General features: G+C 36.2%; 3 protein-coding genes and 3 pseudogenes across 3 annotated transcripts; 1 reads left to right on the top strand and 5 right to left on the bottom strand.

Annotated features, from left to right (window-relative positions):
- The first annotated feature begins 8,368 nt into the window (after window positions 1–8,368).
- On the top strand, window positions 8,369–10,086 carry LOC106828914 (olfactory receptor 56A4-like). The gene is made up of 2 exons (XM_014837731.3): window positions 8,369–8,617; window positions 9,397–10,086. Exons 1-2 carry the CDS (start codon window positions 8,369–8,371, stop codon window positions 10,084–10,086), a joined length of 939 nt encoding a protein of 312 aa, XP_014693217.3.
- A 6,857-nt stretch (window positions 10,087–16,943) lies between these two features.
- Window positions 16,944–17,875, bottom strand: LOC106828915 (olfactory receptor 56A3-like; annotated as a pseudogene).
- Window positions 17,876–32,872: 14,997 nt separating this feature from the next.
- LOC123278962 (olfactory receptor 52E5-like) lies at window positions 32,873–33,818 on the bottom strand (annotated as a pseudogene).
- An 8,729-nt stretch (window positions 33,819–42,547) lies between these two features.
- LOC106828916 (olfactory receptor 56A4-like) lies at window positions 42,548–43,348 on the bottom strand. Its single transcript, XM_044753389.2, has one exon. The coding sequence runs from the start codon at window positions 43,346–43,348 to the stop codon at window positions 42,548–42,550; it is 801 nt and encodes a 266-aa protein (XP_044609324.1).
- Window positions 43,349–54,178: 10,830 nt separating this feature from the next.
- Window positions 54,179–55,133, bottom strand: LOC106828917 (putative olfactory receptor 56B2; annotated as a pseudogene).
- Window positions 55,134–61,568: 6,435 nt separating this feature from the next.
- LOC106828918 (putative olfactory receptor 56B2) lies at window positions 61,569–65,773 on the bottom strand. The gene is made up of 2 exons (XM_014837733.2): window positions 65,766–65,773; window positions 61,569–62,529 (listed from the first exon to the last, which is right to left on the bottom strand). Exons 1-2 carry the CDS (start codon window positions 65,771–65,773, stop codon window positions 61,569–61,571), a joined length of 969 nt encoding a protein of 322 aa, XP_014693219.1.
- Window positions 65,774–72,089: the final 6,316 nt, after the last annotated feature.

Raw genomic sequence — 72,089 nt, 5'->3', positions numbered from 1 at the left:
ACAGGAGCTTTATTAGAGTGATATAGTTGTTCAAATAAAGAATACATGCTATGCCAATGATTTCCAATGCCTCTCAATTGTTAATACTTAGATATTTATTAGATCTCTTGATTCTACCTGACACAGTTAAAACTGGTTTTGTGCCATGAATGGGTCTTTTGTGGAGGTATCGAAGTTGGCTCCAGAACTTTGATTCTCACTGTTGGGTGAATGACGTGTGTCTTCTACAGCCTCCTCTAGCCCTCAGATCTTGTTAATATCTTTATCTAATGCCACTTCTCTGGAGTATGATTTTCCTGTAATTCTTTCCTTTTTTCTAATGAATTTAAAAAACATTTAAAATGATTCATTTGCATGTGCGCTTTGTTTTAAGTGAAAATGTGTGCCCTTTTTCAGATGTGCTTTACCAACTTCTGACTTCATCCTATGCTACACGACTTTTCTGTCAGATTTCAGACACTATCTGCATCCCCACTCTCTCCTGCTTATCTTAGATATACAGTTAAATTGACTTTCTCATCCTACTTTCAGCCTTGTTGTGTCAGTCCTCATATCCTGTGCTGGTGCCAGCATACCTTCCCAGAGGATCCAGGCATCAGAATTAGTGGGTTAGTCAAACAAGGATAAGTGTATTTAACTCTTTGCAATTTCGTTCCTGAAAGTGATGGGGACTCAAGTCTTAGCCAATATTTCCTGGGATTAATTTACATTGGTAACAAGGTGACTTTTTGGATACTAACTGAGAGCTTCGAATATTTTATGTCATTTGAGGATGTTGCTTAGTATAGCTGATCTATGATGAAGCTAGCCATTCTTGGGGACTTATAAAATAATTTCTCATTTCTATAGTATTGCCTTTCAAAGTAGTAGCTTTGATCTACTCTTTCTTCTTTGTTTCACAACTTCAAAGACTGGTCCTAACCAAAGTACAAAATTTCTCACTTTCCCATTTACTCATCATTCCAGTTTCTCCTAGCTCATTATTTTCAGATTATGTCATCTGATATTTTTTCTTTAAGTCTATGGCCAATTATCTTCTTCCACATAGAAAAACTAACACCAGCGTCTTCATTTAACAAACTATGCGCATCCCACAAGTCTTAATTTAAACTTCACCTACCCCACAGTGCCTTCCTTTATTCATCTCATAGAATTAATCTATTTTAAGCCATGTGTATATCTCCCTCTGATACTAGATTATAAATTCCTCTGAGTTTGGTCAAGAGTTTTATTCATCTTCTCAATTTTATACAGAGCTGCCAATACAATTCTTTACTCACTGCACTTGCTTTTGTTGAATAAAAGTGAATAATTCATACATTCACATATTGTTTCTAATTTCCTCTGAAAACTTCTTAGGGGACAAATCAAGTTGTTAATATAATATATTCTCCAAAGCGCCTTACACAAAGCCTTACATAACTCACAGTTCAACGTGATTTTATGTATCATAGAACCTAAGACTCCTTATCTCGAAAGCCTCATATCTAGTTTTTTCATTTCAGAAGAGTGACAATTGCCTTCTTGTTTTGTGATATTTCTGATTGTTGGATGACCTAGTTTATGGAAAGTTTTTCAGCCAGAGCCTAAAACATGCTAGCAATTTATAAATGAGAACTCATTTTTATTATTTTCCTATGCACACTGCTTTCTCTAATGTCTTCAGAAGAAGATGCTCTTCGTTATTTTACATACCACTCATTTCAGAGATGCCCTGTCCTGCCCTGTATGTCATTCTCAGTCCCCAGTGCAATTTCTTGATTATTGTGCATCACTCTTTTATAGAATCCTTTCCTATTTGAAGCTCATCGTGTTATGCTGTGGCACTCTCATTTGTTCCTTGTTCTACGTCATCTATTAAAATCTTAGTCCTGCTGCCTCATTTCAGATGTTGGCAGTTGGTTGGAATGGATTCAGAATAACAGCACTGCTCTACGTAATGAATGATTATAGGCTGTCTATGAACAGAGAACAGAAAAAAAAGGGATCTCAAGTCAGCTAATGAGGGACATGTGCTCATAAATTCAATAAACATATCTCTACAATTTGTCATGTTACTATTGCTATTTCATTTTTTTGAAATTAGAAAGTTTCAAATTCTCTCCAATTCACCTCTTGAGAACACAAAAGTACTTGGTAGATTGTACATATGGGCCACTACTTTTATTATTTCTGGATACCTAGACTTTTATATCTATGGAGATTTTAAACTCATCAAAGCTAGATTCCTCTTGGAATCCCTGCTAAAGAATATTTGATAAATAGGCATCCAAGATTTGCTTTAATTATTCTATTGAAGAGGAATACCTCTAGCACTTGGGAGAGAAAATCTCTGTTTCTGTTTGGGAGTTTTAAAAAGTTCCCTTTAATTGTCTGTAATTTTTTCCTTGGGCCTATGTAGAAAAAATATCTGGTGAATTAGAATTCCAGTATAAGCTTCACTAATTTTAACAATATTCCGTTTTTAATACCATGCGAGCTTGGTAGCTCTGAAAGAGGTATTGCTCACTCTCCTTTCAAATAGTTTCCACTTCCCTCTAATGTGCTTTCTCCTTTATCTTATAAGCTCTATTAGGTTAATATTTGTTCACTCATTGTTGTATTTTCTACTCAATCAGCAGAAAAACAAACATAAAAGATGTTTACCAAATGCTTGTGCGATAGATTAATAAAATGTAGAATGCAGTAAAATGAGAGAATGAAATAATACGTGGAATGAGTACATAGTAAAATGAAAAGTGAGAGAAGTATATGTCATAATGGAATATCATCCTAAATATCTATTTCTATTACAAACAAACGTTTCAAAGCATAGAATTTTAAAATGCTCTGGGAAAAGTGCTATAAGCCTCTATTGTCTCTTCCTCTTTGTATTTAAATGCATATATCTCTCCTTCACCTTTGGAAGAGTGTAAGTTTGTGTAGGTATCTGTGTAAGTTTAAGCAGGTGGGTATGTTTGTGCAAGAATGTAAAACTTCAGGGAGTGGTGACCGTAAGGACAGGAAACCTAAAGCATCGTTGTATCTTTTGACCTACAGGAGAGGGAACATTATGATTTTAGCAATTTTCTGGATCCCAGCCATGAATATAAGGTGATGAGAAGTTGAAGAGTCACATACTGGCTGCAGACTACTAACTAAATACGATATTAGCTTGGGGGAAACTTTACATAGGTACCTTGAAAAATTTATTTAAAAGCTTAGCAAAAGTAACACTTTTTGTGTTAGGGTAACACTTTTTGTTAGGGTTTTCATTCCTTGCATATATAAGAGAATGCGACCGCATCCCCTAGATATTGGTCTTTCAGGACCCAAAGAGACAGAGATCAGAAGGATGTAATTTTGTTGGAATGTCTGTAGGTTAGCCCAAAACATGTAAACTGCAGCCCTGGTCTACATCTACAAGGGAGGCTGAATGGAGAGCCTTGGAGAAGAAGATTATTATTTAACTTTTACTTATAGATATAGGTATCAGGCTTTTCTTTTTCCTGTACCAAATGATGAGGGTTCAAAAATGTATAAGACTGTGTCATTTTCCCTCATAAGCTTTGATATTACCAAGTTACACTAGGAACTACAACTCCAGATAGAAAGATAAAATTGTGGAAGGGATAACTATACAACTCTAAGCATAGATTGGAGGAAGAGTGTGTCCAACTTTTTGGGAACAGGGACTGAGAGAGGCTGTGTAATGAGAACAGTAGCCAACTTAATGTCTAAACCTGAGTAGAGTTGTGTCTAGAGCTGGGCTATCTGAGGCAGGATTAAGATTAGGATTAGTCTGAAATCAATACCGACAAGCAGACATTTGAGAAAAGAGAGAAGAACTTACTTTCCTAATGAGATAATTTAAGACTCTACTCCTCCTTCACAGCTGTGGTGATAATGAAACTGTGGGCAGAAACAGCCCTCCATAAGAGGTAACACTTGGCCTAAGCTTTGGGGGAAAACATGGCTGAGTTAGCAACTCAGACTGATGGATAGTCAAGGAATCACCCAAAAAGAAATAAAGCACCAGTTTGAGTTCATTTGGGCTCTTCAACATTTCACCAAGTGTTCTTTTATGGCCAACTAGTCAATTCTGCCCCTCCCTCAGGAAATCCCTTCCCTCATTGTGCAATCTATACCCACATCTTCACTTGTAATTTTGTCCCTTGGAGATAATTTTGTGTTTCAGGAGCCCATGAAGTAGCTGCTCACCTTTATCTCCCTCATGGATATTCCTCATACCCCCAAATTAAATGCCCTCCAGACTCTCTTCCAGGCACTAACTTTCACTTTCAACAATTAGAAGGAAAATTCATCTGGATTGATCTTTGTATATAGTTGGAGGTAGGAGCGAAGGGTCTTTTTACTTCTATGTGGGGATCCAACTGATCCAGCAACATTTATTAAAATGACCATTTCCCCCTAGGGACCTGCATTGTTGATTTGCTTTTATCATCAATCAAGTGGCCATATATGTCTGGATATGTTTCTGGACTCTATATTGTGTTTAATTAGTTAGATTGTCTATCCTTGTGCCAATAGCACATTGTGTTAATTCTTAAGTAAGAATTAAGAATGTACAAAGTACATTCTTTGTAATGTTATGCGTATTTTGAAATCTGGCAAAATGTAAGTCCTTCAATGTTGTTCATCTTGAAGACTGCCTTTTCTATTCTTTCCCTATTCAATACCAATATGAAGTTTTACAGTCAATTTCCAAAGGAAAGAAACTGCTGGGATTTTGACTAGGGTTGCATTGAATCTAGGGATTAATCAATTTAATATAGCTACCTGACATTCTCTGGTCTGACATTCTAGGTTTTTTATGGTATATTTTTTCCTATTATTTCCTTTTCAACTATTCTGGGTTCTGATATTTAAAATGTATCTTTTATAAGAAACATGAATATATTCAATCTGGTAGTCTTAGTTTTTTACTTGGAATACTTGGTCTATTTACATACACGCAATTACTGATTGCTTTATAGCTGCCGTCGTCTTATTTGTAACTCACATATCTTATATTCCTTCTTCTCACTTTCTTGTCTTATTTTGGATTAATCAAATTTTTATACAATCTTTTCGCTATTATTTCGGTGATAATCTTTGAAATAAAAATGTGTACCCTTGACTTACTACAGTCAATTAAACGTATATAATGAATGTTCAGGATTCCATGTAATTGTTTTCCTTTAAGTGTCATATTTAACTTGTGTAAAGATATTTCTAAAACTTAACAAAAATTAATGATAAATAAATTATCATAAAGTACTTATGTTAAAAACAATTTTTCAAGAATACAGCTAATATGTAAGATGAAGTCATTTCGTAAATCTAATGGCATTTGTCTTCTCAAAGGGTCTCTTAGATACATCTTCTACGTTTCTGAGTGATATTCCTTTCTACTACAAATAATATATCTCAGTTTATACAATTGTCAGACATCTCAAGAGAAACTATAAGATGATCGTGACTCTTTCACTTCATATGAGTTTAAATGCAGAAATCTCTTTTTACATGGGAACTGTGTATGTATCTGTAGGGAAACAGGAGCCCATGGGAATAGGATTCCTGACTCTTCATATTCTAGCCACAGGAGAATGACCATTATAGACAGAGCATCTTCATAAAGATGTCCGGGGCCAAAGCCACAAGCAGAAGTCCAGTGAGAATTTGGGGAGTCACTCATTGCCTGAAAGCAGCTGGATGGTCAAAACTGCTGTTTGGAGCAGACTTTCCCCGAAATTAATTTTGGAAACAGTACATTGGAAAGCCAAGCATAAGTGACTCTTTGAATTTGGTCCCTGACTAAAACTGAGTTCTTTGTTTATTTCAGAGAGTGTTATTGTACCCTCAGGTGCTAGTATGTGAAGACCCTGAAGATCACTGATGTCAGAAGAGTGTGAGCACATTAGAATGTGCGTCAGCTAAGCTCATGGAAGGTCTGCTCAGGTCTGTCTATGCAGGAAGGCTGACTGGAGAATACTCCTTCCTTGATTATTAGAGACATATTGTAAGTATCTGGATTTGTACCACCTGTCACAAAGAAAAATGAAGACTACCTTATCCTTGACCTTAATGAGCTTTAGTCTTTCTAGGAAAGATGACTAAGAACTATAGATCCAGGCAGAGAGAGAAAACCATGAGAAAGGAGCCTACACAATTCCCAAAGGGTCCATGGTGAAGGATGCTTTTCAAAGTGGGAGGCCAGAGACTGGTCAGAATTGTGCTTAAATAACTGAAGAAAATGGGAGAAGCAGTCATTTTGATGTCTGAAGCTGAGCAGAGCTACAGTGAGGGCTGTCCGAATTGAGGCAGCAATCTTGATTAGGGATAGTCTAAATCAGTGGTTAGGTCAGTGATCACAACTGAGTGGAGCTCTGTCATTCTCATAGTACTGTTCCTGGAAAAACAGCATCAGCATTACCTAGGAATTTGTTAAAAAGGTGAATTCTTGGGCTTCTCCCCAGACCTACAGAATTGGAAGTTCTGGAGATTGGGCTCAGTTGTCTGTGTTTCAACAAGTTCTCCAGGTGATTCTGATGCACACTCACTTTTTTTTTTTTTTTTTGGTGAGGAAGATTGGCCCTGAGCTAACATCTGTACCAATCTTCCTCTATTTTGCATGTCAGACACTGCCACAACATGGCTTGATGATCCGTGTGTAGGTCTGCATTCAGGATCCGAACCCATGAAGCAGAGCATGTGAACCTAACCACCATGCAACTGGGCCGGCCCCTGCACACTAACATTTGAGAACCAGTGTTCTAGATAAAAGAAAATCCTGATGAGAAGCCCACTCTACGTATTTGTAAAAAAACAGAAACCAAAAGCCAAAACAGTTCCAAACCTTTATTGGGAGATATTTTTGTGTCCAGGGAGCTCCAACAACAGGCCCCCAAATCCATCTACAAGACATGATTTTTCCTTTCCTTCAGAGGATAATTCAGCAGAACCTGGCAACGTCTTCACCAGCAGGGTTCTGGAGAGTTAAGAAGATACTCAAAGAGAATTTAAGCTCCAGGCTGGGTAGCATATCCTGGGGCATGTTTAAGTATTCCTTCAATTCTTTCCCTCTCTTAGAAGGCTCATTTCCTTATTTTTTCTCCTTTTCCTGGGAAATGCAGTTTTGTTTTGTTTTTTTAAAGCAGTCAGTTACCAAATACACATGTAAATAAGATATTGCACAGGTATCTTTTCTATTTATTGTTCTCCCACTAGGTTGTTTTTCTCTTCTTCAGCACCAGATTGTTTTTTTTTTTTTTCCATTCTCCTTTCTTCAACTTTTAAATTTATTTTTATTTTATTTTTTTTGAGGAACATTAGCCCTGAGCTAACTGCTGCCAATCCTCCTCTTTTTTCTGAGGAAGACTGGCCGTGAGCTAACATCTGTGCCCATCCTCCTCCACTTTATACGTGGGACGCTTACCACAGCATGGTGTGCCAAGTGGTGCCATGTCCGCAGCCGGGATCCAAACCAGCGAATCCCGGGCCGCCAAAGCGGAACGTGTGCACTTAACTGCTGCACCTCCGGGCCAGCCCCTGTTCAACTTTTTACTGAGTGTTAAGCAGGAGTACCGGTGGTTTATAGTAGAGCAAGCTATGGAGACGCTATATTATGTTAGTCAAGGCATCGTGATGCTTTCAACAATCTGTCAGTCTCACATATCTGAACTGGTTTTATTGAGGGCCTATTATGTCAACAGGTACATGGTATTTTTTCTGTGCTATCATAAAAAGATAAGATTCCATTGTTGGAAGATGGAGCGTAGAAATTTTGGAAGACAAATAGGAAACATCAATGAGTATAGGAAAGTTTTATTGATGCTTTAAGAGCAGCATGCTTAGGATATTTAAGGATCATAGAGAATCTATGGAAAAGAGAGGCATCTAACCATGTATGTAAAAAGAGTAACAAGAAAAAAGCTACAGTTTTTTCCTTACATTTCTAAGAGGTGTAATTCTTAATACAGACAGAATGGGACAAACAGAAGTTAGTCATTTGAGAGCAAGAGAGTTGATTCTAGAAGAACATGACACATGTAAAAATACATAGGTGAGACGAATCAAAGCATGTTCTATAGGTGGCTGGGTCTATGTGTATGGAGTTGGAACACACTCACATGAAGGAAGTTGGAACATAGTTATGTGAAATGAATTCCTTTTTACTCATAAAGTTATACATGCTGAGGAAATTGTTTTAACAAGGAGTTATTTGGTCCACTTCCAATTTTAGAAAGATTTTATGTAGACTGAATTGTGGTGAATCTTGGTGGCCTAGAATGGAGACAGATAGATCAATTAGAACATTATTAAGGAAATAGTCAAACCCTAAATTCATGTCTCTTTCCCTTCAGTCTTCCAGGCCCACCTGCCAGTCATGGTATTATCTCTCAACAACACAGGGACCCAGATGACTGAATTCCTGATGATCTGCTTTCCAGGAATGCAGGACACACAGCACTGGTTATCTATAGTCCTGGCCCCTCTTCTGGTTTTGGCTCTTGGGGCCAATTTTGTGTTATTACTCACCATCCTGCAGGAGGCATCTCTGCATGAACCCATGTACTACCTGCTTGCCGTCCTCTCCATACTGGATGTCATCCCCTGCCTCACTGTCATCCCCAAGGTAAGACCCTCTCTGGATTTATTCTTAGGCACTCAGTGATCTTTCTCTAAATAGTACCTTGTTTTGCTGCTGTAAATCTTCCATCACCTGAAGGGAAATCCTTAATGAGTTTCTTGAACCATCACACTAGGTCCATCACAGCTCCCAGATATGACCCCTCTCATTCTCAATGCCCATGTTTATTTTTAAGGTTTTATTTTTTTCCCAACTGAAAGGCTCTCTCTCAATGTCTGAGTCAGTGACATTCCAAGTTTTGTCCTTATTTTTACTTCTAGGGAGATTCTGCTTGACCTGAATGACTCCACTCTTACACTTAAAGACTCCAAAATTTATTTCTAAAATGTAACTGAATGTATGTTTATGTCATATACTGAGATAGAGAGCTTAATTGGAGGTATCTTATGTATATGGTGGGTTGGAAGGTGTCCAAATGTAAGTATTGGACTACTGAATTTGATGTTCTTGTGATACATTTAGATGGGCAGATGTATTAAGCTGGAGTTTGGGTAAGAACTCTGGAGATCAGGATAATATAGGCTAGAAATAAACATTTTTAAACAAAAGGCATAGTCTATAGAATGAGAACAAAGGGTATAAATCAGGCTCTGAAGATTGGAATGCACACAGAAGGTATTTGAAATTAGGATACTGTCCCAGCTGAGGTTTGGGGGTCGTGGTTTGGTGATATGGGTGGTTGAAGCCATCTGGGGGTTTTCCCAAGTTTAGGTACCCTAGCGTGGGAATGAATACACAGTGTTTGAGAATACTGATTCTCGCAGGTCCTGCTCATCTTCTGGTTCAACATGAAGCCCATTAGCTTTGCAGGCTGCTTCCTGCAGATGTTCATCATGAATACATTCCTTCCCATGGAGTCATCCACCTTTCTGGTCATGGCCTATGATCGCTATGTAGCCATCTGCCATCCACTGCGGTACCTGTCCATCATCACTGAACAGTTTGTCATTAATGCAGTCATCTTCATTGTCTTCTGCAACTTGTTGGCCACACTGCCCACACCAGTTCTAGCTACCAGGCTCAACTACTGTGCCAGCAATGTGGTGGAGAACTGTATCTGTACCAACATTTCTGTAGCAAAGCTCTCCTGTGGGGATATTCACTTAAATAAGCTCTACCAGTTTGTGAGTGTTTGGTGCCTGCTAGGTTCTGACCTGGTACTCATCTTGCTATCCTACTGCTTCATCCTGAGGGCTGTTATGCATCTGCAGTCAGCAGGTGCAGCCACCAAGGCCTTGAGTACTTGTGGTTGTCATCTCATTCTTATACTTTTCTTCTATACATTGCTATTAGTCTTCATTTTCACAAACAAGGCAGGAAAAAAGGTGCCCTCAGAAGTACCCATTCTTCTCAATGTCTTGCACCACCTCATCCCACCAGCCCTGAACCCCATTGTTTATGGAGTACAAACTCAGGAAATTAAGCAAGGGATTATCAAGCTATTCAAGTACTAGTGCTGAGAAATATGATTCAAGATCAAGAAATATGGAAGTCTGGGCATATCGTGATGGTTTCATCTGAATGCCACAAGAAGCACAATATGACATCCATGCTACTACTCTCATTTTAAGTTGAACTTTCTTCAACCACTATTACAATATTTACCCTCACTACTGCATCCTCAAATCCTCACTGAACACATGTTTAGGTATCCATTATCTTCTTTCTGACACCTTGCCATCATGACTCGTCGATTACTGATTTATTAAGTAAGTATTTCATATACTCCCCATACTTCTCAGTCTTTACATTCTGAGTGGCTCTCACGCTTAATTTATAGGGCAGAGGTGAGACAGCACTTCAAATAGAACATGGGGGTATAGGTAGGATGAGGGAAACCAACGAGGACTTTATTTCAACAGTCTGGGTGAAAAGTAATAATGTCTTGGGCTAAGGTGGTGAGTGAAAATTGAAGTTATATGTCACAAGATTTGCTGAGAGTCCATGTGTATTATATAAAAGATGGAGAGCAATAATAAATGACACCAAGACTTTTTGTGAGAGCAATTGGTAAAGTGGAACTGCCAATAACTGAGGAGATAGTTTCGTAATATCAAAAATTTTGCTTTGAACACTGAATTCTATTTCCATTCCAAACTCCTCCAAATGACTGTACTTTTGAAATTGTTGTTGAATATCCAAACAGAGAAGTAAAATAAGCAACTAGACATGTTGCACTTTTTAGGGACCAGATCCATGCTAGACACAGAAGTTTGGATCACCAGGGTATAGATGGTATTTAAATCCCGTTTAGATGTGTGATATGAGGTCAAAGAATTATCCACTCATTTCTATCCCTTTCTTCAAGAAACTTGTTCAAATGTTGGGTACCCTGGATTGGTGATTGTTTGCCATTCCCAGTAGACTGTGATCTCATTAAGAAATTCTGTTTAATTCTTTGTGTCTGCAACATCTAGCATTGTACCTGGCACATAGAAGGTGCTTTTTAAATTAATTAATAAGTGATTTTGACTCACAACTTTTGGTCCCACTGCATGACATCTGGTTTATGGAGTCTTGATCCCAAAATAACAGTTTGTTGATGAAATTTCATATGTTGGTTAGTTAGGCCATTTTATAAGACATTAATATAATTTAGCAGAGAAATTGCTTTTTTATGTTCAAAATAGGGGATATGACTTTAAAGTAACATTTAAAAAGATTCAAAAACATAGTAAGCTCCTTGACATAAGTCTTGGCAATGATTTTTTGGATTTGAAACTCAAAGAAAAGGTAAGAAAAGCAAAAATAAACAAGTGTGACTATATAAAACTAAAAAGCTTCTTTACAGCAAAGGAAACCATCAACAAAATGGAAAAGCAACTTACTGAATGGGAGATAATGTTTGCAAACCATCCAATAAGGGGTTAATATTGAAAATATAAAAAGAACTCCTACAACTAAATAGCAAAAAACTAAGCAATCTGATTAAAAAATGGGCAGAGAACTCGAACATTTTTCCAAAGAAAACATACAGATGGCTAACAGGTACATGAAAATGTGCTCAACATCACTGATCATCAAGGCAATGCAAATTGAAACTACAGTGAGATATCATCACACACCTGTTAGAAAGGTTACTATCAAAAATGGTGAGGATATGGAGAAAAGGGAACCCTGTGCACTGTTGGTTGGAATGTAAATTGGTGCAACCACAATGGAGAACAGTATGGAGGTTCCTTAAAAAATTAAAAAACAGAGCTACCATATGATCCAGCAATTCCACTTCTTGGTATTTATCTAGAGAATATTAAATCACTAATTTAAGAAGACTTATGCACTTCCTTGTTCACTGTAGCATTATTTACGATGGCCAAGATATGGAAACAATCTAAGTCTCCAAAGATGGATGAATGGATAAAGAAAAAAAAAGAAGGAAATCTTGCCATTTGCGACAACATGGATGAACCTTGAAGGCGTTATGCAAGTGAAACAAATAAGTCAGAGAGAGAAAGACAAATATTGTGTGATCTCACTTACATGTGGAATCTAAAAACAAACACAAAACAAAAATACGAGCTCATAGATACAGAGTACAGATTGATGGTTGCCAGAGGCAGGGGATAGGAGGCGAGTAAGACAGGTGAATGGGGTCAAAAGGTGCAAACTTCCAGTTATAAAATAAATGAGTCATGAGGATATAATGATGACTATAGTTAGTAATATGTATTGGATACTTGAAGGTTGCTAAGGTAGTAGATCTTGAAAGTTCTCATGATAAGAAAAAAATTGTAACTATGTATGGTGATAGATGTTAATTAGACTTGCGATCATTTCTAATATAAAAATATTGAATCATTATGTTTCACACCTTAAACTAACATAATGTTATATGTCAATTATACCACAATAAAAAAATAAAAGAAATGCAATCAGCAAGATGTTATTAAATTCTTCGTCCATAGAAAGAAAACTTGAAAACTCTCATTGACCAGGCTGAATGTCACCCCCGTCCCTGCCTCCCCCCTACATCCTGGAATCCCCGGTAAAGTGTATGGGGAAGGGTGATTATTTTAGGTCTCTTTTATTTACAGCTACTCCAGCCAGATTCAATAATCTTCTACCATTTGGCTCAGATCTGCCTCCAGCGGCATCCGGTCTAGGAGGAAGGAGAATGAAATTATGTATTTAATCAACATTTGAAGATGATGCTTTAGTGTTGAGCACCATCTCAATGAAAATTACCAAAGATTTAACATCTCTGTGTTGTAGCATTCCCTCTCGAGAACCATTATGATAATTGGGTCCTGCCTTTAAGGCCCAGCCTCTTCTTTTGTATGTCTCTGGTTGTGGGATTGGGTCCCTGCTTTGGTTCTGACTTGAGTTCCTACTCTATTATTCTGCATTGACCTCCAGTCCTCGTCCAGGCCTAGGGTGATCATCACCTTCTCAGAGCCAGTTCTCCTTTGTCTGTTTGGAACCAGAAGTTCTGCTACCTGCAGTCAGATCTCCCCAGGGGCCACCGCCCTGGATTTCTGCCCTCCCCTCACCATGCTATATCCCATCCACCTGCCGGGATCTACTACTTCTTGGACTTCTGCTTGTCCTCGGCTTAGGCTTCTGCACTTATTGTTCCATCTGATTGGAACAGTCTTATCTTATATGTTCAAGCAATTAACTTCTCAACATTCAGAATCTCAATTCAAAAACCACCTCCATGAAGAGTACATCCTTAATAATTACATCCAAAGTGGCCTCCTTCTCCCACTGCAGGTCATTGTACCACGTTGTACTTTCCTTTTTCTCTATACCACTTATCACTTTCTGAATTATTTATTTATTTATTTACCTATTTAATGATTGAACTTCCCTTTAAAATGTATCTGGAGCTTGTCTTTTTTGCTCCTGATCCCATCCTCGAATCCTAGATCCTGTTATGTCTGGCACATATCAGGTATTAAATACATATTAAAGGAATAACTGGTCCCAAAGTCAGACATGCAGGGCCACTGCCATGTCCTGTGGACATTCTGAAATATATTCTTAGATTAATCTCCAGTACCAGTTGGAATGTCCCCTAAGGTATCTTTCTGATGTACCTACCAGTGATAGGAGATGAGTCCCTAATTCCTGGTAACATTAACATTACCAACAAAATCTTCATTTCAACATTATCTGTATAGTTGCTCCATAGTTCAAAGGGCCAGATTTCCTATTTGTTTCTTTTTGAATGTTAGATTATAAAATATTCTATATATCTTAGGTTTTTTTTAAATAAAATTAATCAATTTCAAATACTGATATGCAAAATTGCGAAAAACCTGCTGAAGGCAAGGTTTAAATTTAAGATTAAAAAAAATGAGGTAATTGTTTCCTTTCTGATAAACTCTTAACGTGAACAACCACTACTTACCCTACTGTTAATATTCCTAATTATTCACTAATAAAAACTAATTAGGAATAACATTTTCCTGGATTTATTTATGGCTCATCTTCAGCCTCAATCCTGTCCCTGCAGAATTTGTGCCTATATGACATGCATAAAGCTAATAAATAACACTTCCACCATTTTAATCTTTTCATCCTGTTTTCTAATATTTTTATATTCTGCTTTCTTGTTATTTTAGCACAAAGTAGTCATCATTCTCCCTAATTCTCTGGCTTCCTTTTCTCTTTGTGGTAAAACAGAAACAGATAAGAGAAATTTTATTTATTATTATGGCTATTTTTTTAGAGCGAACTCTTTTTTGTCCAACTAACTTGTTTTTCCTATCCATTTTCCTGAGTTTTAAATCAGTGCCTGGAGAAAATCTTAATACATTTCATGTGTCTTGAAGGGGATATAGCCGCTGTTGTTATCTACTGTGTTTTTCATAGAAATTTCACATACATTTTTTAAGCAATCCAGAATTTATCTTCCCACATTTTAAAAATTATATGTAGATAAAACAATGCAGAGATCTTAATAACATAAAAAATATCAAAGTTCCGTTTCAGTAGAAATAGATTGTGATAAATTCCTCAGTTCTGGGAAACCATTTTGTCTAAGTTTCATTCTGCCATTTTATTGACAAATCTGGGTTTGCTTTGAGGTAAGTTGACATGAGTCACTGTTAGACCTCATGATTTTTAGACCATTGATGGAAAGATGTTGGAAAAAATATCATTTGGAAGTTGCAAGCATTGTTTATTTCATAATAGTAGTTGATTAAATTTGCTTTAGAAGCAGAGCCTATTTTTATTTTGAGAATCCTTCTCATTGATGTTTAGTTATAACTATGTTGAATTAAGACCTTCTTCTGAAATAGTAGCATTTGCAAGAGTGAGATATTAGTTGACTATTCTGGTCTATGTAATAGAGAGTGTATTGTGTGAATGAAATTTAGACCTAATATTACCTGCAATTATTGTTTATTATTAGGATGATGTAACAGTAGGATGCATTTTCATTTTCAGGGAGATGCTAATAGGAGTCCAGTAGTAGTGAAACCAAAGACCATTGGAAAAAGTTCAAATTGATTTCTATTCATCACTGAATGGAGGATTAAATAAACTGACAAAGCATGGAAGACTATGCCTTAAATACATCCCATGATTCACCATTATATCTCAAGCTAAATGACCCAGACTTTGAAAACTGTATGAATAGCAGACTTTGAGAATTTTCATTTTGGAGTCAGAAGGTAGAAATCCATCATTTTGGGTCTAGGAAGCCTTTCCCTGAATTGATATTTTCTCCATCAATAATCCTGGAAATGTGTTAATCCTAATGACAAGATGAAGTCTCAAATAGTCTTAGCTTTTTCAGAGGGAAATGCTTTGTCTGTCGGGGTTCGCATGGCTATTGGACCAAAGAGTAAAGACACATGGAGCCCTCCCATAAGAAAGGACCAAAAGCTTGCTCTGAGAAGGCAAATGCAGGCTGGGACTTGTAAATGATATGAATATATAAACGATATTTCAGGCAAGCTTGGATTTTGACCTGTGAACAAAATCATAAATTGTCATATTTGGAAGTTATCCTCAATACAATGTTCAAATTTCCCACTTATTTTCAATTATCTTGAGGGAATTTGGGAAGGGTTCATGCCTATACTTAAAGGGAAGAAGTATGGAAAAGAAACTCAATAATGAAAGTGACGCCTGTCTTAAAGCTGGGCATGGTTACATAGATTGTTAGAACTAGGAATATGTTTTAAAATAATTAGTTTACTATCTTTGTGTTACAGATGAGGACTCTGAAACTCAATGAGGCTGCTGGTTTGTTCCTAGTCCCACATCTTATTTGTGGTTGTGCAAGTCCTAGAAGGCAGAACTTCCAGCTCACCATTTCAGGCTTTTTCTCTTTTCAAGTCACTTACTGTGCTTATTTGTGCCCCATTTCCTTCCGCTTCCTTATGTTTAAATGAAAACATTCCTTTAATAGTAAAGGATCTAGATTGCTTTCTATTCTGCCTAAACAGCATATGAGTTCCTCAATGATTGCGAATTTGTTTTGTGCATCTTGCTCTAACAAACTTCCTGTATCAGAGCAGTTGCTTAGAAAACATTTCTTCAATCATTAAAAGGCCCTAGGATATTTTAATGTCATTGTTGGAACATCTTCTGATACTAAACATATTACTACATCAAAGCAGAGCTCTTTATACACATCACAAACTGAATAATTTTAACTTCTGAAGGTGAAGCTTTAAGCACAGACAATGGTGCGAAGACATTGAGGAAGAGGATTTATATGATAACTCCTTCTCTTAAACCCAGTAAATCCCATTTCTCCACATGTGAGCAATTCTTGCAAGAGTTCTACTCTTTTGAGGGTTGCACTTGACAAGACACTGGCTTTACTTGATAAAGCACAGGAGGAGAAGAAACTTATTGCCTTGGTTGGAGGTAAGTGAAAGAGATTTACTTACAGACTCTAGCTGCTTTTCATCATTCAGGGCTAAGATTTAAAATACTGTAGTCTTTTCACAACTGCAATATGCAACTGGGCTAATAACAACAATAAGTTAGAAGCAATGACATTAATATCCACAGTTCTATTTTATAAAAAATTAGGTATACAGAAATAGTAAATACATTATTAAGTAGGATTTATTTCTCCACTGTAGATTTGTTCTCTGAGTTCTCACATTTTAGATAGAATCATAAAAATAGAATCATAAAAATTTTTTTTAAAGGTCACAGAAATGTCAGATTTTGGGGAGAGAACATAGGGATTTGAAGAGAAAGGAGAGACAAGAAATTGCTTGAGTTAATTTTACTTTTCTCCTTGAACATATGTCTCTGAGCTATAGGTTTACAACCAATTTCCTGTTAACTGTTTTAGAAGTCATCCTATTTTAGGAGTTCAGAGATCCAGTTATCCTTATTACAACCCTTTCTTCAGTAACCTCTGGATTCCTTGCTTCATCTCTTGGGTTTGCACTCCATAAACAACGGGGTTGAGGGCTGCAAGGATGACATGGTGGAGGACATTGAGCAAGACTGGCACATCAGGGGAGACTTTCTTCTTTGCCACATGAGTGAGGATGAAGACCAGAAGGATGGTGCTGAAGAACAGGATAAGGATGAAGTGGGAGCCACATGTGCTTAGGGCCTTGGCCACAGCACCCTCTGCTTTGCGTTAGCATAGCTTACAGTATGAGGGTGGAGGAGAGAAAGATGAAGATGAAGTCAGATTGTAGCAAAGTCTAGCCTCCAGCAAACTGGAGGAGGCGACTGATGGTGACATCATCACAGGAGAGCCTGGAGACTGATGTTGGTGCAGATGCAGTTCTCAATGACATTTATCCCACAATAATAAAGTCAGGCAGAGAGGATGGGAATGGACATGGTAAGAAGTGCATTTCTGGCGAAAATAAAAATGGCAGCCTTGGCTACAAATTGGTCAGTGAGGTTAGATTATTACCTCAATGGGTGACGGATGACTGCATAGTGGTCATCGGCTATGACCATGAATGTGCAAGACTCCAAAGCAAAGAAGCAATTCGTGATGTACATCTGAAGGAAGCAGGCAAAGAAGCTGATGCACCTGAGGTCAAACCAGAAGATGGCCAAGACTTTTGGAATATGGTGAAACAGAGCACCACATCTAGCAGGGAAAGGAGGCTGAGCAGCTAGTACAGGGGCTGGTGCAGAGGCCTCCAGCTGGATGGTGATCAGAATAGTGTTAGCCCTTCTGACCAGATGGAAGAGGAGGCTGAGGGGCAGGGACAGCCAGAGCCGCCGGCTGGGAGACCTAACAAAACAATGTAGGAGGAAGTTTGAAACCCCAGTGGAGCCATTTCTGTGAGGTGTCATCTTGTGGATTTTGTTTCTATAGATTCCTCTCATCATCTAAAAAGTCAGGATCAAGATTAGCTTCTGACTGTACTGACAATGGAAGAAAAACTCAGCTTAACTGGGTTCAATTTATGGCTTCTAGCAGATTATTTTGCTTAAATGGAGATTTTGTATGTTACATACAGAAAATAAATTTATTTTAATCTTTTACAAATTTTTTTTCTGTTCATTAATGGAATATTTCTAAGTTTTGAATGAAAAAAATCTTATAAAGTAGAATGAGTTATGAACAACTAGCTGTGAGGCAATATCCTTGCAATTGAGGATTGTGATAAAAATAGGTCCTCTGATTTCAGCAGCGTGGAGGTGGTGAAATTGGTCCTCTCTGAGTCTCTTTGCCCGGTTGCCCAGATAATGTTCCCAACATCCACACCAGGTGCTGTTTATTCATTCTTTTCTTCTTATTTACCTTTTATTTACTCTTAAATACAGTGGACACAGAGATTAAGTATTATTCTTGTTCTCAAGGAGTGACAATCCCTTGGGGATTGTCAATTATAAGACAATTATAAGACAAAATGATAATAAAGACAGAGCAGTGTGCAGAATATTTTGAGAGTGTAGGTTAGGATTAACTTCATTCACGTGAAAGTAAAGTGTTCTCAGGACTCCTCTCTTGCTGAATTTTAAAGGCAAGCCCAAAGAAGACTGTGAAAATGAGTTGCCTGTTGCAGTGAGAGATGCTTGTAAAGTGTTTGAGGTCAGCATTTCTGGAGTGTTTAAGATCACGCTGTGTGTGGTCCCTAGATCTGTCTACTTCATACAGATGTTCTGCTCAGGTGTCATCCCATGAGTGTAATTCTGTTTCATCGGTATTTAAACTTCACTATTTTGCATCTGTTTAGCTAGCTGGTAAAATGTAAACATGTTTTCAGCATACCGAATGAATTTACAATACTTGCCAAGCACTTTGCTAAAATATATTAGGAGCATTATCTCACTTGATTATTAAAATTACCCTGGGAGGTATGTCTTCAATGACTTCACAAGTGAGGAAAATGAGATGAAGAAAGTTTGAGAAAATTCCAAAATCACAGGTGGTAAAACTCCCAATCTAGATGCAAATTCTATTTGATTTTAAACCCAACACTTATTCACCTATCCTGTACTGCAATCAACTAGCTAAAGAGCATTGGTTTGACAGTCTCTCAGGATTTCTCTGAGCCTTGTAATGCTATGATACCATATTTGGTTCCTCAATCTCTGAAAAAAGAACAAATCTGTCCCCCAGGGTAACAATTTTGGAAGGTTGAATACAGTATTAGAGAGATGTCTCTGGAATGGGGCCTGAGTGGATAATATGAACCCAGAACTGAAAATATTTTTCAATCATCAGAATCTAATTTGATGCATCTGTTAAAATGACACATTCATTCTCACATACGTATATCCTTGATCCCACACTTCCAGTCCTGTTCACTTTGTTTTCTCTTAGCCCTCAACCTTCTTACCAAATGGCCCTGGGAATTGCTGGGTCAGCAAAAGGTAATAGGCTTTACACTCTCCCTTCCCCAATTCCTCTCTTCATTCCTTTCGATGTTCTGCTTTAAAATCAAAGGAGTTCTGTCTAATTAGTGTCTGCCGGGAACTGTCCCTCTCTCTGGAGGCAAAAGTAACTTCAAGATACTTTAGGAGTTCACATTACCTCCAAGTTCTTTTCCTGCTATTAACAATAACTTATGTTGGGGCCAGCCCTGTGGTGGAGTGGTTCTGCGTGCTCTGCTTCAGCACCCCTGGGTTTGCAGGTTTGGGTCCTGGGTGTGGACCTACTCCACTTATCAGCCATAATGTGGAGACTTCCTACATACAAAGTCGAGGAAGATTGGAACAGCTGTTAGCTCGGGGATAATCTTCCTCAAGCGAAAAAGAGGAAGACTGGGAATGGATGTTAGCTCAGGGCGAATCTTACACACAAATCAGCATAGCATATGTTAACAATGCCTTCGTAAATTTAAAAGTGGTTTTAAAGTTATCTTCTTTATGTCAATGAGACACAGTACACAAAGCAGAATTGCTATTTTACCAGTTAATTTTGTCCCAACGCATGCAAATTGCAGTATCAGATTCTAACACTACTTCCTTCCATCAGGTCTTGTACATTTCAGCTCTTCCTCGTCTCACACATTCTGTAGTAATATTATAGTGCTTTTATTCTTAGCACAGCCCCAAATTGCACCATAATTAAACTGGATTAAGGACCCCTGCTTGATTTCTGGAGGATCCAGCCACACAGAAGTGCCTCTGCTGCAGGAAAAGAGGATCCATAAGGAAATCTAGAAAAAGCAGAATATTTTTTTATTTCCTGAGTAGTCTTGGAAAGATTATTTCCAGCACTAGGATAGCATTTCTGGAGAGTACAAAGGAAGAATTTTCCATTCTTTCTTTTTTTTCCGTCTTGCTTTTTTTTCCTCCTTCTTTCTATTTTTCCTTCAACCAATACTTTTTTCAACAAGAAGTCAGTATCTACTGAACTCTAGGGCTAAAGTACTTGGATGTATATATCTTTTTCTCTTCCTTTGTGAAGCTTCCTCAGCAATCAGGGACAGTCTATCACAAGAGTAGGACTAAGGTCCCAAAGCTAATAATTTCTTGCCCCCATCAGGGCCAGGCTGAGGAAGGCAATTGAAGCTGGAGACCAATGCAGAGAACTAACTCCCCCTGTTCCTGTGCTCCAGGATGGAACTATGTCACAGCACCCAGGAAGCAGAGACTTTGAAATTTGGAGTGGATGAAAAGGATAGCTTAGCCTCATGGTGTTTGGATACACTTGTGAAACATTCCCACCAGTCTATCCTTCAATCTTATGGACTGAATCCAGAGACATAAAGGAAATTACTTTTTTTGGCAGATCTTCTAATATTAGCATTTCAGCTTTTAGAAATTCTTTAGGTTGAGATATGTTATTCTTTCTCTCCTCACCCTCATACACATCTTTGTTTTCCGATCTCTGTCGCTACATAGAGTGAGTTAATTCCTCCCCCAATGAATCAGGTATTTATATATAGATTTGTTCTAGATCTGGGTTTCTAGATTTCCAGACCTCAGACTAAAAACACCTAATTTATTCTACTGGGTGCTACTTTTCAGCTATCCCAAGACATTAGTTAATTTTCCACAGACAAGCTCCAGCTTAGGTATATCCCTGGTACATAAAGACCCCAGACATGGTCAAGGCAGTTAAGAAGGGTCCTCTTGTTACAGAGGACACAGTCTCTACTACCCCTGTTCAGACCACTTAAGCACCCTTGACCCAGGAAAGGACAGGGATACACATCAGGACTTAAGAGATAGGGTCCCCTGCCTTTTGGCACATCTAGGTATTCATGGCCCTCAGGCCCCTCTCCAGGTTTTCCTTCTCAGACTCACTTTCAGAGGATGCAGTAGCATGGGTTCTGACTCCACTGATGTTGGAGCTCTGACTAATATAGCTGAGACTGTTTTAACCTGAGTGGCCTCAAGGACCCTTCCATGGGGGAGCCTGTCCTTTTCTATTCCCTTGAGAGGGAGGTGGAAATCAAGAATGGCAAGCTCCCAAGGCTCTCCTGGGACACATAGGCATGCGGTTAAAGAAGAGAATGGTTACTTCTCAGCCTGAGAAAAGACGTCTTTGGGAGCCCAGCCCTATGAGACACTATATTGTTTATATGATCTGTAGTGAGTCATTTCTCTGGACATCAAGGACTTCCATATACACCCGTATGTTCACACATTTATGTGCAGGTATACTCGCATCTTCCTCCAAGGATGCAGTAAGTTCATTCACAAGTTCTTGAGGACTTCAAGCACATGCTTAGTGGTGGATAGGTATTTTCTATCCTTGTTCAATGGATAGATGACCACTTATCATGCTTTCAACCATCACATTATAGTGATAAAAGTGAAATGAAACAAAAATTCTTACTTACAGAGCAATGAAACCCGTTTTCCAGAGATGATATCCATGTAAAGAAAATTTTGTTACAGGAAAAATTTGGTCTTAAAAATTTGATCAAAATGTAATTTGATCTTAACTTGATAATTTCTATGGAAAATGGAGTATTTCTTTATTTATTTTCCTTTGGGACCTCAGGTGCCCTGAATTGAGGTACCCACACTCTTCACATTATAGTACACTAATATCATGACCTTGGTTTAGCCTTATGCTAATGTTTTTATTTATTAATAACAATAACAAAATTTAATTTTATTTTGCTTTCGTCACCCAACCTCAATCCCAATTCCTGCCCCCTCCAAAAGGCACAGAACTGATTTAATTAATAGATGTCCTTCCTGACTCACTTTTAATATGTTTGCCTTTTTTATTTTTTCAAATTATTTTATTGAAGTCATTTTGGTTTATATCATTGTGCAAATTTCAGTTGTATGTTATTATATCTCCATTTCTGTATAGACTGCTCATGTTAACCAATACTCTAGTTTTTATCCATCACCATATGTATGCACCCCTTTACCCCTTCAACCTCCCCTGACCCCCACCCCCTCTGGTAACCACCAATCCATTATCCTTATCTATTTGTTTGTTTATCTTGCACAAATGAGTGAAATCATATGGTGTTTATTTGTCTCTGTATGACTTATTTAATTTAGCATAATACACTCAAGATCCATCTGTGTTGTCACAAATGGCATGATTTTGTCTTTTTTATGGCTGAGTAGTGTTTCATTGTATATATGTACCACATCTTATTTATCTATTCATCCATTGATGGGGACTTGGGTTGCTTCCATGTCTTGGCTATTGTGAATAATGCTGCAATGAACATAGGAGTGCATAAATCTTTTTGAGTTATTGATTTCATGCTCTTTCGATAAATACACTGTAGTGAATAGCTAGATCATATGGTATTTCTATTTTTAATTTTTAAAGAAATCTCCATATTGTTTTCCATAGTGGCTGCACTAGTTTGCATTCCCACCAGCAGTGTATGAGGCTTCCCTTTTCTCCACGTCTTCTCTGACTCTTGTTATTTCTTGTCTTGTTAGTTACAGCCATTCTGATGTGAGGTGATATCTCATTGTAGGATGTTTTTTGTGGTTTCGATTTGCATTTCCCTAATAATCAGCAATGTTGGACATCTTTTCAAGTGCCTGTTGGTTACTTGCATGCCTTCTTCGGAAAAATGTCTGTTCATATCGTCTGCCCATTTTTTGATTGGGGTTTTCATTTTTTCTGTTGTTGAGTTCTGTGAGTTCTTTATATAATTTGGAGGTTAACTCCTTACTAGATATATAATTCACAAATATTTTCTTCCAGATGATGGGTTGTCTTTTTATTTTGTTGATGGTTTCCTTTGCCAGACAGAGCTTTTTAGTATGATGTACACCTATTTGTTTATTTTTTCTTTTGTTTCCTTGCCTGAGTAGATATGGTATTCAAAAAGATACTGCAAAGACCAATGTCAAAGAGTACAGTGCTTGTATTTTCTTCTAGGGGTTTTATGATTTCAGGTCTTACATTCAGATATTTAATCCATTTTGAGTTAATTTTTGTGTATGGTGTGAGATAATGATCTACTTTCATTCTTTTGCATGTGGCTATTCGGTTTTCCCAATGCCATTTATTGAAGAGACTTTCCTTTCTCCATTATATGTTCTTGGCTCCTTTGTAGAAGATTAGCTGTACATAGATGAGTGGTTTTATTTTTGGTCTTTCAATTCTGCTTCATTGATCTAAGTGTTCATTTTTCTGCCAGTACCGTGCTGTTTTGATTGCTATAGTTTTGTGGTATATTGACGTCGGGGAGTGTGATACTTCCAGCTTTGTCATTTTTTCTCAAGATTGCTTTGGCTATTCAGGGTCTTTTGTTGTTCCATATAAATTTTAGGATTCTTTGTTCTATTTCTGTGAAGAATGTCGTTGGGATTCTGAATGAGATTGCATTGAATCTGTAGATTGCTTTAGATAATATGGACATTTTATCTATGTTTATTATTCTGAGGTATGAGCATGGAATGTCTTTCTATTTCATTATGTCTTCTTCAATTTCTTTCAACAATGTCTTCTAGTTTTCAGTGTATAGGTCTTTCACCTCCTTGGTTAAACTTATTCCTAAGTATTTTATTTTTTTTATTGTGAATGCAAATAGGATTGTATTCTTGAATTTTTTCTCCTAGTTTATTTTTAGTATATAGAAATGCAAATGATTTTTATATGTTTCTTTTGTACTCTGAAACTTTTCACTGTATTTGTTGATTATTTCTAATAGTTTCCAGGTGCATTCTTTAGGATTTTCTCTATATAGACTCATATCATCCACCAATAGTGACAGTTTTACTTCTTCCTTTCCAGTTTGGATACCTTTTATTTCTTTTTCTTGACTAATTGCTCTGCTAAAACCTCTAGTACTATGTTGAATAAAGGTGGTGACAGTGGGCATCCTTGTCTTTTTCCTCTTCTCAGAGAAATATCTTTCAGTTTTTCACTGTTGTGTATGATTTTAGTTGTGGATTTGCCACATATAGCTTTTATTATGTTGAGGTACTTTCCTTCTAAACTCATTTTACTGAGAGTTTTTATCATAAATGAATGCTGTATCTTTTCAAATGCTTTCTCTGCATCTCTTGAGATGATCATGTAATTTTTATTCTTCATTTTGTTAAGGTGGTGTATTACATTGACTGATTTGCAGATGTTGAACCATTCCTGCATCTTTGGAATAAATCTCACTTGATAGCAGTATATGATCCTTTTAATGTATTACTGTATTTTATTTGTGAATATTTTCTTGAGGATTTTTACATCTATGTTCATCAGCAATATTGGCCTGTAATTTTTGTTTTATGTGTTGTCCTTGTCTGCTTTTCATATCAGGGTGATATTGGCTTTGTAAAATGAGTTACAAAGCAACTCATCCTCTTCAATTTTTCAGAAGAGTTTGAGAAGAATCGGTATTAAATCTTCTTTGAATGTTTGGTAGAATTCAGCAGATAAGCTATTTGGTCCTGGACTTTCGTTTTTTGGTAGGTTTTGATTACTCCTTCAATCTCTTTACTTATGATTGGTGTATTCAGATTTTCTATTTCTTCTTGATTCTGTTTTGGGAAGTTGTATGACTCTAAGAATTTATCCATTTCTTCTACATCATCCAATTGTTTGACGTAGCTTTTCATGGTATTCTCTTATAATCCTTTGTATTTCTGTGGTGTGTCTTGTAATTTCTCCTCTCTCTTATCTAAATTTATTTATTTGAGTCTTCTCTTTTTCTTAGTGAGTCTGGTTAGTGGTTTATCAATTTTTTTTATCTTCTCAGAGAATCAGCTCTTAGTTTCATTGATCCTTTCTATTGTTTTTTTTAGTCTTTTTTTCATTTATTTCTGCTCTGATTCTTATTATTTCCTTCCTTCTACTGACTTTGGGCTCTGTTTGTTGTTCTTTTTCTAGTTATTTTAGGTATAGAGTAAGATTGTTTGTTTGAAATTTTTCTTGTTTTTTGAGGGAGGCCTGTATTGCTATAAATTTCCCTCTTAGCACCACTTTAGCTGCATTCCATACATTTTGGTATGTGTTTTCAAGCATTTGTCTCCAGGTATTTTTTGATTTCTCCTTTGATTTCTTCATTGATCAATAGTTGTTCAGTAGCATGTTGTTTAGTCTCCACATATTTGCGAATTTTCCAGCTTTTTTCTTGTAGTTGGTTTGTAGTTTCATATCACTGTGGTCAGAAAAGATATTTGACATGCTTTAGATCTTCTTAAACTTATTGAGAATTTCTTTGTTTCCAAACATGTGGTCTATCTTTGAGAATGTTCCATGTGCATTTGAGAGGAATGTGTATTCTGCTATTTTGGGATGGAATGTTCTATATGTAACTATTAAGTCCATCAGGTCTAGTGTTTCATTTAAGGCCACTGTTCCTTGTTGACTTAGTCTGAATGATCTATCCATTGATGCATGCAAGTGGTGTGTTAAAGTCCCCTACTGTTATTAGGTTGTTGTCAATTTCTCCCTTTAGGGCTGTTAATAGTTGTTTTATATACCTTGGTTCTGCTGTGTAAGGTGCATATATATTAGTAAGTATTGTGCCTTCTTGATGCAAAGTCCTTTTTATCATTATATAATGCCCATCTTTGTCTCTTATTTTCTTTTTTGTCTTAAAGTGCTTTGTCTGATATAAATATGGCTACATCTGCTTTCCTTTGCTTGCCATTTTCTTGAAGTATCATCTTCCATACCTTCACTCTGAACCTATATTTGTCTTTAGAGCTGAGATATATTTCCTGGAGGCAGCATATTGGGTCTTGTTTTTTAATCCAAGCAGTCACTTTGTGTCTTTTGATTGGCGAATTCAATCCATTTACATTTAGAGTGATTATGATTTTTGAGGGCTTAATACTTCTATTTTATCTTTTGTTTTTTCTGGTGTTCTATATTTCTAGTTTTTCTTTTTCCTTGTATTTCTGTCAGCCATTTCAGTTTGGTTGTTTTCTGTGATGTTTTTCTCAGTTTTCTCTTTATGATTTGTGACTGCTCTGATTTTTTCTTTGTGGTTACCATGAGGTTTGTATAAAATATCTCATAGGTGAGATAGCCGTTTTTCTGATATCCTCTTATCTCCATTAGTATATGAAGGTTCTGCCTTTTTCCTCTTCCCCTTCTATGTTATTGCTTTCACAAGTTATTCTTTTTTGTGTTGTGAGTTTCTGAGCAAATTGAAGTTGTTATTGTTTTTTGATACTTTCTTTCCCTTTAACTTTTATGTTATATTTAAATGCTTACTAATCTATTGTGATATAGTGCTGCAATTCTGTCCATTTATTTATCTCCTTGTGGCAAGCTTTGTAAACTTTTGCCTTTTTGTTTTGGGTAGGAGGACTCCTTTCAACATTTCTTGTTAGGCTGGTCTAGTGGTGATGAATTCCCTCAGCTTTAGTTTGCCTGGGAAAGTTTTTTATTTCTCCATCATATCTGAAGGATAACTTTACTGGATAAAGTATTCTTGGCTGATAGTTTCTGTCTTTCAGCATTTTGAATATATCATTCTACTCTCTATTAGTCTGTAGAGTTTCTGCTGAGAAATTTGCTCAAAACTTGACAGGAGTTGCTTTGTAGGTTATTTTCTTCTCTCTTGCTATCCTTAATATTTTTTCTTTTACATTGACTTTTGCCAGTTTTAATATTATATGCCTTGGAGAAGGTCTTTTTTGCATTGAGGTAATTAGGAGTTCTATTGGCTTAATGTACTTGCATGTTCAGTTCCTTCCCCAGGTTTGGGAAGTTCTCCACTATTATTTGCTTGAAAAAGTCTCTGTTCCTTTGCTTCGTGTTTCTCCTTCTAGGACACCTATAATCTTTATGTTGTTTTTCCTAATTGAGTGGGAGATTTCTCAAGGAATTTCTTAATTTTTAAAAAATCTTAGTTCTCTCTCCTCCACCTGAATCCTTTCTAGGTTTCTATCTTCTGGCTCGCTAATGTTCTCCTCTATATGGTCTACTCTATTTTCAATGCTTTCTACTTTATTTTTCATCTCATTAATCTTGCTCTTCATCTCCCGAATTTCTGGGATTTTTTTTTTTTTAGAGTTTCAGTCTCTTCGATGATGTACTCCTTCTGTTCATTAATTTTATTCCTGAGCTCGTTGAACTGTCTTTCTGAGTTTTCTTGTAACTCATTGAGTTTCTTTATGACAGATCTTTTGAATTCTCTGTCAGTTAGATTGTAATGTTCTGTGACTTCAAGTCTTGTTTCTTGAGGATTGTCATCATTCTCATTCTGTTCTGCCATGTTACTTTGGTTCTTCACAGTGTTTGAAGAACTGATCTTCTGCCAGTGCATGTGTGGTAGTAATCACCTTCTCTTATTTGGGTATAGCTTTGGTTACTCGGTTCTGGTCTGCTTCTGGTTGTATTTGAGAGCCTATGCTTTCCAACTTCCACTGCCTCTGTTAGAGGCATTGTCAGCACCCTCCTTGTGCTGCCTTGTGCATCTGAGTTTGCTGGTGCTTTGCTGCTTATGATATTGCTGCAGTCTCAGATATCACCAGGCTGCAAACACTTCTGCTGCTTATGGGGTCACCTGGGTCTTGTGTTCCTCCACTGACTCTCTCTGAGCTCTCCATAGGCAGATGCTGTTACCTCATGTGTTACTGCTCCTAGGTTGTCTGGGGGTGCTAGTAGCATAGCTGCCAATGGTGCTGGGCTCATGGATGACCCTGTCACTGCCAGAGGCCTGGGGACTTAGGGACTTGTATGCAGCCCCCACTGCAGGTTGAGTTGGTGTAGGGGTGCCACCACTGGGGGCTGTGTCACTGGTTCTGCTGTGGTTCCTGAAGCCTCTTGTCACAGGTTCCATCTGCCACAACTTAGGGGGGAGAAGGGACTGTTTTTTTCTGTTCCTGTGGCCTCCCCTCATGGTCATGTGACCCACTGGATTGTTGCCACCTGAGGAGGTGGAAAAGGATGCTCCACTGCCTTCTTGGGGTCCAGGCCACCCACCTTCAGATGACTAGATGCATGGCTCTCTTATGCATCCTGTTGTGCTGTGGAGGGATTTGCGTTGGTCAATGAATGCCTGATTGGTTGTAATTTGGAGGGGAGAGACAAAGGAAACAACTCTCTATCATGATGCTGACATCACCTCTGTCAATATGTTTATTCATCTCTAGGTTATCCATAAGAAAGAGTTTTTCTCAGTATTGAAGAGTATTTTTTTTTAGTTTTTATTGTTTTATTGGATCTCATTGGTTTATATCATTGTGTAAATTTCAGATGTACATCATTATATTTCAGCTTCTGTATAGACTGCATTGTGTTTACCACCAAAAGTCTAGTTCCCATCTGTCATCATACATATTGCCCCTTTACCCCTTTTACCCATCTCCTGTTCCTTTCCCCTCTGGTAACCACCATTCTGTTAGCCATATCTATGTGTTTGTTTATCTTTCACATATGGGTGAAATCATACAGTAATTTTTATATAGTGTATTATATTATAAATCTCATCTTGTTCCTTAAGCACTCTCTAAAAAAAAATCTATCCAAGGTACAACATCTAAATCTAATTTATTCTTTTAACTCTGAATAGTATTCTATTGTATGTATATAATTTTTTATTAATACAGGCAACATTTAGTTTGGGATCTTTCTGTTAATACATTAGAAAGAATACTGTCATTTGTCATTTTTTAAAATGGATGTGTGAACGTTTCTCTATGGTATTTGCCTAGGAGCAGGATTACTGAATCACAGAGTACAAACTTACTTTTCACTAACTACACTAGATTTCTCTAGGATACCTATGCACTCCTAACAGAATTACATTAAGTTTCTTGATTTCTTATATGCACAGCAGCATTAGATATTATACAGCTTTTTTTTTTTTTTTTTTTTTTTTTTTTTACAGATATACTGGTTGAAAATAGTCCTCATTGTTTTAATTTAGTTTTCCTGATTGCTGAATGTTTCTTAAATAAACTTTTTATTCATTCTGGTTTTCCTTTCTCTGAGTTACCTACTTATACTTTTTATCCATTCTTGCTCTTCTTTTTTCTTGATGACTCACATCAGAGCCTTGTATATTTTCAAATTTAAGTTTTAGAACATTTAATTCTATTTTAGACATTGTTAATATCCTCTTCCAATCTGTTACACATTTGGCTATTTTTGAAAATAATGTTTTCGTTAAATAGAAATCTGCAACTTTTATGTAGACAGCTCCAGGCAGATCTCTCCTAATAGTTTCTACTGTTGGACTTTTGTTCAAGAACTCTTTCCCCACCTCAAGGTCACAAAGTAATTATCCTGTATTTTATATGAGCTCTTGAATCTTATCTTTTATTTTTATGTCTTTATTTATGGTTTATGTTGTATATCGTGGGGCTGATATTCATTTGGTTACTCTGGTATAGTCATTTTAGTCATTAAGATATTGAAGTTGATAAAAAGCTGCTGTTCTGATATCTGTGGGTGACTATCCCCATCATTGCCCTGATGTCTCCTAACTATTTAAGATAAGCAATTAAAATGGTTAAATTTTTGGCAGGCAGATGCCTTTAATTAGGAAGCTACTGATTTACTCTGATCAGTTAGTGTGTATGCTATAGTAGTTGTTAAATATTTTGGATATTATATCTATGGATATTCTAAAATATGCAGCCAACTTTATTTTCTGAAAATGGGGAGCCCATTTTATCACCACAATTTACTAAATCATGGATATTTACAGTACTGATTTGTTTTGTCAACTAAGACATCCTGTACATTTTCATACACAAAAATCTGTTGTTGTCCAAATCATTATCTAAGTTGGTGTATCTGATCATTTTTGAATCAGTTCTACAATGTTTTTGTTACAATTGCTTTGTGAAATGTATTAATATCTGGTAGGGTTAATTGGACTTTATTTGGTTTCCCAAAATTGTTTTAGTTAATGTGAAGAATTACAGTGAATGATTTTTGTCAACTGAAGTGAGCACCAGTGCACATTCAAGAACTTTCTCTAGGCTATATTAACTTTTTTGCTCTTTGTCACAATATAGACTGAAAGAACTTAGAGCACTTTGACACTCCGTACAGTAATCAGAGTGGTTAAACAGAAAGTGTCAAGTGCCCCGGATTCTCTCACAGAACACGTGCACATGGCAGGGTGGAATATAAATATCACAAAGATTCAGGAGTTTGTCACATTAAGGACGTTTTTACATTTCCAATGGTTTGGAGCATGTTCAGACATCATCCCCATGTTAAAGGACAAAATATTCTTCCTTGCACCTCCTGCCACTAAGAAAGGAGCTTCTTTGGATTTTGGAAACAGCATATAATACCCTTAAGAATTCTAGTTTGATCCATTCACTAGGTGACAAGGAAGGCTGACAGGTTTGTTTGGGACCAAGATCAAGATAGAACTCTGCCACAAGTTTAAGCTGAATTTCAGGCAGCCCTGCTTCTCAAACTATAGGATTTGGGAGATACAATGCTACTCCTGGTATTAATAGTAGATAAAGAAACTGGATAATTTTCTCTGATAAATTGTGAGTCTAAGCATAAATCCGTGAAGTCTGCAGTAAAGAATGAAGCAGAGCACCAGCCACCATTCAAAACACAGCTCCAATCATCTGAATCAAGACATAAGAAGGTCGTACAGGCGTAGAAGCAACCCATCTTAACAAGAGAATAGTATTTTTGGAGTTGCCTAGAGCAACTACAGAGGGTACAAGTTACATAATCAGTTGTCCCAGACCTCATTTTTGCCTACTTCATTTGCATGAATGTTTTTCCTTCTTCTCACATTTATGGTGTCAAGGAGAATCTCTATGACCAGCTAAAAGGGAGAGGAAAAAGCTCTTCCTAAGTAATGAATTAATCAGCTTACTATGTGAAAATTAAAAATGCACGGTTGCCACATTACAGCCTTAGTTATGGGAGAAACAAAGACTGAGACAGTTCTGAGCAGTGCATCTGGCCATCAACTTCGCACAAAGAGAGAATTAGCAAGACTTGAAAATCAGAGACAAAGAGGTCTGGGGAAGAAATACTTGAATACTCCCTTGAGATTTGGCACAAAGCATGCAGATCTTAGTGGTTCACATTAATGCCCACCTCGGAGCGTGTGTCAAGAAAGGGGAGGCAATGAACCACAAGGCAGCTGGAAGTAGCGACTTCTGAAAGTGCTGATTGCGTGTGAGCAAAATCTAGAATGGGTGGGTAAAGGAGGGAGGGGAAGAACACCTTTTGCAGCCTCTGGACCAACTGCAGTGACAGGAATATCTCTTCCTATTTTAAATCCTTCTTTAGTCATTGTGGCAGGCTAATATCTTGAAGAACTAGTGACAGGACAGAGCTAACACTAACATAGAAAATGAGAAGTTCTGACCAGTATAGGCGTAGGCTGTAGCAGATGTCGTCTGTGCCCTGTCCTTGTCCTTTCTGTGCTTTCATTATGCATCAACATATTTCTATTGCACACACCTGGAACTCTGCCCAGGAGTGTCCTCTGCCTGTGGAAGTATGCTAGACTTTGGGCAGGACCGAAATGTCAGGGGATTAAAGCCTAGAGAAGTAGTTTTGAAATAATGATGGATAGAAGTTATGGCAATATTTTTCCAGTTCTTTTGATCACCATTTGGATCTGTCTTCTACCACAGTTCTGTCCTGATTCATTCTCGTGGTCATTGCTTTAAAGATCATGCTAGAAGCAGATTATGTTGCATAAGATCCCTGCGTATATGCTGGAGAGATACCTGAGATATTACTGAGATCTCATTGGTCAAAATTTATCTCTATGGCTATTGAGATATGAGAATCACTAGAGAGTACCCCAGAAACACCAGAGGCCAGGCTAAAGAGAATAATCTTAATTTTAGATATGACTTGCTGAGGAAATGAGGTTATCTTTCTAGTTATTTTCTTTTAGACAGTTGCATACAACTCCTTAAGCTACTTCAACAGAAATTTTTATATATATAAATAACACAGAACATAACTAGTGCACACGATTCATCTTCTGGCAGTAAAGTTTCCATTTAATTTTTCAGCTTCCTTAGTGAACTGATTAATTAATTCTCTTAGATTTCAAATTCAAAATGGTCTCATAGAAATTTAATAACACAACAAAGCTTATTAAATCAAGCCAACCTATGGTCACCTTTGGGAACTTTAGTCACTTGTGCAAAGTAAGGTTGAATCATGTACACAAAACAAAGCTGTATAGTGGAGCAATGACTATGGACATGTGGTGAGGGCAGGAAGATAATGACTGATGTCTCTAGTACAGTTTTTTTCAGGTTGGTTCAGAAAGTCAGTAGGGCTAAAGCACAGGTGTAATGCAATAGTGTCTGAGAGTGTTTAGACTAGAAGCTCTTCATTGGACCTTGGTTTCTCCTTCTAGCTGAATCTAAACACAAATACACACACAAACACACATATGTATGTATGTATGTATATATATACATACAAACATATGTATATTTATATATGTATCATAATGTCACATATAGTATCATGATTGGGGCAGTTGAGGATCAAATATCTTTAGGGTTAATAATTCTTAGGACTTGTTCCCAGATCTGCTTTGCCTTGACCCCATGGATAATAGGGCTGAGTGCAGGTGGAACGAGCATAGAGAGATTGGCCAGAAATATATGAATATAGCCAGGGATGCTATGACCAAACGAGTGTGTCAGAAAAGAGAAAAATGTTGGGATGTAGAAGATGAACATGACATAGACATGGGAACCACAGGTATTGAGAGCTTTGAATCAGGTATTCCATCATGGTAAGTGGAGCACTGTGTAGAGTATCTTCACATAGGAGAAAGCAATTACAGTGAGGTCAATGAATCCTACAGAAAAGGCAACCATCCCAAACAAATAATTGACCCTGATACTGGCATAGGAAAGACGGCCAATGCCCATATGCTCACAGCAGGTGTGAGGGATGATATAGGCACCACAGATGACAAAAGCAAGATGAGAAACACAAAAGAGACAACAATGATAAAAGATTTCACTATAATGACTGTACCTAGAATGGCCACCACCTTGTCAATGAGGATCATGGTATATTTTAGGGGATTGCAGATGGCAGCATAGCAGTCAAAGGCCATGACTTTCAGGACCCCAGACTCTGGCCTGTGCACAGATGAATCATAAACATTTGTGCAAGGCAGGAACCTAACAGTATTTTCTTGACATTGAGCCAGACAATGCCCAGCATCTTGGGGATAGTGCCAATGGACAGGCTTAGATCAAAACAGGCCAATATTCCCAGGAAGTAAAACATGGGACGGTGGAGACTAGGCTTGGACTGAATTATAAAGAGGATTATAATGTCCCCCAGGAGGGCAATCAGATATACAGCACAAAAGGGGAAACCAATCAAGATGTGAAAATTTTCCAGGCCTGGAATCCCAAGAAAGACAAGGGAGGAAGCATGGAATTGATTGCTGTTGTGATGGGATATCTTCATGATTTCTGGCCAATTTTTTCACACTGTGTTAAGACTCCAATCTCATTCATGCCATTCTTTCAGGTCATGGAGAGACATGGCATCAATTCTCTGCCTTAAAACTCAGCAGAAGTCCCTGGGATGGAAAGTGATAAAAGATTTTAAGAGCTCCCAAATGCAGAACACACCACCTTCTTGATATCTTGTTTTTCTGACCAAGATACATCCCAAACTTGATGCTCTGCTACAGTCCCAGGAATGGTGTAATATGTGCTTACATTTTATAGGAACTTTTGTAATGTCACAATGAAGAATGTATTGAAGGGGCAGGTTAGAGTTTGAAGTAAGCTGAGTGAGAGATGATGCTAGCCTGATTTAAACAAGTGGTAATGGAGATGGTGAAGTGATGGCATATAAACTGAATTGGCAGAGAAGACTGATGTGATCTGAGGGCTGAAATGGAGTAATAAGTAATGATTAACTTTTAGGATTCTATCTTGGGGAAATGGGTGAATATTGGGGCTATTCACTGAGATGTGGAATATAGCAAGAGAGAGTTTGTTTATTTTAGTTGAAGAGTGTAGGTGTTGACATCAGTTCTGAAATATGTGAATATAAAGTTCCTATTGAATCAAGTAGAGATTATCATCAGGCAGAATATTAGTGAAGCTCCCATTGTTCTTGAAGACTAGTACTTTTGGCATCAAGGAGTTTATAAAGCACTAAAAATTCTATGCACATGACTTTAGGAACCACAGGATCTCTACTGTGATTAAGACAATATCATTTTGTTCTTTTCCATGTTCAAAATATTTACAACCTCTAGAGAGCTATACTGGGATGCATATCACAGCAGTGAATGAATCTCTGTATCTTCTCAAAGGATCCTCAGGGAAATAAAGAAGTAAGAGGTAGAGAAAGGAGCCTATCTCAGAGATGACAAATCAAATGTCTTCAGGGAAAAGAATGTCTCACAAATGTGTTATACAGGGAGTTATGAATACTCTCTACTTGTTTACACTCTTGCCTGTCCAGTGGTGTTAAAATTTATTATAAAATATTAAGCAGTTCAAACAAAATATGCAGGTTGGATATGGTCTATGAGACTAGGGCATGGACATATTTTAGGGTGTGCATTATTCTGTCTAGCACACCTGTTATATTCCTTTCCTTTCTAAGCTACCATTCTAGGCTGAGATCTAAATAAGGACTCAACATTGTGCTTTTAAAAGAGCCTGGTTTTATTGGGCCCACACAGTACAAAGAAAAGTGTAGTGATGTCAACTACCCATATTACTCACGTCCTCTAAATTCCTCCCTTGATTTCAATGTGTAAATGTTCTTTCTTGAGATAGTGGTCATTATTCACAAATTATGCTTATGTTTACTCTTAGATCATGGCTTGGCTGTTTTCCCTCAATTCCAGCAGTTCAGGTATCAGTGGAAAATCTGAGAAGTCACACTCAGACCCTAAGTGTCATCTGGATAAGCAGAACATAAGATGACAGAAGTGTTAAACTCCTTATGTGCTCTTCCTGCTCTCCTGCCACCATGGATGGGAATTTGCTTCTCATTAGATTCTCTCTCCTAAGGTTTCCACGTCAGAAGCAGGAGTTTACTTCTCATTGACATACAGAGTCCTAAAATCAATTTACATTAAAGACAATATAACTCTTAAAGGCATAAATGCTTTGTTTTATTTGTGAAAGTAAAATTTAATCACATTGAAATTTAAAACTTTTAGATGATCATTAAAGATTGTCCAAGGCAAATTTGTTCATTTCACTTCCCTTTTTTTCAGTGTTTATTTGCTATCTATGAACACATTGTTGCTTTTATTTTCTTACTTTTAGTAGGAAATCAACCCCAAATTCACTTTAAGAAATCTCTTTTATAGGTTCTACTCTCATAAAAGCACAGCATTTGAAAAGGGGAAATAATATTGTCATTTGAGATTAAATAATCCAATGAATTCCATGTTTAGAAGAGGGATATTTGAAGACCTCTAAATGGGGTATAACAACCATCAGCAAAGTAGGACTTGAGTGTTATTTAATTGCACCTAGCTACAAAAATAAAGTCACACAGTTGGGGAAGAATTGGGTAATCACATAAACACAAGAAAAAGAACAACAGATCACATATCAGCCTACGCTCGGGTACTGAGAGTATATTTTCTTTGTGCTAAAGAAGCACTCCATTTAATGCAGGTATGCTGATGTGGATTCTGCTCGTTTAGCTATGTTCTGAAGTGAAATATTGAGAATCTTATTCTCATACAAATACTTAGTGAACATGAGAGTTGCCCCTGATGAAAATATTCAGCTAGCAAAAATGGGGACTATGTGCCAAGACCCACTTTTTAGTAGGCCCAATATTTTGAAACAATAACCTAGTTGCATCCTTTTAGATTGGCTTGAAGCATGCTAATACTTCACAGACAGGGATCTCAGCCCAAGTGATCAATGTCTAATGCTTAACACAGCAATTAGCACAAAGCAGCAGAGCTACTCCTTTTGAGTCTTGCAGTGTTGATAACTTTGTATAAACTCTTTTGTTAACAGCTCTAGAGATTGATGAAATCTCCAAGAAATTTAGCTTTCTTGGGATGTCTGTCAGCACAGCCTGCTGTTTCCAGTCATGCCCCTCATGTTACAGCCCCCAGAACGTGCACTTGGTGATAAATGCAGTTTTCTTATGTATTTTCTGCTATGCTACTTAAAAACTACAGCCGTGGTGACATCACTCTGACACTCATTTCCATTTGGAGTACTCACTTTCCCGGCTAAGAGACATTTAGCAAAGTCTTAGAAATGAAAATCTATAGTGCAGCAGGAAAGTTCTCAAATAGTAGAAATTGTTAATGGATGAAAGCAAAATTGAATTTTCTGGATGTTAAACATATTTCAAAGGAGTAGAGTGAACAAAATCAAAATACTTTTTCTATAGGTCTATTATAGCCTTTAAATATACAAATGTGAACATTCAGATTCTAAGAAATAACATTTTTACAACTAAAATATTAAATAAAAAATTAAATATTAAAATAATTGAAATGAGTTTGCAGCATATACTTAAGTTATGATAACAAGACATCCGTTTAATTAGACAGGTAAAATTTAGTTCTTAGAAGAACACAATGCTGTTCTACTGGAAAGGCTGGATGTCTTGGGTCCTTTAAGTTTTTCTGATACATAAATGTTTCAAATATTTAACATTTATCATTTACTTTGTAGGTGGTGTTAGATATGGGCATAACTAAAGTATATGGTGATGATTAAAAATACTGTTCTTTTATTCATAATGCTTACATTCTACATTAGGAAGAAAGACAATAAGCATGCAAAACACAACTAAATTATCCCAGCTCAACCAGATGGACCTATATCTAGAATATGCAACTACATACTAGGGGGCTTCAGGAAGAAGGAAAAAAAAAGGAACACTGGCAACAGGTGTTAGCTCAGGTGCCAATCTTTAAAAAGAATTATCCCAAATAATGACAAGTGTGATGAGAATAAAATTAAATAGAATTAAAAGTTAACAATAAGAATAGCAACAAACCAATTAAAAAAGGGAAAAAGACTGAAGAGACACTTCTAATAGAAGATAAACAAATGTTCAATAGCAGATGAAAAGGTTTTCCGCACCATTAGTCATCAGGGAAATGAAAATTAATATCCCAAAGTGATTCCATTTAATACTCTTTGAATGGTGAAAGAGGAAGTGATTCCCATTAGAATTTATTGAAGAACATGTGGAATAACTGAAACTCTCATGCATTGCAAGTACATATGTGAAATGTACAACTACTTCGAAAAACTCTTTGGCATATTTCTTATGAAGTTCACAATACATCTTTACTATTATTCAACAACTCCACACCTAGATATTTACCAAAGAGAATTAACATCTAGTGGATATGTTAAGTAGACAATTATACATATATGCTTGAACCTCAGGAAAAGGACATGGTTGATTACATAAATTTGGGAGTCATCAGCGTATGATGTGTTTGATATATGCCATCTGCATTGTACATATGGATGGAAGAATGAAGAGGAAAAACTACAAAACAAAAAGTGACAATGAGTATTCTAATTTATTGTTCCTCTGGAGGTGGTGTTCAATATATTATGGTTCCCCATGTGATGATGAAAAACTGTACAAGAATATAGTTAGCAATTCAACTCCATTTGGATTGTGTGTGTGTGTGCGTGTGAAAGAGAGAGAGAGAGATTGTATGTGGGCTTTGTACTGATCAAGATGGCTTCAGAAAAGGTCACTTTATGCGAGCAACACAATAGTGGTCAGAATAGAATAAAATGAGATAAATTCTCACTTTTATAAATCATTTCATAATTTTGACAAGTCCCTGCAATGGACTCTGGGGTATCAAGAATAGAAACTACTTACTATTTTATTTAATAGAAAATGAGACTCAGAAAACTCAAGAGAGAGAATGGGGTCATAGCTAATCAATGCCAGAGAAAAAACTGAAAGTCTAGTGAATTTCTCACTCAAATATTCTTTCTTAGAAGCTTTCTTAGAAGCTTTCATCACGTGGGTACCTGGGCCAAGAATCTTCTCTCTGGAAACGTTTTTGATTATAATTTCATCATCTTTAACAGATATGGAGCAAGGCAAATTTTTGCTATATTTTCTCTGTCATTTTTGGAAAGTTGTGTTTGGCAAGTAATTTTTATATTGTATCATTGTCAAATTAATTGTCATACTGTAGTTTTACTATCTTTTAAAGTATCTTTAATTTCAATAGTGTTTTTAAAATTCTAGATAATTTAAATTTGTGTTTTCTTTCATTTTTGCTAAAAGATTATCCTTTTTATTATTAATTTTCAAAACAAAACTTTTGGATTTGCTATTTTCTATTATACATATTTGTTCTGTTTTAACATGCTCTGCTTTCTTTGTATTATTTCTTGTCTTCTACTTTCTTTGGGTTTAATTTTCTGATTTGTGTTTTAGTTGTTTCAGTTGGAAGCTTAGCTCTGTAGGTCAGAAGTCCAGGCCTGGAATAGTTTGGTTTTCTGCTTCAGGGTCTCCCCAGATTGAAATCAGTTATTGGCCAAGACTCTAATCTCATCTGAGGCTCTATCTATCTGTCTGTCTGTCTATCTATCTATCTATCTATCTACCTACATCAGATATATTACACAGATATGATGTAGCCTTTTCAATAAATGATGTTGGGAAAGCTGGACAGCCATGTGCAAACAAATGAGACTAGACCCCTGTATTACACCATAAACAAAAATCAACTCAAAATAGATTAATGACTTGAATGTAAGGGCTGAAACCATAAAACTCCTAGGAGGAAACATGAGAGGTAAGCTCCTTGGTATTGGTTTTGGCAATGATTTTTTGGATTTGACACGAAAAGTGAAGACAACAAAAGCAATAATAAACAAGTGGGATACATTTAGCCAGAAAGCTTCTGCATGGCAAAGAAAAACATTAACAAAAAGAAAAGGCAAGCCGCAGAATCAGAGAAAATATTTGCAAATCATATATCTGATAAGAGGTTAATATCCAAAATATACATAAAAAATCATGCAACTTAATAACAGAAAAAACAAACAATCCAATTATAAAATAGGTAGAGAACTTGAATAGACATTTTTCCAAAGAAGACAAATGGCCAATAGATACATGAAAAGATGCTTAACATTATTAATCATCAGGAAATACAAATCAAAACCACAATGAGATATTAACTTAAGCCTTTTAGAATGATTATCATCAAGAAGACAAGAGATAACAAGTATTGGAAAAGATATGAAGAAAAGAGAATACCTGTGCACTGTTGGTGGGAATGTCAATTGGTTCAGCCACTATAGAAAATGGTATGGAGATCTTTCAAAAATTTAAAAATAGAACTATCATATGATCCAGCAATTCCACTTCTGGGTATATATGCAAAGGAAATGAAAACAGGATACCAATGAGATATTTGCACTCCCTTGTTCATGGCAGCATTGTTGACAATAGTGAGACGTGGAACCAACTTAAGTATACATCAGTGAGTGAATGGATAGAGAAGATGTGGTATATATATGCAATGGAACATTATTCAGCCATGAGAAAGAAGGACTTTCTGCCATTTGTGACAACATAGATGGACCTTGAGAGCATTATGCTAAGTGAAATATGTCAGACAGAGAAAGGCAAATACTGCATGATCTCATTTACATATGGAACCTAAAAAAACTGAACTCACAGATACAGAAAACAGATTGGTTCTTGCCAGAGTCGGAGGCTAGGAGGTGGCAGAAATGGGCGAAGGTGGTCAAAAGCTACAAACTTCCAGTTATATGATAAGTTCTGGGGATGTAATATACAGCATGGTAATTATAGCTAACAATATTGTATTGTGTATTTCAAGGTTGCTAAGACAGCAGATCTTAAAATTTGTCCTTACAAGAAAAAAATTGTAACTATATGAAGTGAGGGAAGTCAACTAAATTTATTGTGGTAATCGTTTCACCATATATGTATATCAAATCATTATGCTGTATACTTTAAACTAATACAATGTTATATGTCAATTATATCTCAATGAAACTGGAAAAATTTTTAAATAAAATAAATACATAATAAAAGTAGTAAAGTGATTTTAAAAAGTTGTAGTAATACATAGAGTAATGACATATCTCCTTTCAACAACCATATTGAGACTTGATTATAAGTGTATGATCATTCTATGATTCAAACATCATAGATTGCTTCCTACCTGCCATAAATTTATGAGCATCAAATTACTATTTATAATGTACCTACTAAGTGCCAGACACCCAGATTGGGCTGGGGATATGAGAAGCTTGGGATGTAACTTAAGGGTGGTTTTGTAACTCACCAGGTTATCCTGTTGCACAGCAAGGTTGGGACCAATAGTCTTGTGGAAAGAGTTCAGGCTTCAAGAACCCAAGTGACATGGATTTATCCTGGCTCAATTGCTCTGACCTTGGGAATCATTTTAATTCTCTGAGCATCAGTTTCTTCATCTAGGGCCAATAAAAATCTTCTCAGTGCAAATGTGTAGGTAAATAGGTATTCAATGGATACCTTGAATGGATAGTAACTCCATGTAAAGGAGAGAATAGAAGGGATGAAAGAAAAAGAGAACTTAGCCAACTCAATCTCTTGATATCTTGATGAAACCAATGTTATGAAATGTGACGTAATAGATCATAAACAAAACTGTTTTAAAACCCAGCATTTAAAAAATGCATGCATGCAGAGGCATTTATACCTCCCAAAGGCACAGGACAGCAAGGTGTCAAAGAAAAACATTCTCCAAAAAATAAGCTCTCATCTCAAGGACAAAAATTGTAGCTATGTGAGTTGATGGATGTTAATGAAATGTGTTGTAGTAATCATTTTGCAATACACACATATACAAAATCATTACATTGTACACCTTGAACTAATAGAATGTTATGTGTCAATTATATCTCACTAAAAGTGAAAAAAATAAAATGATACACAAGGAAAAAATACTGTAGAAATATTAAATTTGAATACAAGTCATTCAGCAAACAAAGTTTCAATATAAAAGAAAGTAGGGAGGTCTAACTGGGAAAGTTATTCAAATGATGCTTGGAAAAACGATGGCGTTGAAAATTTTCTTCCTCAAAAGAGAAAGTTTGCTACTGTCCAATATTGCTTGGAAATACTGGATTAATGTGTGGCATCATTCAGAAGGGGATTGCAAAATAATGGAGCACACTAATCTGTGAAAATCAAACCCTAGAGCTTCCATGCCTGGAAAACTGTACACGGCTGTATCAGCCACAGCTGTATCAGGATGGAAGCTGAAGCAAACAGGCTAATAGAAGGAATGAATAGGACAGCTGATCTGTGCCTAGGAGGGAAGGTCAGAGTGGGATAGGGGTCGTGTCTGAAATTTGATTGAAAGTTCTAAGTTCCTTATAGGCAAGTATATGGGATAAAGTGAAGATTATAAAGTCATGAAGTTGAAGATAATGAAGAAAAGAACATACAATACTTCAAACTCGCCCCCACACACATAAAAACCCTAAAGAGTTGTTATTCTCCATTACAAAAAAAAAAAAAAAACCCCACAACAAAACTGACGAAAGAATCTTAGCCAAAAGGATGAATAGGAAATGCTGTACCCAGAGAGGTTGCATAGACTGAAAAATCTAAACAGGATCTAGGAGGATCTGAGGAGCCAGCAGATGGCACATGTGCCACAGGTGTCAAAGAAAAGTGTCAGGGATGTTCAAGGTAAAGCGTTCAACCCCAAGAGCCAAAGTTCTGTGGTAAGCATCTGTACTTCAGCCCAATCAACCATTCACACCACAAAAGCCATGACTAAAACAGGAGACAAGAGCGACAGCTATATCTTTTGCAAACCAGGGAACAGGTAGATCTTTTAAGTATAAAGCTTGTTTCTTTAGTGGTCAAACACTCCCACTCTAATCCAGCTCCATTTGACTAAGGCTTGGCAAGACCTTCAGTCAAGGATTTGGTTAGGGAAATTTCCCAAGTGACCACAGAATCTAGGAAAGGGGTGCTTCCTTTGAAGCAATAAAAAAGAAGGATTCACAGAAGAATGTTTTCATTGTTGTCCGAGGTATGAAGAAAAAGGAGAATCAGAAGTCATTCCAGGATTAAATAGTGAAATTTCATTTCCAATGTAAAAATAATTCCTGACTTTTATTAACAACTACAAAGGTGGAACTGATCCTTTTTACCTCTTACAATCTTCACAGTAGCTTCTGGATTCCCTGCTTGATCTCCTTGGTTATCACACCATAAACAATGGGGTTCAGAGCTGGGGGGATGAGGTGGTGCAGGATGTTGAGCAGGATGGGGACATCAGGGAGAATTCTCTTGTTAGTGATGACCAGAACCAGCAGGACTGTGCTGAAGAAGAGGATGAGGATGAAGTGGGAACCACATGTGCTCAGGGCCTTGGCCACAGCACCCTTAGCCTTGATCCTTAGCACAGCTTTCAGGATAAAGGAGTAGGAGAGAACAATAAGGATGAGGTCAGAGCCCAGTGTGGTCCAGCCTACCACAAACTGGTAGAGCTGATTGAAGGTGATGTCATCACAGGAGAGTTTGGACACAGACAGGTTAGTGCAGATGCAGTTCTTGATGATGTTCTCTGCACAGTATCTGAGCCTGGCAGAAAGAATTGGAACAGGAAGAAAAAAGAGGTGATTGCGGGCCACAACAAAGATGACAGCCCGAGCCACAAATTGGTCAGAGATGATGGATGGATATTGTAATGGGCGACAGATGGCTGAATAGTGTTCGTAGGCCGTGACCATGAACATATAGGACTCCATGGTCAAGAAACTGTTTATGATGAACATCTGGAGGAAGCAGACTGAGAAGCTGATGGACCTGAGGTCAAACCAGAAGATGGCCAGGACCTTGGGGATGACAGTGAGGCAGAGCACCATGTCCAGGAGAGAGAGGAGGCTGAGCAGGTAGTACATGGGCTCGTGCAGAGAGGCCTCCAGCCAGATGGTGATCAGAAGGGTGGTGTTGGCTCCCATGGCCAGAAGGAAGAGGAGGCTGAGGGACAGGGACAGCCGTGCTGCCAACTTTTGTAGTTAGGGAAGCAGATGAGGAAGAATTCGGAGACTGTAACATATTTATAGTATGTACCAATACTAACAAGTTGGATAAAAGGGAAAATTATTATCCACATTTTAGTGATGAAGTTCAAAGAGACTGAATAATTGTTTTAGAGTCTTACAGATATTAAAAGGCCAATTTAGGATTTAAAACCCAGTCTGTCTGATCCCAGAACCAAAGTTTTTAACTGGTACACTCTTTCTTTATCTTGAATAAATACCTGCTGTGAAGAAGTAAAATGAACAGAAACAATTTATATTACTCAAGTAGTAATTGGGAAATATTGCTTCAATCCTTTACTTTTCTCTAAATTGCTGCTAAGGAAAGAATAGAAAAGAAGCCACAAAGAATATGAGAATCATATAGTAATTTCAGAAATTATGGATAATGTCATTCCTTGCAGTATAAGAATTAACAAAATTATTTATAGGCAATTTAATTACTAAGGTGGCATTTATAAGGTTCAAAAAAAGCATAACTAATCGATGAAGCTAGAAGTGGAAAGAATGGTTAGTTTCAGGTTATTGAAGGGGAGGGGGCATAAGTGGAGCGATTCAGACGTTGAGAAAATGCATTTCTTGTCCTGGTTTGTGTTCTCTTCATGATAATTCATCAAGCTGTGTAGTCATGACTTTTGTTCTCCTCTGCATGTTTATTCTACCTCAATTAAAATATTATTTAAAAATAAATTGGAGTGTTTGATTTTTTAACTTAATTTAATATTTGTATCTATCTCAAAATTTAGCCCATTGCAACAATGGGCTAGGTGATACACTAATTTTGGAGTAAATTTATAGTGAAAACTTATTCTATTACTCAAATATATATATTGAAAAGGTACTTGGCATTATACAATGTGGTAACTTTATGTCTTTGAAAGTTTTATAGTCTTTTTCAAGGGAAAGTTCAAACCTAGAGGTGAAGAGAGTCATGTAAAGAGACTTATCACATAGTGTTTTAAAGATCCTTTTAGAGACATATTTTAGTTTGTACGTCAATGCAAATGAGAGCTTTTATCCTTATCTAGTGCAAGTAAGGTCTATAATTCAAGCTTACCATTGCCACAAATACGGAGCAACTCTCAAGAAGAAAGACCGGCTGACCCCTAGCTTGTTGCTAATGAATGAATTTAAAAGAGCTCAAATCAAAAGAATAACATTAACAAAAAATTGCCTGAAATGAACAAGGTATGCTTTATTTTATACTTGGATTAGAAACATGAGCCACATCCTATCAGACATACACCATTTTCTTTTTCTTGATTTCCATTATCCAGAGATTCCAGCAAGTTAAAACACAGAGCATTGCTACTAGCAACTCATGGTCTTGATTTGCATAGTAGTGACCCTTGCTCTTTGTAGTACATCTCCCTCACAGAAGTTGGACACAGTTCCACAGCTCTGTATGAGATAGACAGGATCTAGAGGCAGACTTGAAACTTCTCCAGGTGGTTCTACGTGGTTCAGTGAATATCTTAGATTTATTTCTGCAAATCTCAAAATTCTTCTGTAATATGTGTATCCCCTGGAGAAGCTACTTATCTAAAACTTCACAGTGAGCTAGGTACCATGCTAACTGTGATATATATTATAAATCAATGACTTTTAAAATAAATGTGAATTATCCCTTAATTAAGAACACTTTATAGTAGCCATATCCCTAATTCCTTTTTAAAATTAATTAATTAATTAATTTTATTTTATCGAGGTCACATTGGCTTACATTATGTAAATTTCATGTGCACATTAGTATATTTTAATTTCTGTATAGGCTGCATCCTGTTCACCACCAAAATTCTAGTTTCCATCTGTCACCATACATATATGCCTCTTTACCCCATCACCCTCCCTCCACCCCCTTCCCCTCTGGTAACCACCAATCTGTTCTCCCTATCTATGTGATTATTTACTTGTTTATCTTCTACATATGAGTGAAATTACATGGTAATTGTCTTTCTCTGTCTGAATTATTTTACTTAGCTTCATACCCTCGAGGTCCATCCTTCTTGTTGCAAATGGCACAATTTCATATTTATATGGCTGAATAGTATTCCATTATTTATATGGCACACCTTCTTTATCCATTCATCTGTTGATGGGCACTTAGTTTGCTTCCAGGTCTTGGCCATTGTGCATAATACTGCAATGAACATAGGGATGCATATATATATATATTTTTTTTTTTGGTGAGGAAGATTGGCCATGATCTAACATCTGTTGCCAGTCTTCCTGTTTTCAGTTGAGGAAGATTGTTACTGAGATAATATCTGTGCCAATCTTTCTCTATTTTATGTGGGAGGTTGCTACAGTGTGGCTTGACAAGAGGTGTTGTGTCTGCACCCAGGATTCAAACCTGAGAACCCTGGGCTGCCAAAGCAGAGCATGCAAACTTAACCACTACATCACTGTGTCAGCCCGTGCATATATCTTTTTGAGGTAGTGTTTTAGTGTTCTTTAGACAAATACCCCTAAGTGGAATAGCTGGAACATGTGGTAGTTCTATTCGTAATTTCTTGAAAAAACTCCATACTGTTTTGCGTTGTGGCTGCACCGATTTACATTCCCATAGCAGTGTATGAGGTTTCTTTTTCTCCACATGCTCTTCAACACTTGTTAATTCTCTTCTGTTTAATAATAGCTATTCAGATAGATGTGAGGCAATATCTCCTTGTAGTTTTGGTTTGCATTTCCATAATAATTAGTGATGTTGAAGATCTTTTCATGCGCCTGTTGGCTATCTGAATTTCTGCCTTGAAAAAATGTTCAGACCCTTTGTCCATTTTGTGTTCACATTTTTAATTTCCTTGTTGTTGAGTTGTATGGATTCTTTTATATATTTTGGATATTAACCCTTGTCAGGTATGACTTGCAAATATTTTCTCTCAGTTAGTAGATTGTCTTTTCATTTTGTTGATGGTTTCCTTTGCTGTGCAGAAGCATTTGAGTTTGATGTAGTTCCATTTGCTTATTTTTTCTTTTGTTTCCCTTGCCTGAGGAGATAGTATTCAAAAAGATACTGCTAAGACCAATGTCAAAGGGCATACTGCTTATGTTTTCATCTAGGAGTTTTATGGTTTCAGGTTTTACATTCAGGTCTAATCCATTTTGAGTTAATTTTTGTTTATGGGATAAGATAATGGTCTACTTTCATTCTTTTGCATGTGGCTGTCCAGTTTTCCCAACACTATTTATTGAAGAGGCTTTCCTTTCTCCATTGTATCTTCTTGGCTTCTTTATTCAAGATTAGTTGTCCATAGATGTCTAGTTTTATTTCTGGGCCTTCAATTCTGCTCCATTGATCTGTGTGTGCCTGTTTTTCTGCCAGTACCATGCTGTTTTGGTTACTATAGTTTTGTAGTACATTTTGACCCAGGAAGTGTGACATCTCCAGCTTAGTTCTTTTTTATCTGGATTTCTTTGGCTATTCAGAATCTTTTGTTGTACCATATAAACTTTAGGATTGTTTGTTCTCTTTCCATGAAAAATATCACTGGAATTCTGATTTGGTTTACATTGAATCTGTAGGTTACTTTAGGTAATACAGATATTTTTTGCTATGTTTATTCTTATAATCCATGGGCATAGATTATAAGACTATTTTTCCATTTCTTTATGCATTCTTCCATTTCTTTCAATAATATCTTAACAGTTTTCAGTGTAGAGGTCTTTTACCTCTTTGGCTAAACTTATTCCTAGATATTTTATTCTTTTTGTTGTAATTGTAAATTGGATTGTATCCTTGATTTATCTTTCTGCTAATTCATTGTAAGTTTATAGAAATGAAACTGATTTTGTATGTTTACTTTGTACCCTGCAAATTTACTGTATTTATTGATTATTTCTAATAGTTTTGGTGGGATTTTTAGGGTTTTCTTTATATAGAATCATATCATCCACAAATAGGGACCATTTTACTTCTTCTTTTCCAATTTTGATCCCTTTTATATCTTTTTCTTGCCTAATTGCTCTGGCAAGGACTTCTAATACTATGTTGAATAAGAATAGTGAGAGTGGATATCCTTGTCGTGTTCCTATTCTTAGAGGAATAGCTTTCAGTTTTTCACCATTGAGAATGATGCCAGCTGTGGGTTTGTTATATATGGTCTTTATTATGTTGAGTTACTTTCTATACTCTTTTTATTAAGAGTTTTCATGATAAATGGGTGTTGAACACTTTCAGATGCTTTTTCTGCTTCTATTGAAATGATAAAGTGATATTTATTCTTCATTTTGTTAATGTAGTGTATCATATTGATTGATTTGTGGATGTTGAGCTATCCCTGCATCCCTGGACTAAATCCCACTTGATTGTGGTGTATGATTCTTTTAATGTATTGTTGTATTTGATTTGCTAATATTTTGTTGAGGATTTTTATTTCTGTGTTCATCAGCAACACTGTTCTTTACTTTTCCTTTTCTCTGTTTCCCTTGTCTGGTTTTGGTATCAGGGTAATGTTGGCCTCACAAAATGCGTTGGGAAGTGTCCCATCCTCTTCAATTTTTTGGAAAGGTTTGAGAAAGATAGGTATTAAATCTTCTCTGAATATTTGGTAGAATTCACTAAAGAAACCATCTGGTCCTGGACTTTTGTTTTGTGGGAGATTTTTTTTATTACTGTTTCAATTTCTTTCTTTGTGGTTGGCCTATTCAGATTCTCTATTTCTTCTTTATTCATTTCTGGGAGGTTGTATAATTCTAAGAATTTATCCATTTCTTCTAGGTTATCCAATTTGTTGCTGTATAGTTTTTCATAGTATGCTCTTATAATCCTTTGTATTTCTGTTGTATCTGCTGCAATTTCTCCTCTTTCATTTCTGATTTTATTTGTTTGAGACTTCCTCTCTTTTTTTCTTGGGTAGTCTGGCTAAGGAATTGTCAATTTGGTTTATCTTTTCAAAGAATCAGCTCTTAGTTTGGTTGCTTTTTTTCTATTGTCTTTTTAGTGTCTATTGCATTTATTTCTGCTCTGATTTTTATTATTTATTGCCTTCTACTGATGTAGGGCTTTATTTGTTCTTTTTTTTTATAGTTTTTAGGTATAGTATTATCCTGTTTAATTGAGATTTTTCTTCTATTTGAGGTATACCTGTATTGCTATGTACTTCCCTCTTCGTACTGCTTTTGCTGCATCTTGTAAATTTTCTATTTGTGTTTACATTTTCATCTCTTTCCAGATACTTTTTGATTTATCCTTTGCTTTCTCCTTTGACCCAATAGTTCTTTAGTAGCATGTGGTTTAGTCTCCACATATTTGTGTCATTTCCAGCTTCCTTCTTGTAGTTAATTTCTAGTTTCATAGCATTGTGGTTGGAAAAGTTACTTCATATGATTTCAATCTTAAATTTATTGAGGCTTATTTTGCTTCCAAACATATGGTTTATCTTTGAGAACGTTCCATGTGCACTCGAGAAGATTATGTACTCTGTTGGTTTTGGATGGAATGTTCTATACATATCTATTAAGTCCATCTGGACTAATATTTCATTTAAGGCCACTGTTTCTTTCACATTCTGTCTGGATGATCTTTCCATTGATGTAAGTGGGGTGTCAAAGTCTGCTACTATTATTGTGTTGCTTTCAATTTCTCCCTTTATGTCTGCTAATAGTTGCTTTATATACTTTGGTGCTCCTCTGCTAGATGCTTATATATTAATAAGTGGTATGTCTTCTTGGTGGAATATCCTTTTAATCATTATATAATGTCCATCTTTTTCTCTTGTTATCTTTTTTGGCTTGAAGTCTATTTTTCCTGATGTAAGTACAGGTACACCTGGTTTCTTTTGGTTGCCATTTGCTTGGAGTATAATTTTCCATCCCTTCCCTCTAAGCCTATGTTTATCTTCAGAGCTGAGATAGGTCTCAGGTATGCAGCCTATTGTTGCGTCTTGTGTTTTAATCCATCCAGCCACTCTGTGTCTTTTTTGAGAAAGATTAGCCCTGAGCTAACATCTGCTGCCAATCTTCCTCTTTTTGATGAGGAAGACTGACCCTGAGCTAACATCTGTGCCCATCTTCCTCTACGTTATATTTGGGACACCTGCCACAGCTTGGCTTGACAAGCAGTGTGTAGATCTGCCCCCAGAATCTGAACCAGTGAACATGGCCACCAAAGTGGAACGTGAAAGTTTAAATGCTATGCTACTGGACCAGCCTCCACTCTCTGTCTTTTGATTTGTGAGTTCAATTCATTTACATTTAGAGTGATTATTGATATATGAGGGCTTACTACTGCCATTTTGTCTTTTGTTTTCTGGCTGTTTTATATTTCCATTGTTTATTTCATTGTATTTCTGTCTACCATTTCAGTTTTGTGATTTTCTGTGATGTTTGTCTCAGTTCCCTCTTTATTTAAGCTTAGTGACTCTCCTTTGATTTTTTTTTTGTAGTTACCATGAGGTTTGTACAAAAGAATTCATAGATAAGATAGTGCTTCTTTCTTTTTTCTGCTGATAGCATCTTATCTCTATTAGTCTGTGCAGGTTCTACCCCTTTCCTCTTCCTCTTCTATGTTTTTGTTGTCACAAATTATTATTTCTGTATTGTGAGTTTGTCACCAAATTGAAGTGGTTATGGTTATTTTTGATGCTTTATTTCCGTTTAGCCTTGATGTTATAATTAAGCATTTATTAACTTGTTCTGATATAGAGGTGCAATTTTCAAATTCTGCTTATTCATCATCTTGCTCAAGGCTTTGTGTACCTTGCCTTTTTGTTTCAGGTAGGAGGGCTCCTCTCCACATTTCTTGTAAGACATATCTAGACAATGAACTTCCTCAGTTTTTGTTTGTTGGGGAACACTTTTATTTCTCCTTCATATCTGAAGGATAACTTTGCTAGATAGAATATTTTTGGCTGACTGTTTTTATCTTTCAATATTTTGAATATATCACTCCATTCCCTCCTAGTCTGTAAAGTTTCTGCTGAGAAATCAACTGATAGTCTGATGGGAGTTCCTTTGTGAGTTATTTTCTTCTCTCTGGGCACCTTTAATATTTTTCTTTGTCATTGACTTTTGACAGTTTTAGTATAATGTACCTTGGAGAAGGTCTTTTTGTGTTGTGATAATTAGGAGTTTTATTAGCTTTAAGTTCTTGTATATCCAGTTCCTTCCACAAGTTTGGGAAGTTCTCAGCTATTACTTCTTTGAATAAGCTCTCTGCTCCTTTCTGCATCTTTTCTCCTTCTGTGATACCCATTATCTTTGTGTTGCTTTTCTTCCTTGAGTCAGATATTTTTCTTGGACTTTCTTCACTTTTTAAAATCTTAGTTCTCTCTCCTCTTCCACCTGAATCATTTCTAGATTTCTATTTGATCTCACTAATTCTCTCTTCCTTTTGGTCTGCTTTATTTCCAATTCTTTCTACTTTATTTTTCATCTCATTAATTGTGTTTCACTACAGGATTTCTGTTTGGTTTCTTTTAGAGTTTCAATGTCTTTGGTGAAGTACTCCTTCTGTTCATTTTTATTCCTGAGCTCATTGAACTGTTTCTGAGTTTTATTGTAACTTCTTTAGCTTCTTCAGGACAGCTATTTTGAATTCTCTATCAGTTCACAATTTTCTGTGACTTCAAGTTCGGTCTTTGGAGAGTCATCATTTTCTTTCTGTGTTACCATGTTACTGTAGTTCTTCATAGTGCCTGATGAATTGTTCCTCTGCCAACACAGTTGTGGTGGTAAACAACTTTCCTATTTGGGTAAAGATTTTGTTATTTTGATTATGAGCTGCTTCTGATTGTAGTTGAGAGCCTACATGTTCTACCATCCACTGCCTCTGCCAGAGGCATCATTCAGTGCCTCCAAGGTTGCTGGCGCCTTCCTGCTTACAATGTCCCTGCAGTCATGGGTCTTGTGACTGGGATCACCTGGCTATGAGCATCTCTGCTGCTTCTGGGGTTGTCTGGGTCTCATGTTCCCCCACTGGTTCTCCATGGGCTTGGGTGCTGCTGTCCCATGCACCACGTGCATTGTTTCTCCTCCATTATCTGGGGGTGCTGACAGTACCACTGCCAGGGGAAGTTGGTTCATTGGTGTTGCTGCCACTGCCAGAAGCCCAGGGTCTTGTATGCAGCCCTTGCTGCTGGTAAGTGTTATGCTGGGTATGCTGCCACTGGGGGCTGCGTCATGGGTACTTCCATGTCTCCTGAAGCCTCAGGTCATAGGTTGATCACCTAGTTCCACTGCCTTCCAGAGGTCAAGTCCACCCACCTTCAGTTGTTAAATTTGAGGATTTTTTTCAGGCATTCTGGTGTGCTATTCAGGGAGTCCTTTGTTGATCAATGGATGCTCTACTGGTTGTAACATGGAGAGGAGAGACAAAGGGAACAATTAATTCCACCATGATGCTCCCTAATTTATACGAGTATTGATAAACATGAATATATAAAAATGTCCATATGGGTGTGCTATTAATACAGGATTGACTGAAGGAAATAGAATCTTTGCATTCATCTATATATTCACAACTTTACACTTAAATGAGAAAAGATAATAGAAAACTTTATGCCAGGGCCACAATGATGTAAATATTGTACCCCTATAAAATTTATTTTACTGAAACTTTATGTCTTGCTATTTCATTGGTCTTATGAGGTACACTATATGAAACAAGAAGAAACATCAATTATTTTTATTACAGGGATGTTATTGGGAATGCCATAAATTATAAAAATGTGTAATTTTTATTTGGACTCATGCAAAATAGCATGTCTCCCATCTCAGTATCAGGAATGTGGGGTCTCCCCAGAACAACTGGTTTTAATTAAGCTTATAGAAAACTTATAATTTAGAATTCTTTCTTTTTGTAGCCAAAATGGTTGAAGGAAAATTTGAAATACTGTGTTGTAATTTTTAAGAAACTTGTTATGAATTTCTCTGCAAATTTTGTAATTAGATTATATTTTCTTATTCATATTTTGCATAGGCCTTATTTCCACTAATTTCTCTTTTTATCCTATCTTATCGCCAGTATTTTTACCAATCTATGTCAATTCAACACTTAAATGAGTGGCGTGGAAAGTCAATAGACAATGAACAGTAAATAAAAACAGAGCTGAGTTGACTCTAAGATAACTTAGAGAAGCCCCCAAATAATGCTTGATTGGCAGGGAGGGTGACTTTGAGAAGATGAAGCCTCCTCTAGAAAACTGAGCAGTCTGGAATAGAAGAACAAAATATTTAAAAAACGGCAAAAAACTATCCTGGACATGATCAAAGTCTTTTGTTTATAATCATTGAGAATTATTTAAGAATAATGTAACATTAACATTGGCAATATGAAAAACAGTCCTCCTAATGTTATGGAAACCAAAGTGAATTCACTTCCTAGTGATTTAAATAAGACTCTCCACCAGAAGTAGTTGTCCCACAAAGTAGGGTTCTTTTGCAGCAAATAAGAGCCCACGTGGAATCATTTCCAAAGTCGTGGTGTTCCTGAACAAAGGAAAGCAGGGGCCTTTTATTTCAGGTGGGAAATGAAAAGGGATAGGTGGGTATTTGCTTGCACAGGCTCAGTCAGAAAACGTGCTTCCACATAAACTTCCAGTTAGGGTAATAAAGCCTAAGCTCCTCCAAGATGGAGATCTTTAGCATTTAAAATGAGTCAAATGTCATAGGCCTTGCTCTCCTGGTGGGGCTTGCTCTGGTTCAGGGTGGTTGGAGATTTCATCCCTTAAACAGTTAAATGCTTCCAAATCCACCTTTGAGTTCTTTGGGGCAATTAGTCCATGACAATAACTTTTTCATTCACAGTGTTCGCTCTCTATTTTATATACTGGGAATTATAAGAGTGTGTCCCCACCCCAATATAAATTATATTGAATGTTTTGTTTGTTTTGCTTCCTTAGGGCCCATTGTCCCCAGTAGCATGCCTCCTCTGTCTGAAAACTGCCCTTTCATTCCTTCCCAATTTATCAACATGGAACCTGTGGAAGTCAACTTAGTAGTACACTAACCCCAAAGAATCTTAATGATTCTAGAAGCCTTGAATTAAAAATATGAAGATACAAAAGTTCTCTAATCATATACAATTTTAAAAGTTTTATCATCTTATAGAGACATCAATTTATGCTGACATTCATAAAGTTCTTTTCTAGATATTCTGATTGCAATATTTAATAGTCCAATAAAAGTGTACTAGTCTCATGATTTTTAGTTTTTGCTTTCTGGTATCCTAAGGACATTATTCAGTTCACTTATTGAGTGACATTTGAAAGATATGGCTCTTGGACAATGATTAAGTATTCCATAAAAGAATTGCCAAACCAGACATGGACAATGAGAATGCTACACTGGACACTTGTAATAAGAAAAAAATATTCCAAGTCAATCTGAAATGTCTTGGACTAATGAATATGATAAATTTTGGCAACAAGTACTATCTTATTTGTGAACTGAGAAATAGAGAAAGACATTCTGAAGCAAGAAAAAAGAGTGCAGAACATGCGTACAAAGAAGACATGAAAAAAGAGAGGTCTGAGAAAATACAGGTATATTCTTGCATTTCTCTTGGATTCCTTGAGACAATAAGAATCATAACATTACTCTTTTTGATTACGATTGTTGCTTGCAGCCCAAACATTTGAAATGTGTTTCACTTTTTCTTTAAGTTTCAATTATTGCCATTGATTCCTTATAATAACCAACAATCTATGAAGTGCCCCTTTTCCTTAGTTTTTCTGCAATTAAGGACACATTGGATATTATATTGGGTAGATATCTGGAGAAATTAGAAAAGTGAATATCCTCTCTCCATTAGTTGCTTGTGATGTCCAGCTTAAGAATTCTACATAAGTCCTGCCTGAGCTCCTTGATCTTGAGTACATATACCATTGGGGTGCAGGCAGGAGGAATGATATTGGGTAGTACACTGAATAGAACAGGGATGAGGAGAACTATCATTTCTACACTATGGGTGATAGAAATGACAACGAGGACTGCGTAGAAGAAAAGGATTAAGATGAAGTGGGAAGTGCAAGAACTTAAGGGTTTGGATGGAGCTTCTGCTGAGTTCAGCTTTCGCACAGAGTATCAAAGCATACGACAAAATAATCAAACCCAGGTCACTTCCCATGGGGTATCCAGGCCAAAAATAGCTGGCAGATGCTGTTGATTTTCCTGTCATCACAAGATAGGCTAGTGACTCCAAGATTAGAGCACAGACAGTACTCAGTTTGGTTCTGGGAGCAGTAATGTCTCTGAGCAGTCAACACAGGCCCTGGGATGGTAGACAGACTGTTCCTGAGTACCATGTACACAGTCACTTTGACCATAAAAGATTCAGTAATTGTTGAAGGATAGCAGAAGCCTTGGCAAATGGCTAAATATCTATCTATAGCCATGAAGAGAAAGATACCTAACTCCATGACCACAAAATATGTGTTTCATACAACTGAGAAAAGCACTCAGGGAGACTGATGGCTTTAGTGTTAAACCATAAGATGGCCAGAATCTTGGGCATGATGGTGGTAGCTGGGCCCATGTCCACCACAGCCAGGATGCCCAGGAAATTGTACATAGGCAGGTGCAGGGTTGCTTCTTGATTGATGACAATCAGGATATGGATGTTGGCACTGAGAGCTAAGAAGTAGAGCAGAGCCAGGGGCAGGGAGAGCCAGTGCTGCCAGCTGTGAATGCCTGGCAATCCCCTCAGAATGAACTCAGAGACCTGGAACTTAGAGCTGTTGGAATCTCTGAGATCCTGCAACATCCTTCACTAAGAGGACTGATCTTCAAGGTTACAATTTTTAATAATCTTTCTGAAAATAGTTGAATAGGAGCAACCTGAGTTCATGATATTGAAGTGGGAGGATTCATCACCTTTATTTTTCTCATTCCATCACTAACATTATTCTATATTTCTAATGAAACAGGAACTGTGATAGCACCTACTTAGTTATGTTTTAACTTAGTTAATCATTACAAATACCATGAGGCAGGTCACATTATCTCCACCTTCACATAAATAAGGAGAGGGGCATTAGAGAAAATCAGGACCTTGGTCATTATCTTCCATCTTGTAAGTCATGGAGCTTGACAAGAGGAAAACACTCTGATTTCACAGGCTGGCCTCTTAAATTTCGTTTTTGGTTTTTCTTTAAATTTAGGTCATATTAGCTTATAACCTTGTGTAAATTTCAGATGTACAGTGTTATATTTCAGTTTCGGTATAGATTTCATTGTGTTCACCACTAATAGACTAATTTTTATCTGTCCCCGTACATATGTGCCTCTTTACTGCTTTTGTGCCCCTAACCACCTTGCTAATGGTTGACTTCTTTAGACACTAAAGATTAGAGATTTTCATGCATGGAAACATTTAGGTAAGAGTGTAGATAATAGAATATAAGAAAATAACTTTTTTTTGATTCAAGTACTTGAGAATTTGTGAAATACTTATGAATAGTACTTAATTTTCACTAAAATATGTGAACTAAGTTTGTACACCCTTTTTTTTTTAGTGAGGAAACTGATGTTGAAAAATGTTAATGATATGTCTAAAGCTCAGCTAGAATAAAAGAGAGAAATATGATTGGGAAATCTCAGTGTTCTTTGAGTCCAGTTGATTCTGGTTTTGAGTAACTTTCCCACACTTAGATATAGTTTTGCTTCTTGGAATGGTCCAGATAGCTACAATACAATGACTAAAGCAGACATGAAAAAAATAAAAACAATGAGTTTGATATAAATGTTTTGACACAAGTCCTGCTAAAATCAAATAATGTAATGTTAAGGCATTCTTGATTTAATCATTTATTAATACTTCAATATAAAAACTGAAAGCAGATTTTCATGATGTTTTACCAAATGTGTGCTTTCAATATTTAAAATATTAAGGATGTAATATAACAACACAAAGTTAATAATTTAGTGGTTCAAAATTATGAGGCAGTACCTATGTAGACTTGGTGGATGTATTCATCCTAACCAAGTAATGACTTTCCATTATACTTACAATATAACGAAGAAAAGTAAAGAAGTTATCTATTTATATGAATATATAAATTCTACTTAATATGTATTATTTTTATAAATTCTGAAGTTCAATCATTTACATTGGTAACTTGCTTTGTTTTCCAACTTTAATTTTGGAACTATTTCTCAAATGTCTTGCAATCTCTGATCATTAATTCATACTTAATAAAGAGTATTTAGAAAGTCGATTTGAAAGTCGATTTGAAAGTCTGGTGGTGAGTGAGTGTCATCAATTGGCAGGATTTACCTTTACTGTTCTGGTAGGGACCTCTTTCCTTCAATATAAGAAATCCTTATCCTTATAACCCTCAGTGTTTTGTAGGTCTTTTCTCAGGGTCCAGTTTTTCCAGAAAAGAATCCAACAATCTTCACCCTGGAGGAAAATATGATGGGTGGCCAGTGTTCTTGGTATTGAGTAGCAGAAGGAAAATAGGGATCTCACACTTAAATGTGAATATTGGATTCAACTCTCTCATATTTTATGATGCTTCATCCTTGGCCTTTATCACATATACGTCTTCATAGTATTTGCTAAAGTTTCTTTCCAGAATAAATTTTTAGTCATCATAACAGTGTAGTTAACATTGTTTAGGGTACTGGATAAATCAAAGATATCAAGTGGTTCCTTATTCAGTTTTTCTGCCTATATCCCTATTTTATCTTTATGTATTCAGACAAGAGAATGATAGAATAGATACTACAAAAAGTGCCCTGTTGAAAATAACAAAGCAACATAAGGCAAGCTATTTATAAAAGTGTTTTTCGAAAACATCTCTTGTATCATCATAAACTCTTAGAGTCATACAAGAGTAGACAGAAATAGAAACTAAGCAAAATTTTGGCAAAGTTTAGGAAATTTTTCAAAGAGTAAAAAACAAATGCTCTTATATACCTGAAGCAAGATTAGGATTCTGCCAGATCAGTGTTCCATTCCGTTACTGTTTGCTAATTCCTACTCATATCACACTACTAATTTTAGCTTTGTGATTTTGCAATCCCCTCTTCTATTTTGTGCCCACCTATGACCAAACTTAGCTTCAATCACCACCTTCTTCTTGAAGACTCTGCTTTCTCTCAGAGAGCATTTAGACCCACCCTTTAAATCGTCTTAATATGACGTAATTGGAAAAGTGGTAGTCTTCCTAGGTAAGAAATATATTTGTCCATTGATCAATATATATTTTTTAATTTTAACATCATGGTATTATAAAAATTTATTTATATCTTTGATTCAACCACAATTTAACCAAACCCTTAATATTTGAACATATTGTATTTATATTTGCAGTGTCTAGCAAGACATCATGCACATATTAGACATTATAAACGTTTTTGAGTGAATGAATAGATGAGGAGTAAATGAATCAAAGTTCATAATAGAGTTTAAGAATTGTTACACCATAGTCTAAATATTATTCTTTGGACAGCATAAGAAGAACCACTAGAAGAAACAGAACTATAATGTTTACCTCATAAATTAACAGAAAACTTAAATTCAGAAAAACAAAATTTACACATCATAAGTTAGAGAAAACAAAGAAAATCTCAAAAAAGGAGAAAGAAAAGGTGGAAGACAGAACAAATATTTTGGAAAGCATAATAAAGATTAATTAAAGGAACTACACTATTAATTGGTCTTATTTTACAGTGATTTCATATACTTGCATATATGAAATAAAATATATTGCATATTGAATACACATTTTATTGAATATAAAATAAAATATATTGAAATATAAGAAAATAGATTCTTGTAAACTCATATTATTCCTTTTTTATTATGCAAATTTCAAATATGAGATAAATATCATATTTATGTTCCTCATGATTCCTTTATGTACTTCTAGTGTTGATTAATAACATTGATTTTATTTTTACCTGAGAAGTTTAGCTCCCATCTTCAATATATTTGAAAAACTCTCAGTGAATGATCCCAGCTTATACCAAGTAATACAGTTATTAATCACAAATTGCATTACAAAAAAAATTTAAATTTTACAAAAATTTTTACAAAATTTTACCAAAAAATTACAAAAAAAATTAAAAATGATTTTGATACATTCTAGTTTAATTTTTTTGCAAGTAAAATGGATTCATATTATGCTGTGGGTAGGCAGGTATATTGTAGTAGTACCATTACAATACAAATGTGGTAACTTATAAAACGCAATTGTTATATTGCCTGTTGTGTATTCTTGTTTCCAAACTGCAAAGAAAATAAACCTGTTTCCTCACTAAACAGTCCTCAGTTTTACAACCTATGTTCTTCTCTCAATATGACAGTGGGTCCCTCCAATTAGGTTTGCTATCTAAAATGGATGAAAAACTGTCAAAAATAAATCTCTGTAGAACTGAAGCAAGGAAGTTAGACTCTCCTTCTGAGAACAAGTGGAGGACAGGTAAGAAGCAAGAGTGTGCTAACTGTGACCAAGAACTAATCTCTAGGTCTCCCCCCATTACTTCTTGTCATAGGGATGATTCACACCTGACTTCCACCACAAAAGAACCAATTATTCCTATTTGGTTAGAGAAATAACATAGGTATTCATAATTATGATGGACACTTATCCTGAATTGCAATCTGAGAATTGGGGAAATAAAAGTTTTAAAGAAAAACACAATGTTCTTTTTGCTGAGGAAGATTGTCCCTGAGCTAACATCTCAGGATGTAGGTCTGAGCTTGGGATTTGAACCCACAAACGCTGGGCTGCTGAAGTGGAATGCACAAACTTAGCCAGTATGCCACAGGGCAGGCCCCAAGAAAATCAATCTTTTACTGCATTTTTGCCTTCAAATGGGTACATGGAATCAAACCAGCATTTCTGATAGTATAACGATAAATTCATATAGACTCAGAAGTCCTCTCTTCAATTTATCTTAGTACTAGCAGCAACAACAACTCTATTATTAGTTTCACTTTAGTATATCCTTAATACCTTAGGTTCTGGATAACAAAACAATGAGCTAAATGCAGTCTGGTCCAGGTGTTCAGGGTCTTAGGCAAAAAAAATTATGATTCTATAATATATGTACATTCACTGTCCTCTTTCTCTGACCCCCTTGATATGTGTACTGTTGAACTAATTTTTAAAGGAAACATGTGCATTATATATCCCTAGGGTATATTGTACAACATCAGATGCTGGTGTTGCTGTGGGAATTCAGCTAACCCCTATCAGAGAAGGAAAATATTTCCATTCCTATCACTTATAAGATCATGCCCCCAAACAAAATAATTTCATAGTCATGCATGTATCTGTGTGCTTGTATGTGTACAAGATATATGGGGAATGAGAATGACCACAATCTAATTTTAATGAATACTAGGAATTTTAACATTTTTAAAAGGATTTATTTCTTTATGTGTAAAGTCTTCTAGGAGACAAGTTGGAAGCCATTACAATGTTTCAGAATGTTACAATCACTGTCACACACATTCATATGTTCTTTTATCATCTTAATTTTTCTGTCAAGTAAAGTTGAGGATTAATATTCTGGCACTGTAGAAATTCATACAAAGTTTAGGCTTATCATGGATATATCTTAAATTAGGAATATTTAGATGCCCAAATGATGAGATAATAATGAAGACGGTGATAAGATTGACAATTAATATTTTCAATATACTTTTGTTATACATGTTTTAGAAAAATGTTTGGATAATATCCTATTAAAACATAAATTGTCCCATTTTAATGACATTATACAATGAGCACTTTAAAGGAAGATTATTCAGCGATATTATCATTAGTTAAAAGTACATCGGATGTGTTTATATAATTTCTTTGATCCTTTTCCTAATCTTAGATATACATGTTCTTTCATATTGTAAGAAATGATGCAACAAATATTCATACAGAGAACAGTTTTAGCACAGTCTTTTTTCTACTTTATCATGTTTTGATCAAAATTCACATGCCATCAGATAATCATTTAACAATGTACAATCAAGTCACTTTAGTGCATGCACAATGCTGTGCAACCATGCTGTGCTACATAATTCCAGTACGTATCCATTGGCTCATAGGGAAACTCCATAACCATTAAGCAGTCACTGCTTTTGGAACTGTCCCGCCAGCCCTTGCCAACAACTAATTTTCCTTCTGATTCAATGGATTACCTATTCTGAAGATTCCATAAAATTGGAATCACGCGACACTTAATCTTTGGTTACTTTTTTCACTTAGCATGATGTTTTCAAAGTTCACTTCTGTAGGAGCGTATATCAGTACTTCATCCTTTTTACGGGTGAATAATAATCTCTTGTACATATATGTCTCAATTTGTTTATCCATGCAACAACTGATGGACATTTGGATCTCTTCCATTTTTTAGCTAACAATGGGTCTCTGAACATTTGTGTACAAGTTTTGTTGTTACACCTGAATTCAATTATTTTGATCATATTCTTAGGAGTTGAATTGCTAAGTCATATGCTAGTTTATTTTAACTTTTTGACTAATTACCAAACTGGTTTAAACAGCTCCGGTGTGATTTTAATACCCTTAAGCCATGTATGAGGACTCTAATGTGTTTCCAGAAAATTGCCAACATCTGCCAATTTTCTTTTTTAAATATCGTAGCATTTTTAGGTTATATAATGGTATCTTATTGTGGTTTTGATTTGAATTTAGTGATTTTCAACATCTTTTCATGTGCTTTTTGGGCATTGCCTGTGTTCTTTAGAGAAATGTATGTTCAAATTCTTGGCCCATTTTAAAAAGATATAAGACACATTGGAAGGCCAATAGAGAAATGGCAGAAATAATTCCTATCTGATCAGTAATTACATCAAAAGTATATGGATTAATCTTTCTAGTTATAAAGAAGAGATTGGCAGATATCTTCTCTAACCATCTCTATTCAGCATTGTCTGGACATTCTAGCCAGGGAATCTAGGTAAGAAAATGAAATGTATATTTCACTTGGGTTCCTTGAGACAATCGACAACACTGTGTTATTCTTTGGGATGAAGATTTTCTTGACAACTGAGATTTCAAATATAAGTTTCACCACTTTTTCTGAATTTTTTAATAGCCAGTGATTCCTTATACTAACTGAAAACTTGCTGCAGTGACAATGTTTCTTGATTCTTCTGCCATTTGCAAAACTTGCAAAATATAATGCATATATATGTGGAGATATTCCAAAAGTAAGTACCTTCTACATATTACTTGCCCTTGATGTCCAGCTTGAGAACTTTATATAAGCCCTGCCTGAGCTCCTTGTTCTTGAGTGCATACACCATGGGGTTGAGGGCAGGAGGAATGACATTGTGCAGAACATTGAGTAGAACTGGGATGAAGGGAACTGTCATTTCTGTACTGTGGGTGATGGAAATGACAATAAGGACTGTGTAGAAGAAAAAGATTAGGATGAGGTGGGAAGTGCAGGTATTTAGAGCCTTGGATGCAGCTTCTGCTGAGTTCAGCTTCAGCACAGAGCGAAGTATCAAAGCATATGACAAAATAATCAAACCCAGGTCACTTCCCATGAGTGTCCAGGCCAGAAACAGCTGGTAGATGCTGTTGATTTTACTGTCATCACAGGCTAGGCTAGTGACACCAAGAGTAGTGCACAGACAGTGATCAATTTGGTTCTGGGAGCAGTAATGTCTCTGAGCAGCAAAGACAGGCACTGGGATGGTAGACAGACTGTTCCTGAGTGCCATGAACATAGTTGCTTTGAGCACAAAAGATTCAGTAATTATTGAAGGATAACGTAGTGGTTGACAAATGGCTATATATCTATCTATAGCCATGCAAAGAAAGATCCCTGACTCCATGCCCACAAAACAATGTATGACATACATCTGAGCAAAGCACTCAGGGAGACTGATGGCTTTAGCATTAAACCATAAGATGGCCAGAATCTTGGGCATGATAGTGGTAGCCAGGCCCATGTCCACCACAGCCAGGATGCCAAGGAAATAGTACATAGGCTGGTGCAGGGTTGCTTCTTGATTGATGATGATCAGGATAAGGATGTTGGCACTGAGAGCTAAGAGGTAGAGCAGAGCCAGGGGCAGGGAGAGCCAGTGCTGCCAGCTGTGAATGCCTGGGAATCCCATCAGAATGAACTCAGAGACCTGGAACTTAGAGCTGTTGGAATCTCTGAGATCCTGGAACATCCTTCACTGAAAGGAAAGGTATTCAAACTTATTAATAATCTCTCTAACAGTACTTCAAAAGAAGTAACCCAAGTTCGTGATATTGAAGAGGGGAAATTATCATCTTTAAATATTCTCATCTCACTGCTAACATTATTGGACATTTCCAATGAAACAGGAACAGGAGTCACACATTCTGGATGTTAATTCAGTTAATCATCACAAAAACTCTGCAAGGCAGGTCACTATTTTCCATCTTATTGAGAAATAGAACATTAGAGAATATCAGGACCTTGGTTATTATCTTCTGTCTCTTAAGGCATAGAAACTGGACAGGAAGAAAGCTATCTGATATCCCAGCCTGGCCTCTTAGGTTTCATTTTGCTAAATCACTGTTTTCTTTAAAAACTTATTGTACAGAATAAGTGTAGAGATTTGTTTGCATGGAGACATTTAGGTAAGAGATTAGAGTATAGGATATGGAAAAGAAATCTTTTTATTCAGGGACTTGCAAATTTGTGAAATACCCATGAATATCATTTAATTTTAATTAAGGTTATGAGGTAAATTTGCACACCAATGTTTTAGTGAGGAAACTGCTGTCTAGTATTGCTAATGATCTGTTGAAAGCCAAGTAACTACAAGATGAAAATGTGGTTTAGGAATCTCAGTATTGTTTTAATCCAGTTGACTGTGGTTTTGAGTACATTTCCCCTACTTGGACACACTTTTTCCTTTTTGGAGCACTCCAGAGAGCCACACTATAAAGCCTAAAGCAGATGTTTGAAAAAATGAGTTTCAGGTAAATGTTTTAAAAATTAAATTAGTAAAATCAAATTGCTCTATCTAAGAAACTTCCTTGACTTAATCATGTATTCATTTTAAGGTAAAAACTGAAATAGATATTCATGGTTTGTTTCTACCAAATGTGTGCTATTTACTGTTTGTTTCCTTTCAATATTTCAAATATTAAGTACGTAGTATAAAAGCACTGATTTTTTGGAAAATATTGTGGTTTAAAATTATGGTTTCTACAGAAGTGCAATGTACATATAGACTTGGTGGATATATTCATCTTAATCCAAAGGCATTCCATAGTACTTAAAACATAATGAAGAAAGGTAAACTAAAGAAGATATGTATTTGTATAAATACCTCTATTCTGCTTCACATATATTATTTTAATAACCTCTGAATCTTATAGTTTATATTTATAACTCACTTTGTTCTTTCTCTTTAATTTTGGAACTATTTCTCAAATGTTTTGCGATCTTTGGCTCTTAATTCAGACTTAATAAAGAAGTCTTTAGAAAGCTGATTTGAACTGATATGATGAATGAGTCATATTAATTGGTAGGATTTACCTTTAGTGCTCTAGTAGGAACCTCTTTATTTCATTGTTGGCATCCTTACTTATTAGTATTTATAGATCTTTTCTCATGGACTTTCAATTTCTCCAAAAAGAATTCAGCATTCTCCATCAGGAGCAATATGTGACTGGCTGCCAGTGGTCTTGGCTTTGAGTAGTAGAAGGACACTGTGGGTCTTTCACTTCAATGTGAATATTGGGTTCAACCCTCTCATTTTTTATGATGCCTCCTCCTTGGTGTTCATCACACCTGATATATTTGCATTCATAATATTAGTTAAAATTTCTTCCCAGAGTAAATTTACAGGCATAATAAGAGAATGGTTAACATTGTTTAGAAGAGTGGAATAATCAGAGATATCAAGCTGTTCCTTATTCCATTTTTAGACCTACATCCCTGTTTAATATTTATGTGTCTGCAACAAAGGGTGACACTTAGATACTGTAAAAAGCAACTTTATAAATTTCAAAGTAACATATGAAGTGTTTAATAAGAGTGCTCTTCAAAGACCTCTCTTGTGTCATCACAAATTCTTAGAGCAAGGAAAAAAATAAGATGGCAGAAAAAACCAAAGATTGTGGATTGGGAAACAAAGATTAATTAGTTAAATTATACTACAAATTGGTCATAATTTACAGTTATATAAAAATTTATGCAATAAGGTATATACACATATATATGAACATTGAAGGGGAAGTGCCAAGAAAACAATAAATAAAGTATACACATGATGTTTTTGGAAATGGAAATCATATTAACATACCAAACGCATACTCCAGAATTTGAGAGGAAATATTACTATCAGACAAAATAGAGACCCAAACAATAAATGTTGGGTCATAACCTTTGAGAAATGGTAGACAACATGCTTGACACAGAACAATTTAAGCTGAATGTATCAAATTGTTTCATGTGCAGATCTGATACAGTTTCTGCAAGGAAATAGAAAATACTGAAAGTATCATTTTCAGTTAGTGTATGGTAGAAAATTTAAAAATGACAAATTCATTTCAATCAGTCACGACTTAGCTGATCTTCAATTTCCTGTTTTGAGGCACTGGAAGGGATTTAACCTCACGATTGCAAGGCTAACAAAAGCCCTGTAATTTGCAATATAAACAAAAAAAAATATTGGTTTATAAGAACCTGTTTCCTTACGTTCTAAAATTGCCATCAAGTTTCTTTCCCTCAGACTTATAAATTTGTATTCAATGTCTGCAAGCAACTTTGTTTTGCACACTTTTTTAGAAATTTTCATTAAAAACCAAAATTGTAAAAATTCATATATGTGTATATATACATATGTATTCACATGCATATGTAGTTGATTACTGTGGAAATATGATAGGCTTTGAAATGTATTATTGATAAATATCTGAGTAGTGTGTACAAATTGTCAGAGTGGTTGAACAAATAGGATCATTACTCATTTCTCTCTCTCAATACATTTGAACAGTCAACTCTGAATTCTTTGTGTGCATGCAGCAGAAGCAGGTAGAAAAATTAGGGAAAGCATAGATACCCATAAATTGTGACTAGTAATTATATCTCTGAGATTCCTTGTGCCGTAGTCTTAAGAACACATTTCCTAAATACGAAATCAATATCATGTTTCTGTTCTTCATGATTCTTTTTATACTTCTAGTGTTGATCACTAGCACTGGTTTTACTGTTATATGAGAATTTTAGGTCCCATTTTCAATATCTTTGCAAAGCTCTCAGTGAATGATCCCAGCTTATACCAAGTAATATAGTATTAATCACAAATTATACTAGCGTTTTTCCAAATCAAACTTAAAATGACTACAAAATGTTACAGTTTAATTTTTCTGCAAGGAAAATGGATTCATATTATGCTGTGGGTTGACAGGTATATTAAAATAGTAACATTAACATATGACTGTGGCTACTTATAAAATAGAAGTTTTTTTATCCTCTGTTGTCTCTTCTCATTTCTAAACTGCATAGAAAATAAATTTGTTTCCTCATTAGACATTCGTCAATTTTAAAACCCACGTTCTCCCCTCAATATAACAGTGGGTTCCTCCAAGTAGGTTTTGCTACCTAAAGTGGATGAAACACAGTCACAAATAAGCCTGTCTAGATCTGAAGCAATAAATTAGACTCTCATTCTTAGGAACAAGAGGAGGGCAGGAAGAGGTAAGAGTGTGCTGACTATGATAGAGAACTGTTCTCTAGCTCTTCCCTCATTATTCTTGTCATGTGGGTGATTCATACCTGACTTCCACCACAACAGAACCATTGATTCCTATTTGGTTAGGAAAATAACAAAGATATTCATAATCATGATGGATAGTTATCCTGAATTGCAATCTGAGAATTTTGGAAATAAACACTTTCAAGAAAACCCAACATTTTACAGCATTTTTGCCGGCAAAAGGTTAGATGGAATCAAACCAGTTTCCGATAGTATAGTGGTCAGTTCATATATACTTAAAAGCCTCCCTCCAATTCATCTTAGTACTAGCAACAACAACAATCTTATCATTAGTTTCACTTTGGTATGTCCTTAATACCTTAGTTTCTGAATAGCAAAACGAGTTGAATGCAATCTGGTCCAGGTGTTCAGGGTATTGAGCAACAATATCATGCTTTTACAATATGTATACACTCACTGCTCTGTCCCTCTGAATCCCTTGATATCTGTACTATTGAACTAATTCCTTAAAAAAATATGTGTTATATATCTCAAGGGAATATTATACAACAGTAGACACAGGTGCTGCTACGGGAATTCAGCTAATCCCTATCAGAGAAGGAAATTATTGGAAGCTTTGTATTCCTACTACCTATAAGATGATCCAGCAATGAAAATGAACACAATGCAATTTTAATGAATAATAGCAATTTATAACACTTTTACAGGGTTTTGTTTCTTTGTGTGTAACACCCTTTAGGACACAAGTTGGAGGCGCTTACAATGTTTCAGAATCTTTCAATCACTCTCACACACATTCATGTGTTCTTTTACTGGATTATTTTTTATTTCAAGCAAGGATGATGGTGAATGTTATGGAATTATAGAGTTTCATCAAAAGTTCAGGCTTACTATGTGTGCATATTAAGTTAAGAATATTTAGGTGTCCAAATTATGATTTAGTAATGAGGATAGTCATAATAGGAATAATGATAATAAAACACAATAAATGATTCTAGTTTTACATTCCTTTGACTAGGTAATAAAAGTAATGCCTACGTATTTTTATTAATTGGAAAAAGAAAAATCAACTTTGAAGGAGAGAATTTGAACTCTTGAATTAAAAGAAATAATCTCTGATTCTTTCCTTTTCCTTGAGGAAGATTAGCCCTGAGCTAACATCTGTTCCTCTATTTTGTATGTGGGATGCCTCCACAGCAAGGTGGACAAGTGGAGCAGTTCTGCGACCCGAGTCCGAACCTGCGAACACAGGCCGCCCCAGTAGAGGGTGAAGAAATTTAACCACTCAGCCACAGGGCCAGCCCCCTAATTCCTTTCTTTCTCTTTTTTTGTTTTTGTAATTTACTTATTTTATTTTTACGAGGAAGATTAGCTCTGAGTTAACATCTGTACCAATCTTCCTCTACTTTGTGGGATGCCTCCACAGCATGCTGATGGGTGGAGAACCCTGGGCTGCCAAAGCGGAGTGCACAGAACTCCAACTCCTCAGCCACGGGAGGAGGCTGCAATTCATTTCTTAGTATACATTTGCTATATATGTTTTTGAGGAAATATTTGTATAGTACAATATTAAAACATAATTTCTGGAATTTTCCATTGATTATATATTAAGCACACTGAAAACAGAATTAATTGGTGATATTACGATTAAATAAAAGTGCATCATAAGTATTCACACATCTTTACACATTACATTTATTTTCCTAGACATATATTCTTAGACGTATATGTTTGATAGGAAATGAGACAAGTATATATTTAGAGAATGCTTATAGTACAGTGTTTTTCACCTTATCATTTTTTTAAGATGAAATTCATATTACATAAAATTAATGATTTTATTCTTCGAAATGTAAATTGAGTGGCTTTAGTATATTCACAGTGCTGTGCAACCATCAACACTATATAATTCCAGAAAATTTTCATTAACTCAAAAGGAAATTCCATAGCCATTAATCAGTCACCACATTTTGCTCTGTCTCTCCAGCACCTGACAATAACTAATTTGTTTTTTAATTGGGGCAGCATTGGTTTACAACATTATATAAATGTTAGGTGTACATCATTATATTTCAATTTCTGTGTAGACTGAAGCATGTTCACCACCCAGAGACTAATTGCCACCAATTACCTTACAGATGTGCCTTATTACCCCTTTTGGCCTCCTCCTTCCCCCTTTCCCCTGTGGTAACCACCAGTCTAAACTCTGTATCTATGTGTTTGTTTTTTGTTATTTTGTTGCTTTTATATTCCATTTATGAGTGAAATCATATGGTACTTGGCTTCCTCTGTCTGACTTATTTTGCTTAGCATAATACCCTCAAGGTCGGTTCATGTTGTCACAAATGGCAAGATTTCACATTTTTTATGGCTGAGTAGTACTCCATTGTGTATACATATATATACACACCACCTTTGTAAGCATCCATCCATTGATGGGCACTGAGGATGTCTCTAGGTCTTGGCTGTGAATAATGCTCAATGAACATCGGATGCAAATATCTTTACACATTCATGTTTTCTTATTCTTTGGCTAAATACCCATAAGTGAAATGGCTAGTCTGAATGGTAGTTCTTAATTTTTTGAGGAATCTCCATACTGTTTTCTATAGCGGCTGCACCAGTTTACATTACCACCATCAGTGTATGAGGGTTCCCTTTTCTCTCCAACACTTGTTATTTTTTGTCTGTTAACTATACCATTTTGACAGACATGAAGTAATATCTCACTAAAGTTTTAACTTGCACTTACCTAACAGTTAGTGATGTTGAGCATCTTTGCATGTGCCTATTGGCCATCTGCATATCTTCTTTGGAAAAATGCCTTTTCAGATCCTTTGACCATTTTTTAACTGGGTTTGTTTTTTTGATGTTGAGTTGCACAAATTATTTATATATTTTGGATGTTAACCCCTTATCAGATATATGGTTTGCAAATATCTTCTCCCAATTGTTAGGTTGTCTTTTTGTTTTGTTGATGGTTTCCTTTGCTGTGCAGAGGAGTTTTGGTTTGATGTAGTCCCATTTGTTTATTTTTTCTTCAGTTTCCCTTGCTTGGTGAGACATGCTATTCAAAAAGAAACTGCTAAGACCGATGTCAGAGTGTACTGCCTGTGTTCTATTCTAGAAGTTTTGTGGCTTCATACCGTACATTCAAGTCTTGAATCCATTTTGAGTTGATTTTTTTTATCATATGAGATAATGGCCTACTTTCATTCTTTTGCATGTGGCTCTCCAGTTTTCCCAACACCATCTATTGAAAAGACTTTCCTTTCTCCATTATATTCTTAGCTCACTTGTCAAAATTAGGTGTCCATAGATGTGTGAGTTTATTTCTAGGCTCTGTGTACTGTTCCAATGATATGTGTGTCTATTATTGTGCCCGTACCATGCTGTTGTGATTACTATAGCTTTGCAGTATATTTTGAAATCAGGGAGTGTGATAACTGCAACTTCATTTTTTCTTCTCAGAATTGCTTTAGCTGTTCGGGGTCTTTTGTTTCTGCATAAATTTTAGAATTTTTTGTTCTATTTCTGTGAAAAACGTCATCAGAACTTTGATATAGATTGCATTGAATCTGTAGATTTCTTAAGGAATTATGGACATTTTGGCTATGTTAATTTTTCCAATCCATGAGCACGGAATATCTTTCCATTTCTTTGTGTGTTCCTCGATTTCTTTCAATAATGTTTTATAGTTTTCAACAAAAAGGTCTTTCACTTCTTTCATTAAGTTTATTCCTAAGTATTTAATTCTTTTTGTTGCAATTGGAAATGGGATTGTATTCTTAATTTCTCTTTCTGCTACTTTGGTTTTATTATAAAGACAAATGATTTTTGTGTGTTAGTTTTGTATCCTGCAGCTTTACTGTATTCGTTTATTATTTCTCTTAGTTTTTTGGTGGATTCTTTAGGGTTTTCTACATATAAAATAATCTCATCTGCTAATAGAGACAGTTTTATTTCTTTTCCAATTTGGATCCTTTTTATTTCTTTTTCTTGACTGCTTGCTCTGGATAGGACTTCCAATACCGTGTTCAATAAGAGCGGTGAAGGTGAGCACCCTTGTATTCTTATCTGATTCCTGTTCTTAAAGGAATAACTTTCAGTTTTTCACCTTTGAATATGATGTTAGCTATGGGTTTGTCATACTTGGTCTTTATTATGTTGAGGTACTTTGTCTATTGGCCCTTTTATTCAGAGGTTTTTTTTTTTATCATAAATGTATGTTGTATCTTGTTGAATACTTTCTCTGAATCTATTGAGATGATCATGTGATTTTTATTCTTTATTTTTTTAAATGTGGTGTATTATGTTGATTGATTTGTGGGTGTTGAACCATTCTTACATCCATGAACTAAACTCACTTGATCATCACGTGTAATTTTTTTTTTTTAAGATTTTACTTTTCCTTTTTCTCCCCAAAGCCCCCTGGTACCTAGTTTCTCTTTATCTTTAATTCCTGACATTTTAATTATAATACGTCTTGGTGTGGGCCTCTTTGCATTCATCTTTTTTGGTGCTCTCTCTGTTTCCTGTACTTGGATGTCTGTTTCCCACCTTAGGTCAAGGAAGTTTTCAGCTAATATTTCTTCAAATAGATTCTCTTCTCCTTTATCTCTCTATTCTCCTTCTGGGACACTTATAGTACAGATGTTAGTACACTTGATGTTGTCCCACAGGTCCCTTTGACTGTCCTCATTCTTTTTATTCTTTTTTCTTTTTTCTGTACAGCTTAGTTGATTTTCTGAACTCTTTCATTCAGATTATAGATCCATTCTTCTGTGTTTTATTCTCTGTTGAGTCCCTCTAGTGAAATTTTCATTTCCATTATTGTATTCTTCATTTCTGATCATTTCTTTTTATATTTTACAACTCTTTGTTGAAGTTCTCACAGTGTTCATCTATTCTTCTCCCAGATCAGTGAGTATCCTTAGGACTACTGTTTTTTACTCTGTAACAGGAAGATTGTTTATCTTCAGTTTGGTTCATTTTCCAAGGATTTCCCTTGTTTTTTTACTTGGAAAATATTCATTTGTCTTCTCATTTTATCTGCTTCTCTGGCCTATATCTATGTATTAGGTAGATTACTTACTTGACTTGATCTTGTAAATGTGATCTTATGTAAGAGATGTCTTATGGGGTCCAGCAATGTGCTTACCTCTTGTCACCTGTTCCAAATATTCCAGAAGTATCCCCTGTATGGACTATATGTGCCCTTCTATTGTGGTGGGGTTGCTCTTACTGCAAGTGCATGGATAGACTAGGATGGCCTTCAGGCCAGCTGATTGTAAGACTTGGCCATGTGTGGCAGCTATGGTTGCTTTATTTAGCAGGATAAGCCCCACAAAGCTGATTGTGAAGTCTAATAGCACACAAATACTGCTGCTTTTTGTTGAGCTAGTCAGGCACCCACTGTGCCTGGTTGCCAGGCTCAGGCACTCACAATTGCTCAGACCTCCAGTTCATCTCTTTGTAGAGCACAGCTGTTGTTGGTTCTCTCCCCTGAGTGCAGATGGGTGGGGCTGGCCCCCAGTGTAGCAGCACACAATCGTTTCAGGCATTGGAATGCAGGGCAGATCCCTCATGTGGCTTTTTGAGAGGGCTAGGGGCACAAGTCCATTTTGGCTGACACACCCCACCACACACAGGCCCACACATTCCACCCACTCAGGGCCACACATATGTCCACCTCACTGAGGTGGACCCACTCACTCCACTGTAGAGATGCCACACACCTCACCTACATGGACCCACAAGTTCATCACAGGTGTCTTCATGGGTGAAGCCAGTCTCTGAGGTGGACTGCTTGCCCTGGATCCTCTTGATTAAGTCTGTACTCTAGTTGGCTGCCAGGCTTCTGTACTGACAGGCCAGAAGAAGGAATCCAATGATGGCCTCCAGCCTCTGTGTCAATGGGACTGCATTAGGTCACAATAATGGCTTCCAACAGTGTCTCTGTCCCTGGGGAGGTGAACTCAGCCATCTCTAGCTTCTCTGAGACACGTTCAAAGTTTAGCAGGTGAGTTTCTT

Source organism: Equus asinus, chromosome 20, assembly GCF_041296235.1.
Source record: "Equus asinus isolate D_3611 breed Donkey chromosome 20, EquAss-T2T_v2, whole genome shotgun sequence".
NCBI lineage: Eukaryota > Metazoa > Chordata > Mammalia > Perissodactyla > Equidae > Equus > Equus asinus.
The sequence above is the reverse complement of the archived record's forward strand: the minus strand, read 5'-3'. Positions and strand labels throughout refer to the sequence as shown.

Bases quoted from the DNA above. Each gene is read 5' to 3' on its own strand.
- LOC106828914 (XM_014837731.3), top strand. From the start codon at position 8,369: ATGGTATTATCTCTCAACAACACAGGGACCCAGATGACTGAATTCCTG. The intron at 8,618-9,396 runs GTAAGACCCTCT...TGATTCTCGCAG, and splicing joins GCCTCACTGTCATCCCCAAG to GTCCTGCTCATCTTCTGGTT.
- LOC106828916 (XM_044753389.2), bottom strand. From the start codon at position 43,348: ATGGGAGCCAACACCACCCTTCTGATCACCATCTGGCTGGAGGCCTCT.